Raw genomic sequence first — 72089 nt, forward strand, 5'->3', positions numbered from 1 at the left:
ATTAGCAAACCAAATCCAGCAATATATAAAAAGGATCATATGCCATGATCAAGTTGAATTTATTCCAGGGACACAAGGATGGTTCAGTATTCACAAATCAATCAATATGATACACCACATTAATAAAAGGAAGAATAAAAATCATATTTCAATAGATGCAGAAAAAGCATTTGACAAGATTCAACATCCATGATAAAATCTTTCCAGAACGTGAGTATGGAAGGAACATATCTTAACATAATAAAGGCCATTTATGACAAGCCCACAGCTAACATCATTCTCAATGGTGAAAAGCTGAAAGCCAGGCTTCCCTGGTGGTGCAGTGGGTGAGAATCTGCCTGGCAATGCAGGGGACACGGGTTCGAGTCCTGGTCTGGGAAGATCCCACATGCCACGGAGCAACTGGGCCCGTGAGCCACAATTACTGAGCCTGCGCGTCTGGAGCCTGTGCTCCGCAACAAGAGAGGCCATGATGGTGAGAGGCCCGCGCACCGCGATGAAGAGTGGTCCCCACTTGCCGCAACTAGAGAAAGCCCTAGCACAGAAACGAAGACTCAACACAGTCATAAATAAATAAATAAATAAATAAGAACGTGAATTTCTTTAAAAAAAAAAAAAAAGCTGAAAGCCTTTCCTCTAAATTCAGGAATGAGACAAGGATGCCTACTCTCACCAATTCTATTTAACATAGTATTGGAAGTCCTAGCTACAGCAGTCAGCCAAGAAAAAGAAACAAAAGGCATCCAAATTAGAAAGGAAGAAGTAAAACTGTCACTACTCACAGATGACTTGATACTTTATATAGAAAACCCTAAAGTCTCCACCCCAAAACTATTAGAATAAATGAATTCAGTGAAGTTTCAGGATACATATACAGAAATCTGTTGCTTTTCTGTACACTAGTAATGAACTATCAGAAAGAGAATGTAAAGAAAAAAATCGCATTTAAAATCACATCAAAACAAAATACCTAGGAATAAATTTAACCAAAGAGGTAAAAAACCTATATTCTAAAAACTATTAAAAAAATTGATGAAATTGAAGATGATGCAGAGAAATGAAAAGATGTCTCATGCTTTTTGATTGGAAGAATTAATATTGTTAAAATGGCTATACTACCCAAAGCAATTGCTATCAAAATACCCATGACATTTTTCACAGAAGTAGAACAAATAATCCTAAAATTCATACGAAACCACACACACACAAAAAAAAGGAGGTATAACCCTCCCACACTTCAGACTATACTACAAAGCTACAGTAATCAAAACCGCATGGTACTGGAGCCAAAGCAGACACATAGATCAATGGAACAGAATAGAGAACCCAGAAATAAACCCATGTACCTATGGTCAATTAATCTCTGACAAAGGAGGCAAGAATGGAGAAAAGGCAGTCTCTTCAATAAATGGTGCTGGGAAAATTAGATACGTACATGTAAAACAATGAGATTAGAACATTTCCTTACACCATATGCAAAAGTAAACTCAAAATGGATTAAAGACCTAAATGTAAGACCTGAAACCATAAAACTCCTAGAAGAGAACATAGAACAAACACTCTTTGACATAAATCATAGCAATATTTTTTGCAATCTGTCTCCAAGGCAAAATAAATAAAAGCAAAATGAACAAATGGGACCTAATTAAACTTAAAAGCTTTTGCATAGCAAAGGAAGCCATCAACAAAAGAAAAAGACAACCTGCGGAATGGGAGAAAATATTTGCAAATGATGTGACTGACAAGGGGTTAATATCCAAAATATATAAACAGCTCATGTAATAAAACATCAAAAAAATTAACTACCCAATCAAAAAAAAGAAAAAAATGGGCAGAAGATCTGAGTAGGCATTTTTCCAAAGAAGACATACACATGGCTAATAGGCACATGAAAAGATGCTCAAGATTGTGAATCATCAGAGAAAAGCAAATCAAAACAACAAGGGGATATCACCTCACACCTGTCAGAATGGCTATTATGAAAAAGCCTCCAAATAAATGTTGGCAAGGATGTGGAGAAAAGGGAACCCTCATACACTTTTGGTCGGAATATAAATTGATGCAGCCATTATGGAAAACAGTATGGAAGTTCCTCAAAAAACTGAAAATAGAACTACCATATGATCCAGCAATCCTATCCTGGGATATATCCAGAGAAAAAGGAAATGCTAATTCGAAAAGATATATGCACCTCAACATTCGTAGCGTCACTATTTATAATTGCCAAGATATGGAAGCAACCCAAGTGTCCATCAACAGATGAATGGATAAAGAAGATATATATATACAATGGAATATTACTCAGCCATAAAAAGAATGAAATTCTGACATTTGCAGCAATGTGGATGGACCTAGAGAATATTATACTAGTGAAATAAATCAGAGAAAGACAAATGCTGTATGATATCATTTGTATGTGGAATCTAAAAAATAATAGAAATGAATGTATATAGCAAAACAGAAACAGACTTACAGATATAAAAAACAAACTAGTGGTTACCAATGCGGAGAGGGAAGGGGAGAGGGGCATGTTATGGGTATGAGATTAAGAAATACAAACTACTATGTATAAAATAGATAAGCAACAAAGATATGTTGTATAGCATAGGGGAATATAGCCATTATCTTGTGATAACTCTTAATGGAGTATAATCTGTAAAAATACTGAATCACTATGCTGTACACCTGAAACTAATATAATATTGTAAATCAACTATACTTTAATAAAAATATGTTATGATGCCTCTAAAAGTATGTCATTAAATAAACACAATGTTTTTTTCTTAATAAATATGAATTTTTACTTCATTGCATCTGACATATTAAACAATAAATCAAGCACTAATTATAGAGGACCTACTGTGTGCTAGCTACTAGACTTTATGGTTAAAAGTAGTAAGGGCTTATGATATTGGAGGCAAAACAATTTAGTGATTTAATCCTAAGATGTAGATATGAAGCTCTATTTTAAACTATCAAAGATATGATACCGAATCACATATTGTCTAAGATTTAACTCTACAGGAAGGCATCGTGCTGTAAAGACACCTGAAGAGAGAAAAAAGGAGTGATTTGTTTTCTAAAAAGCTTGACCAGAACCCCTACTTATAAAATATGCCAGGGACCCAAATGTGAGGCTCTTAGAAAATAATTCAGAAAGTGGTAACTCACTGTCATGGAAAGCTGGAATAGCATATTATATCTGAGGAAGACAAGACTTCCAAGAGGGGTTTTGAGCTTTTTTTTTTAATATGTAAAATAATTGGCTTGCTGCAACTAGAGAAAGCCCACGTGCAGCAATGAAGACTCAATGCAGCCAAAACAAAACAAAACAAAACAAAACAAACAAAAAGGTCCCTTGCTAGTACGTAAAATAACAACAGTTATAGTAGTACCACCAATATATATCAGAGGGAATGCTAGATTGCTAGAGCTGGGAAACACCTTTGGCATCATTTAGTCCAAGGATTTTGAAATGTATATTTAAAGTTTATATATCTATTCTTAAAATATGAGAACACCTTCCCACCTTTTCTTTAAAAAAAAAAAAAAAAAAAGTTCCCTGGTAGCCCATGATCTAATATAGAAAAAAAATTTCTGTGATTGAAGGATGTTCAGTGGAACAAGGGGAAGGTGGGGTGAAGATTCCCATCTGCTAGTTTCCTGTTAACCGTCCAGCCTAGCAAGGGGATTGAGGACCACCCATGAGATCTTCCTTGATCCCTAAAAGTGCACTTATTTGTGCACTGGGATGCTCTGTACTCAGGTGGAGATTCACTGGGGGTGGGAGGGTCATTTCTTTTCTCCTTCCCTGGTTCACGTCTTATTGGACAAATCATTTTTCCTTCTTTACCTAGTTTTTTCATCTACTATAATATGGAGATGATTAGGATCTCCTGATTTCATCATTAAATTGCTGAATGAATAAATTCCTGGAGATAGATGGGTTAAAATAAAGTCTATCTTTTTGGACTATAAATTGGTACTCAGCCTTCAGAACGAGAATGACCCAGACTGAAATGGATTTACCATTTACTTGTTATGTGACATGGGCAGGCTACATAATCTCTCAGAGCTGGAGTGCCCTCCTCATTTTAAAAAAAGGGGATGGCAATGATTCTTTACAAGGTTATGAATATTATATGAGGTCACACATATAACACATAATACAGTGCCTGGTCCATAGTAAATAATCAGTATAACGTAGTGGTTAAGAGAATAAACTATCCTTAGGCTCAAAGACTGGCCTTACTACTCATTGGCTAGATGCCCATGGACGAGTTACTTCACCACTCTGAGTTTCAACTTTTCTCACCTAAAAAATGGATATAATTAAGCACTTACCTTATAGAATTGTTATAAGGATTAAATGAGATAATGCATATAACATACTTAGCATATTTTGTTCTTGTCAATTAGCACTGCTTCTAAAATTACATGTGTAATTTTAGAACGTGTAAGAAAACAATCATTATGTTTTCCCAAATATTTATTGTCCAGAATTCTTATCTAATTATTTAAAATGATAAAAAATGGAGAAGCATCATATATGTAAGTGTAAAAGATTGGTTAGATAAAACATGACCCATTCATAAGATGGAATAAGTTGCAAACATTAAAATAACAATGTAGAAAGTTATTTGATGATATGGGAAAATATTCTTTATACATTGTTAAAAATAATAAATCTTATTAGTATTTTATTTACTCATATGTTTAAAAACTTATTTTAAGGAAAAACCCAGCATTCATCTGTCCTTCTCTCCAAAAGCAGTCACTTTCCTTTCTTTTTACTATTACTTCAGCCGTTTATCTCCAGATTTTTTTTTTTTTTAAAGGAACTCTATTTATTTATTTATTTATTTATTTTTGGCTGTGTTGGTTCTTCGTTTCTGTGCGAGGGCTTTCTCTAGTTGCGGCAAGCGGGGGCCACTCTTCATCGCAGTGCGCGGGCCTCTCACTATCGCGGCCTCTCTTGTTGCGGAGCACAGGCTCCAGACGCGCAGGCTCAGTAATCGTGGCTCACGGGCCCAGTTGCTCCGCGGCATGTGGGATCTTCCCAGACCGGGGCTCGAACCTGTGTCCCCTGTATTGGCAGGCAGATTCTCAACCACTGCGCCACCAGGGAAGCCCTCTCCAGATTTTTAAACATCGTATTTGTACTGCTCTTTCTTGATTTTTCAATTTTAGACAATGTTTACTGTCTTCCTACCATAGAAGATGAGAATTTAGCAACCCCTTCCTCCCACAATACAAGCTTCCCCTTCTCATCATTCAACTGTCATCATTCAACTAAATCAACATTTAATATTTACTTTTTTACAATTTTGGTTCCAGCTGAGCCATTGTATACTGTGATTACATTTCCTTTCTTGGACAACTTGTTTTTTTCCCTTGTAGTTCATAGTTGCTTCAGTTTATTTCATTTGTTTTCTTGCTTGTTTGTTTTTAATATACTCTGGTAGGCAGAATTTGAAGATGGCTCCCTGGTGGACATGCCCTGTGTAATCCCCTCTCCTTGGACCTCTAAATATGAGGAGATATCAATCCTGTGATTATGTTAATTATATGGCAAAAAGGACTTTGCAGATGTAATTAAGATTCCTAATCAGTTTACTCTAAGTTAATATAAGGAAGATCATCTTAGGTGGGTCTGGCCTAATCAGGTGAACACTTAAAAGAAGTTACCTAGCGACTTCTGAGCAAAAGGGCATGGGAAGTATTGTAAAATTTTTGATACCTTGTAGGTCTGAAAATGTATTTATTCTAGTCTCACACTGGATAGTTTGAATGGGTATAGAATTCTGAATGAATAATAATTTTCCATCACAATTCTGTGAGCATTAATTAATTTTCTTGTAGCTTTCAGGTTGTTATTGAGAAGGCTGATGGCATTATATTTTATGATTTATTGTATATGACCTGTTTTTTTCTCTAAAAGGTTTTTATGGTTTTTTTCCTCTTTATCACCAGTGTTTAAAGTTTCATAATGATGTATGTGTTTTGGAGCAGATATATTTTTTATTCATTGTGCTGGGCCCTCCATGGACTTTTCATTCTGGAAACCTATGTTCTTCAATTCTGGGAACTTTTCCTGTATTATTTATTGGAGAATTTCTGCCCCTTTGTCTTCTCTGTTCTTTCTTTTTGGAACTCGTCATTTTGTTTTACTTTCTTAGAGATTTCATCAACTCTATCTTCTAAGCTCTTATTGAATTTTAAATTCATGTTTTGATGTCTTTAATTTTCAAGAGCTCTATTTTGTCCTCCAGTTCTTCCTTCCCTTCCTTTCTGCCCCCCTTTTCTCTTCCTTCCTTCCTTCTCTCCTCTCCTCCACAGTTCCTCCCTCCCTTCCTTCCTTCCTCCCTTCCTCCCTTCCTCCCTCCCTTCCTCCTTCCTTCCTTTGTCTTTGTCTTATTTCATGAATGCAAGATTTCCTTTTATGTTTAAGTGGAAAATAGTTATAGTTTTCTTTTGTTATATTTTGCTCCCTACATGGTCTCTGTTTACTCAGAATTCCTTTTTAAATTTATTTATTTTTTGCTTTGGTCTCTGACTTCCACATCTGATGTCTGATAGTCTCTTACTGTCATATTTAAGGATGAGGCACATGCAGGCATACCTGGTTTATTGCACTTCACAGATACTGGGTTTTTTTTTTTTATAAATCGAAGGTTTGTGGCAACCCTGTGTCGAGCAAGTCTATCAGTGCCATTTTTCCAAAAGCGTTTGCTCACTTCATGTTTCTGTTACATTTTGGTAATTCTCACAATATTTCAAGCTTTTTCATTATTATTATATTTGTTGTAATCTGTGTGATGTAACTATTGCAAAAAGATTATAACTTTCTGAAGGCTAGCATTTTCTAAATTCACCCTTTTTAAAAAAAAAAAAATTATTGATTTAGCTGCTCCAGGTCTTAGTTGCGGCATGCAGGATCTTTTAGTTGCGGCATGTGGGATCTGGTTCCCTGATGAGGGATCGAACCCGGGCCCCCTGCATTGGGAGCATGGAGTCTTAGCCACTGGACCACCAGGCAAGTCCGTGAAGGCTAACATTTTCTGATGGTTAGCATTTTTTAGCAATAAAGTATTTTTTTAGCAATAAAGCATTTTTAGCAATAAAGAATTTTTTAATTAAGGTATGTACATTGTTTTTAGACATAATGCTATTGCACACTTAATAGACTACAGTATAGTGTAAACATAACTTTTATATGCACTGGGAAACCAAAAAAATTTATGTGACTCTCTTTATTGCAATATTCGCTTCGTTGTGGTGGTTTAGAACTGAACCCACAATATCTCTGAGGTGTGCCTGTAAATGCCAATGGAATGCCTATGTGCATGGGCAGAGTTTTACAAAGTTTGGCTTTTCCCATTTGATTGGGGTTGGTGATAATTGCGGATGGGTCATTGCATTGAGGAATCACCAAGTCTATTACCTAAGGAGTGTGTCATAATATTCTGTTTTCAGTATGTTCCTCACCACTACCCCCACCAGCGACTGCTGTCTTTGAGTACAAATCCTCTCAAATTCCCTCTCTTCTGAAAGCCATTCTCTTGTTTTCTGCTGCAATGGGTAGGCACAATTGCCTGGCTGAGGGGTAAAGATCTCAAAAGTTAACTATTTCTTAAATAAAATTTCAAGAAATTTTCCTATTTGGTCCTAGCCAGAACTACCTGCCCACTCTTCCTTTCAGAGGTATATGATGCATCAAATCCCTGAGATATTTCAGAGTTTTGTGGCACAGTTGGCTTGCTTCTTATTGGCTTCTTCACCTTGAAACTTAGATTTCAACTTTCTCTGATCTGCCTCATCCGTTACCACTCAGCCATTTGTTTTGTCAGTTTCCAAAATTTTGTTGACATCTCTTATCTGCTGTTGTTTCCTCTCCTGTACTCCTCAACTTTGTGGGTTTACATTTCATTTTACCTTAGTACCATTTTAGAGCTGTTTGGAGAGCAGATATAAAAGAATGTGTTCAATCTGCCATGCCTACTCAGAAGCATTTAAAAATTCCATTTTTAAAGGAAAAAGTATGCATATATTGTAAATAAAAAATATCTACACCAAACTTGTTAGCAGAGGTCATCTCTGGGTGTTGCGATTATGGGTAGTTTTTCTTTACTTGCTTATATTTTTCAAAATTATCTATAGCAAGATACTTAGTAACTAGAAAACAATGATCGAAGTAAAATGATATTACTATATAGCTGTCTCAGTCAAAGCATTTTATATTAGTTTCAAATCTAATGATTAGTTGAACCATATGAAATTGCTATTTTTTCAAATAAAACAGAGGTTGAATAACAGTAATTTCATATGGTTCAATCTAAACTATCTAATATAGTACAGACCTTAGAGGTGACATAGCCTGGAAAGTGGAGCCATTGTCTAGACAGGTCAGATTAAAAGTCAAGAGTATGTAAACCATTTTTTATTGCTAGGTGACTCTTGGGGTTCACCCCAGAGCCATTGCCTGTGCAATCTCCAAGGGCCATTCTTTACTGGGCCCACTGGTTGAAGGTATTCATGTGCTAACCTAGTTTTCAGGAGCACACTGATTTGGATATAACTGATAAGAAAAATAGTATTATTTCCTTCTTTTCTCCCTTATTGGTACACTTCACACATATCTGTATTGGAATTCCCCGGGGCATATGCCTTTTTCTCTCTTCTAGATTGTTACACAGTCTTTGAAGGTAGGGAATCCTCATCTTACTGGTATTTATGGATTGTTTGAGGAAACACTGCTCAGTGTATCACAGAGTGTTTTCCTCTAAAGATTCATAGGAGAAATTTCTCTTGGGCAAATGGCTTGTTTTTAGTTTAGGAGCACAGTGTAATGTATGCCAGATTGTATTTCCCCCACTTTGCACGGGCTGCTAGGAAGCTCAGAGCCACACTTGTGCCATAGTTCTAAGCAGTTCCTTCTTGAAATCTCTGCTTAGATGTCTTGTGGTTTTTCTATTAGTTTCTTATTGCTGCTGTAACAATTACCATAAACTTAGTGGCTTAAAGCAACACAAAGTTATCATCTTACAGTTCTGGAGCTCAGGAATCTTAAATCAGTTGCACTGGACTAAAATCCAGGTGCTGGCAGGTGTTTCTTCTGGAGACTGTAGGGGAGAATCCATTTCCTTATCTTTTACAACTTCCTAGGCTTGTTACCCCTTCCTCCGTTTTCAAAACCAGCAGCACATTATCTTCTCTTCTCTCTGACTTCTGCTTCTGTGCCTATATCTTTTCTGACTCTGATCCTTTTTCCTCCTTCTTATAAAGACCCTTGTGATTACCTTGAGCCTACCCTGATAATCCAGGATAAAATCTCCCCATCTCAAATTTTTAACTTAGTTGTAGCTGCAAAGCCTCCTTTCCCCGCCCCTTTAATAGACTTTAGTTTTTAGAACAGTTTTAGATTCACAGGAAAATTAAGCAGAAAGTACAGAGATTTCCCGTATACTTTCTACCCCCATACATGCACAGCCTCCTCCACTATCAATATCCTGCACCAGAGTGGTACATTTGTCACATTGATGAACCTACATTGGCACGTCATCATCACCCAAAGTCCATTGTTTACATTCTTGGTGTTGTACCCTTTTGGTGTTGTACATTCTATGGGTTTGGACAAATGTATAATGACAGGTATTCATTATTATGATATCATACAGAGTATTTTCACTGCCCTAAAATTCCTCTGTGCTCTGCCTATTCATCTCTCTTTCTCCCAACCCCTGGCAACCACTGTTCTTTTCATCGTCTCCATAGTTTTGCCTTTTCCAGAGGGTCATATAGTTGGAGTTATACAGTATGTAGCCTTTTTGGATTGGCTTTTTTCACTTAGCAATATACATTTAAACTTCCTCCAAGTATTTTCATGGCTTGATAGCTCATTTCTTTTTAGCACTGAATAGTATTCCATTGTTGGGATGTGCCACAGTTTACTAATCCATTCACCTACTGAAGGGCTTCTTGGTTACTTTCAAGTTTTGGCAGTTATAAATAAAGCTGCTGTTAACATGTGTGCAGGTTTTTGTGTGGACATAAGTTTTCAACTTATTTGAGTAAATAGCATGCAGTGTGATTGTTGGATCGTGTAGTAAGAGTATGTTTAGCTTTGTAAGAAACCACCAAACTGTCTTTCGAAGTGGGTGTACCATTTCGCATTCCCACCAGTGGTGACAGAGAATTCCTATTGCACTGCGTCCTCATCAGCATTTGGTGTTGTCAGTGTCTGGGGTTTTGGTCATTCTAATAGTCATGTAGTGTTAACTCATTATTGGTTTAACCTGCATTTTCCTGATGACATATGATGTTGAGCAGCAGAGTTCCTTTTTATCACGTGAGGTAACATATTCGCAGGTTCTGGGGATTAGGGCATGGTCATCTTATTCAGACTGTCACAATCTCCTCAATATTAATTCCCTGAAAATGAAAATTTTTCTTTCCCTAACTAAAGCAGTACCTCTGTAAACCCCTCTCCCTGCTTCCTTCCCCATCTCAGTAAATGGCCCTCCCATCTACTAATCATTCACCGCAGACACTCCCTCCCTCCCCCCACATCCAGTCCCTCATGTGGTTCTGCCATATCCACTTCTAAGATGTATCTAGAGTCCAATCACGTGTCTTTGTGGCCACTGCCACCACCCTAGGCTAAGCCGCCACCATCTCTCACCTGAACCACTATAACAGCCCTCTAATTTTTCTCTTCAACTCTTGCCTTTTACTATATGCTCTATAAATCATCCAGATTAAAAAAAAAAAACCCACAAAGCAAAACATGCTATCTTCCTGCTTTAATACACACTAATACAGTAGTTTCCTTTCTCAACATGGAATAAAATCCAAACTCCTTCCTATAGCTCCTAAGGCCCCTCTTAAAGCACATCTCACTCTGCTCTCTTCACCACCATATTCTTGCCACGCCAGCCCCCTCATTGTTCTCTAAATGGCCCAAGCCATGCTTCTTGCATGTGGTTCCTCTGCCTGAACTCTTCTGCCAACTCTTCCCTGACTAAATCCTTGTCATCTTTTTGGTCTCAGCTGAAATGTCTCCTCCTCAGAGATGACTGTCCATGCAACCCCACATTGCTTTGCACCCATTTTTCTCCACCACCTCACCCCTTTCCATAGTCTTCATAGACTTATCACTATTGGTAATTACTCAGTTGTTGTTTACTTTATGTCATTCATCTTCTCTCTCAGGTTGTTAATTCCATGAAGGCAGGGCCATTTCTGTTTCATTCATCATTGGATGCTTCATCGGTATTTGGCACTTAGGAGGCACTGAATGCATTTTGTATATTATCCTTACCCTGACTTTATCTTACCTTTTTGCTTTTATTTTCCTTTTTTAAAGGAAAATAAATTTTTTAAAACATTTCCTTTGTTGGAGTATAGTTGATTTACAATGTTGTGTTAGTTTCTGCTGTACAGCAAAGTGAGTCAGTTATACTATTTTCCTTTTGTTTGGATCTTCTACAGCTTTCTGCTGTAGCAAGAGAAAAACTCACAAGTCCCAGGATCTACTCAGAGTTGAGGAGGTAGAGCTATCTCTGCCCTTCGCCCCTCCCCATTTGTACTATGTGTCATGGGTAAAAGGAATGTTTTCTACTAGTAGTATCTCCCAAGGGAAAGTGGGGATTCACCCTAGAATGCCAGATAGGCCGTGGACCATCTAAGGGGAAAGCCAGAATGCCTTTCTGGACTTGGGATTAAAATTGCTCTGCGTAATAATGTAAAAAGCTTATTTTCACTCACGGGGGGCAGAGTGCTTCCTTAGATTAATATGATGCTAAATGATTTTTTTTTCTCCCACTGGCTAGGTTTGGAGATAAGAAATACTTAGGCTGTGGATTCTAGGGAGAAGGAACAAGGTTCAGAGCTCGTCTGCTTGTAGAGGCAATGAGGACACTGGAGATGAGCAGGGTGTGAATGTGTAGGATTCCTCAGGAGAGCGATGACCAGTAGGGGATACCCTGGGAGAAAGAGGTCCTTAGCGCTTTTCTCCTGATCTCTGACCCTTGAGCAGGTGGCACACAGAGCACCTTCCTTCATTCTGCGACACAGTTGTCACAATCCTTGGCACAGTGCCCTTCGCCTTCCGTATATGCTGTTCTACTCAGAGCTAGCGAATCGCTTATGGATTTAGGTTCTCGACTGGGTCAGGAAAGCCTGTATTGGCTTCAAGTTTGTCGATCCTCCCCAGGACCTCTTTCCCTATAGGTGCCACATGCCATGATTTATACACAAACATGATTTGCCTGATTGTTGCAGTCTGGGCCCAGAACAATTTTAATTAACAGGAAAATGGTCCTCAATACACCGATTAGACCTCTTCAGGTACAGCAAGATAAAAGCCTGATAATTTGGATGGAGTACTCTTCTTAAATGTCTACTCTATACACAGCAGCCAATGGGAAAGCCAGGCTGTCTCCCACCTGATCCAGTGAGTAATTAAGAGAGGGCTTTTTCTTCCCCATCTCTCCCCTCCCTCCACCCCCCACCCCAACTAAAGCTTAACAGGTTGGTGGTATAATTTGGAGACTTTCAGGGGTGTCATGCTAGGAGCTTAGGCAAGAGACAGGGCGTCTCTTCCCCAGCTCCCCAGGCATGTCCAGCTGGATTTGAAAAGCAGGCAAGAAGAGGTGGAAGCAGGCAAAGTAGGTAACGTTTCTCAGCAAAGTTTGAGAGGGGCCTGTGGCCATGAGTGAGCTGGGCACACAGAAGACCACCGATGGCACCGTCTCTCGCCTGCTCAATGTGGTGGAAAGTGAGCTTCAGGCAGGGAGGGAAAAAGGCGACCCTACGGAGAAGCAACTTCAGATCATTCTGGAGGATGCCCCTCTCTGGCAGAGGTTCAAGGAAGTCACTAATGAAATGATCGTGACCAAGAACGGCAGGTGAGTTTATCTACGGCCCTGCTTGGGCTGGCGGGGCTTGGCAAGGGAAGCGAAGCCCCTTGAATATTGCAGAGGCTGCCGCACTTAACTCAGAGGCAGCGGGGTCTGATTAAACATGCTCCCGAGAAGGACAGTCTCCCACGGCTTTCCCGCAGCCAACTTAATTAATTTCTCTGAGATCATCAAAGAAGTGAAGGGTGAAGACACCTGTCCTGTGTGCATTTTAAATGAAGAAATTCTGGGAAATTATTATAAAGGGGGGCATGTCGCATGGGTTTGGGAAATGCACTCAAATGTCAGAAAATAATGTTAATTTTTGACTGTTTATCCTGGAGCAGATTATTATTCTTTGAGCCCCAACTCTGTTCAGATAAGGTAAAAGGCAACTTTATTTGGAAGCTGGATGGTTTCCTCTGAAGTGTAGTGAACTTGCCAGACATTACTGACTAGTTGAAGATTCAGAGGCAAAAGGCAAATTTAATCTCACTGCCTATCACTGCCTCTGCTTCTTCCTGTGTGTTTGTGGTGAGTGTTCATTTGAGATTGTGTGTGTTTATGACGATGTGAGAGCTGTTGCAGTAATAGTTAATGAAACCATAATATACTGACCTGAGAAAAGAGAAGATGCCTTCCTTTTTTTTTTCATTGCAACAAATTAGGGATTAACTGAAATGGATCTCTGTTGGCATTTCTTGGGTTCTATTAAATCTAGCCTTGCCAAGTGACGTCTAGGTAATATTAGGAGCTTCTATTTAGTAGAGGAGATAAAAATATTTAGAAAGAAGATCTCAGTGCTCCCAGCTTGGCCAAACAGGTCCCAACGTTCAGTTGACACTGATCATTCTGTTCACATGGTCACAAAAGTACAAAACGTTGGAAGGCATTTTCAATATGGTTAGTTTCAGCAGAACTTTGATTGTGACCCTTGAGAGAAATTCTGTTCTCCAATGACAGAAAAGTCCAAGCTAGTTGAACTTCTGGCAGGCTTTTGTCCTTGTGAAAAATGCTTCCATTCCTGATGTCTCACTTTTCCATTTCTGCATAAAATGCACGGTATAGAGAATGAACCATTCCCATCTATCTGGAAAATTATGAACTTGAGTGTTGTTGTGTGACATTAAAGTGCTTGGTAAGTAAAACATGTTCCAGAAATAAGGGCGTTTCAATAAATTGTGATTATTAATAGTAACAGGAATATCAACCTTGCTTGATGCTTCTATTTTCTCTCTCTAAATGGGTCCCATATTTATTTCATATATAGGATTTATTATTTTTAATATTTGTAATAATTACACCTGTTCCTACCCTTGATCTGTACTGACACATTATTTTTGGTAGAAAGAAATAGAAAACATGTTTTTAATTTCAAAGAATCATCCCCAATTCCTAATTGGATTTACTTTCTTCCCTTTCAAAGATGAGTGATGACACAATGGTAAAAATTTTATGATGTCTGATGACAGGTAGAACTTTCTGCTCATTATTCTTTGTAGTTACACTAATACTTAGCCTCATACTATCTGTTTGGCTGTCAAAGCAGTTATATATGGAAGTAAAATAAGTACAACCGTCAAGAAAAAATATAGTTCATCTATTTCAATGAGGTATAAATAAAAGTTTCTAAAACCATTATAAAATTCAATTTAATAATATGTCGTATTGGTATGTACTTTTATAATTTCAGAAGAGCTTTCTCTTGCCTTTTTGCACCTATATAATTTTTTCTCCATATTTAAAACTGAAAAGTCTTCACCTGTTTAAAGTCATTAACTATGTGAAAATTATTCTTTGTAGAGTCTAAGTATGGTCAACGTGGTTATTCTTATTTTCTGTGGAGGTCCTGCTGACATTTCACCTCCTTTGTGAACTGAATCTTTTCTTAGGGTCTCTGAACCCCTTAGCGTCAAGAGTTTGCCAGGAGATAGAAAGTTCCCTTTGTACTTCAGATAAAGAAGGGAAGACAAATCTCTAAGAAACTGATGTGGTTGATAATGGGAGAAAAACATTCCTGGTTGTTAATACCCTGTCCTATGCCCTTTTCATTTGCGTTACTCGCCTGCCCCTGCAGGCAGTTGACTCTCTGACTTTTCTGAAGCTTCAGTGAGGGTAATCAGATAGCTCTTGCACACTTGAGTGTAATTGTTCTGTGTAATAGCAAGTTTTAAAATAGCATAAGATGGGCTGATGAATTAAAAGAGTCATTTTCAAATGGAGACTTATTTATGTGTATAAATAGGAGGCTTGCTTCTGACATTGATCAGAAGTAGTAAACAGAGATTTTCCCTGAAAATCATTGAATTATCCCCAGAAACTGGGATTATGATGGTTCTTCGTTCCCCCCACTCCTGTCCCTCCCTCCCCCACTCCCCGTTTTACTATTTCTTTTCCCTTTCCTCTTTCTTTTGTCTTCCCTTCTTTTTTATTTAAAATGCTCACTTATTCATATTCAATACTCTTTCAGACCTAACAATAACAATTATAATACTCCCCTAGAGCTCATTTGAATCACCACTAGTGCATCCAGCTTGTAAGTACTTCCTTTCATCTCTATCCTTTAAGCTAGGAACTTATATTTTAGGTTGCAGAAAAAAATTTATTTCAGCTTTCAGTGGCAAGTAAGTGAAATCTCTTGCACCTTTTGTTTTCTCTACGGTAACATCTTCACCTTAGGGGAAAAAGCTATATTTCATGTGTATTTCCATGCAGTTAAATAATTTGATTTCATTTGGATTAAATTTGCCTTGAGGAGATTTTAAGAAATTGGAAGGATTTCTGATGTAATTGGTGTATCCATTTGTTATCATAAAATAAGTGTTAGGATCATTAAGTTGAACTTGCCAGTGATTAAGTGATGTTGGTGCAGTGGGCTAATGTTCATAGTTTCCAGGGATGGAGTTGCAAGAGGAGAGAAAACCAAGGTTGCACATCAGGAAATAATTTTCCATGTCCCTGTAGTCCATGGATATTTTTCTCTGAAGTTTACAATTGCAGTTTAGGAGGATCATATGTATTTGTGTGATCTGCCTCTAACCAGGCTACTTTGGTTTCTCGCTGCTCTTCCTATAAGCCTCAACATCCATGTCCCATGTGTACACAAGCATGCACACTCCAAAAGCTCTGATGAGTGTTTCAGGATTATTATAGTTCTGTGGGGAAATGGAGGGAGGAGTTTACAAGTGAAACTTCCTGAATTTTGCCTTTAGCCATCTCTGCTGTTTTTTCCCACCTAGAAAATCTGCTTTATCTCTGCCCTCTTCCTTCCTTCCCACAGACCTCACTCCTCAGAGCCTTCTCCAGCAGTGCTGGCTCTCAAGATCCTCTGTTAGAGAAATAAAAACTGAAAACTAGCCTCACAGCAAAGCAGCACAGAGTTCACTGGCCAAGCCTAAGCATGTTTGGTTCCTCAAGCCTGGTTTTGGGGAGTGCTTATATGCCCTGCCACATTTGCTTCTCTTTCTCTCTCTCTCTCTCTCTGATATGGGGTCTGATTTACATATTTCTCAGCTTCTCAAAGACTCTTGGCCATCTCTGTGGTTAGCCACACCTTGGGAAGAAAAGGGAAAGAAGATCAAATTGATAAGAAGTGCAGTTTATCCCTGAAAGCATAGCCTGGTCATGACTGCTGCCCATAAGTAAATAGATAACACATCCCGGTCCTTGTGAGGCCAGAGAAAGAGGCAGGGGGGAGGCAGGAGGAACTGAACTTGGCTTAGAGGCAGGGTGAATTCCATTGCCAGTTACAAGACTTTTGGCTGGTTGACTGACTTTTATTTACTCCTCATTGGCATAATGGAGATAAAAATACATAGCATCTCTTAGTTCATTTGCGTTGTGATAAAAAGTAAAAATAAAATCCTTGGCAAATGAAGTACTAGAGAATAAAACAACAAATGGTTCTACCACGTTTTGGATGTGTCCTTCTAAGAGCCAAGACACCATGGCTTCTTTACTTCTTTACTTTTCTTTTGTTAACAGCTTTATTGTGATAATTTACATACCATACAATTCACCGATTTAAAGTATAGCATAATGTCTTCAAGGTTCATCCATGTTATAGCATTTTTATTGACAAACTACATTTCATTGTATAAATATACCTCGTTTTATTTATTCACTCATCAATGGACACGTGTGTTGTTTCCATTTTTTGACTGTAATGAATAATGCTGCTGTGACTCTCTGTATACAGGTTTTTATGGGTGTATGTTTTCATTTCTCTTGCATATACACCTAGGAATGGAATTGCTGGGTCATATGGTAACTGTATTTTAACAGAGGAAACTGCAAGACTTTTTTCCAAAGTGGCTGGACCATTTTATATTCCCACCAGCAATGTATGAGGGTTCCAATTTCTCCACATCCTTACCTATGCTTGCTGTTGTTCATCTTTTTTATTATAGCCATCCTAGTGAGTGTGAAGAATGATTTCAAGTGTAGGCTCTGGTTCAGTTTGTTTGGTTTCAACTCCCACCCTTCCTGAATATATGGCCTTAAGCTAGTTTACTTAAACTCATCAAGCTTCAATTTCATTATCTCATTCACCCACCCTCTAGTACTCAAAGGTACTATCTATTAAATGCTTGCTAAGCGCCACACCAGGGGTATGAAACTTGGTTGGTATAAAATCCTCCAAGGTCTTTATATTCTGCCATGAGATTAGAAGTGGTCTCTAAGGTAGGACATTTAGAAAAGAGGGGGTGCTGAAAACAGATCCCCATTACGCATCCACAACTGGACTAAGTTGGAAGAGGATCCAGCAAAGGAGTCGGAAAGGAAGTATTGATGAGGTGGGCGAACCAAAGGGAAAAAAATCCTTTCTGTCCAGAGAGCTCAGGGAGCCCATGTAAGTTGAACTCAGGAGACTGAGAAGCCTGGAGGGCTCGAGTCCATCTCTAGATCCATCCCTTGTCATCTGTTGGGCAGTTTCTTCACTTAACATCTGTACCAATTCCCATTGTACCTCACCTCAAAACCAGGCACCTCTGGACACAGGAGGTGCTCTTCATGACCCTCCAGTTCCTCATCTGTGCCCATTCTGCTTTTGACACTTCCGCTTCTGGCAACCCCTTCTCTTAGCAGTGGACACATTCCAGTTTCCCCCTTTTCATTCTCCTCCCAGCCTCACCAGAAGCACAAATCCTCAGAGTGACTCCCCCTTCTTCCCTTGGATATCTCCTTAGTTATTGTCTTAAAAGCTAAAGATTCCCTAGACCAGTACATTTTAAGCTCTAATGTTCCAATGACTCACCTGGGGATTTTGTAAAAGCACAGATTCTGACTGAGTAGGTCTGGAGCGCTACCTGAGGTCCTGCATTTCTGATAAATTTCCCGCTGATACTGATGCTGCTGATTCATGGACCACTCTGAGTAGCTCATGTCTAGACCCTAGATTGTTAGCTTCTCAACTTGGGGATTCAGATTTTGAAAGATTTATTGACAAATAAGACAGCCTCTGGGGCAATTGCGCGGTGGTGAGGGTCTGTCTGGAAACTAGGTCTTTTGAGGAGATTGGAGCAACTTAGAAAGTTTGGTGAAGGGAAAGGAAACTAAAGAGAATCAGAAGCCAGGTGAGATAGCTTCTCCAAATATTTGTGAGAGTAAGCTTGCTGGTGTTGCCCTAGAGGGTGGGAGAAGGCCCAGGAAATCCAGATCAGTGTGTCTCAAAGTGTATTTCTTGAATGCAAATTCCCACAAGATGATCGGTGAGAAGAAGGTAGCACTGGTACATAAGTGCAGAGTGTGCACAACCTCTCACCTCCTTTCCAAAAGTTCACGGTGCTCACTTGTACATTAAAGCCTCTGACAAGTCCTGCAGGAAAGTGGTCTAAATTGGTATAGTCAAGCGTTCCCTTCACTCACTTTACCACAAAACAATGTTTTCCCAATAACGTTATTACTATTATTCAGAACTTCTGTTCTTTGTGAGATGGAGGAGGGCTGCTTTGTGTCATTAGCATGAGAATCTGACGTAGGCTGGGAGGAAACCTCTGAAGGAAGCTCTGTGAGAACCTGGCATCTGACTATATACCTTAAGCTTCAGGAGGTACTTCATTGTAGTCAAATGACTAGATCAGTGGTTTTCAGACTTTAAAATGGAGCACAACATTTAAAAGTAAAACCCCGATATAAAATACATTGGTAAAAAGAGGCTCAGCTGGACTTGGGGCCGCTGGCCTGGCCCCTCTTTATTTGGCCTCCCCCGGGGTATTTTCTGCACCCCTGGGGCAGAAAATGGAAGGTCTCCTCTGAGTGGAGAGAGGGCTGGACAAGCAGGACGATGTCCCTAACACTCTAACATCCTTCCTGTGGCTCAGTTTCTGCCTTTTCTTTTAGACGGATGTTCCCGGTCCTAAAGATTAGCGTCACGGGGCTGGACCCCAATGCCATGTACTCGCTCCTGCTGGACTTTGTCCCAACGGACAGTCACCGCTGGAAGTACGTCAATGGGGAATGGGTGCCCGCGGGCAAACCAGAGGTCTCCAGCCACAGCTGCGTCTACATCCACCCGGACTCCCCCAACTTCGGGGCCCACTGGATGAAGGCGCCCATCTCCTTCAGCAAAGTGAAGCTGACCAACAAGCTCAATGGAGGTGGGCAGGTACGACTGTCGCCCGGCCACCCTAACCCCACAACACCAATCAAGAAATATCAAGGGTGCATTTAGGCAATTAGGGGGTCCTCACCGACCTCTTCTCTCACGGAAGCCAATTATTCCCCGGAGTCCAAATGTGAACAGGAATAAACAGCTCTTAATTGGTGCTTTCAGTTTTTAATGGACTTCCTGATGTTAAGAGAGAGTGAGAGAGCGCAGTAGTTTACTTAATCATCGGGGGCCTTTCAGAGTTTTGTCTTGTGTGTGGTGCTTTTTACCCAGCTGGGGAGGAGGGAGATATTTGTGGGTACCAGGGTTTTGTTATTCCCTCTCCCCTCTTTTTGGTGTAAGTGGCATGTTGGCAATAGACAACTACCTTAATAAAAAGCTGCTCCTAAATGAAATAATTGCTCCCTCCACTTGGGCATTATGATAATTATCAATAGAATATTGAATCAGCTTTGGGTTTCAGAAAAAAATATCCAAACAAACCTTAAATAAGGAAGGTTTTATTTAAGGTCTCCAATTAGAGTAAACAAGATTTTGAGGCTTTTTACTCTTTTGTTTTCTCTGGTAGGATTGTGAACACTAGTGTACCGTGCAAGGTTGTTATTTGGTTTATAAAATGTAGACTGTTTTGGGGGATTAGAGACACAGCTGGGAGGAAGAGGTCTTGTTCCCCCAGATTTCCCTTTGGTCAGCCTCTTAGCCCTCAGACTTTTCACCCCTTCTCTGATCTCTGTGCTGACCTAGCTGGGACATAGGGGTTCTTGTTTTAAGAGCGGAAGTCATCTACCTAAGTCTTTGCAATATTCAGAAGGTTCCAGTTATTTAAAACAGGAAATTGAAAAGTAAACTCTTATTCCCTCCCAGATTTCACAACATGAGATTTTCAATAAACCTCTGGTTTGAATCACAAAGAGTGGATTTTATGTAGCCAGCAGATGTCAGCTGTCATTACACTTTAGGTAATGCAGCCCTTGTCAGGATTTTGAGATATGAGGATTCTTTATAGGAAGAAGAACAGTATGTTTTAACAGAGCAAAATCCACATCATTGTGCTGAAAATGGGAGAGAAAAAAAAGGGAAGCCAGGATTTTGGCAGAAAACTGAACACCCTTTAGACCAACCCACCCCTCACCCTCCTATAAGCAGCTCCAAAGTTAGGCTCCCTAAGAGCTTCTAAAAAATATCCCCTCAATAATTTCTCAGAGAGGTGGAGGCAGCTCAGGCGACCGGGGATTCGGTGTGTATAGCCTTAACCGAGGTAGGTAGGTGCTGAGCTTGGGACTAACCAAAGGCGCTGGGTCATCTGTCACTTGTGATGCCCCAGGCTTTGCATGTCCTCTCTCTCCTTCCACCTCAACAGATAATGTTGAATTCTCTGCATAAATATGAACCCCAGGTTCACATAGTACGTGTTGGAGGTGCCCATCGAATGGTGATGAACTGCTCCTTCCCTGAAACCCAGTTCATAGCTGTGACTGCCTATCAGAATGAGGAGGTGAGTGAGTGTGTGTGTGTGTGTGTGTGTGTGAGTGTGTGTGTGTGTGAGTGTGTGTGTGAGTGTGTGTGTGTGTGTGTGTGTGTGTGTAGATGTCACCTGGGAGGATGTGGTAGGACTGGGTGGTGGTGCTTTTATTGCCACGACCAAGCTTGGATGAAAGGTAGGTTTTCCAGGACTCAGATACACTCGGCAGAGGTGAAGTTAAACAGTGCGGCAGTCGCTTTCCACACCCTCCTCCTTGTTTGCCAAAGGCTCGCCAGTGCTTCTTCTCCTGGTGCCAGTAAGGCACGGCTGTGCATTGTAATACAATTAGCAGAAACGCGGAAGTCTTTTTCTCCAGGCCGTTGGCCTACAAAGAGCTGCGTGTCTCTCCTATTTTAAAGCAAGTCTGTGGGAATTGATCCAATTGCGCACCTTCTTTGGGTTTGTGTTATGCTATCTGTCCCACTTGTTAGCTTTTCTGGGGCACACGTAGGTCTTTTCCTGCTTAGCTTGAGCCACTTGGGTGGTTAGAGCAGAGTAGTCAGAATCTGGTCTCCGTGAACTCTGAGCAGGAATTTTTGGTCCGTCCACATACTTTTGGAGTTTCCAGGCCTGCTGGTCACCAGGACACCTGATGGGTTGGATTCTTTTTGATTAAGCTTAAAAAATTTTTTTACTGGAGTATAGTTGATTTACAATGTTGTTAATTTCTGCTGTACAGCAAAGTGATTCAGTTATACATATACATTCTTTTTTATATTCTTTTCCCTTATGGTTTATCTCAGCCTATTGAACATAGTTTCCTGTGCTATACAGTAGGACCTTGTTGTTTATCCATTCCAAATGTAATAGTTTGCATCTAACCCCAAACTCCCAGTCCATCCCCCCCCACCCCTAAAAAATTTTTTTAATGGTAAGACATGTTTATTAAAAAAAGCCCCACATGATAAACGAATAGTACAGAAGTATGTACAATGAAATAAAAAAATAAAAGGTAAAAATGTACTCTTTCCTTCCTGCTTTATCAATCCATCTCCCTCGGGGCACTACAAATAACAGCTTAGAGTGTGGTTTTTTTCCCCCACACATATTCTGTGCATTTATAAATATATATGAGTGTATAGATTTCCTCACACAAATTGGTTCATGTTCCTATTACTCTGCAATTACTTTTCTCCCCGTATTTAACAGTGTATTATGAATATCTTTCTATGTAATTAGATTTAGGCTTATCTCCTTTTCTGAAATGCCTGCAAAGGATATACCATATTTCAGGCAATCAGTTCCCCACCAATGGACATTTAGGTCTTTCCAGTTGTTTTATTTTCTATGATGAATAATACTGCAGAGAATATTAAGCACCCAGAAATGGAATTGTTCTGTTGAGGAGAGTGTGTGTTTAGAACTGTGATAGACAAAGCCCCATCACCTCCCTCCAAAGGGCATATCCATTTACAATCCCCACACCATTCTCAACATTTGTGATTACCTACCTTTTCAGCTTTGATAATTCGATAGGGCAGAAAAAAATGGTATCTTATTGTTGCTTTAATTTGCATTTCTTTATTTGGAAGCTTTAAAAGATTTTTGGGATCCCACCCAGCCAACTGAGTCAGAATCTCTAGTGATGGTGCCCAGAATCTGTAGTTTTAAGAGTCTCCTTAAAGGATTCTGATGATCATCCAGGTTTGGAAACTGCTGCCTTAGTGCCTACAGGTGAAATTAGTTGCAGATTTAACTCACACCACAGATGTGCAGGGAAATGTAATTTCTCTTCTATAGGTAATCTGGCCTCTTGGCTGAGCCCCTCTAGCAGGTCAGTGGGAGAGAAATTAACTAAATATCTGATAATTTAAATAGGCCCTCAAGTACTGCTCAGTTTTTATAGGCTGAACCACTTTGTTCGTCAGATGGTCCTCCCTCCTCTGCTACTCTCTGTAGGATGGAGTCTGGGTCTATGAGGGGAGGGTGGGCTTTTGAGATTTTGGAAAGTAGGGAGGAGTTGGGGACCACATCCTGGCCTCCTCTGGTCTCCAGGCAATGCCCCTTATCCACTTACATGCTGCCTGCTCTCTTAGTGCGTGGCTGGTGGAACCTGTCGTCTGGTTGCCCTCTGGGTAAGTGCTCAGAAGCTTTTCCTGGACATGGGCTGGACAGTTCCCTCTGAACTACAAGCAGGGCTAAGGCCACACCTCCAGCAAGCTACCAGCCTGATGCTGTAATTCTGGTCTTGAACATGCCTCAGGGGAATCAAGCTCAGGAAAATCTAACCTCAGAGCCTCCGTCTCCTGATGATGTATCCCTGCCAATTCGATGTAGATGCACCCTGAGAGGAGAGTGGCCACCAGGGTGGATAAGGGAGCCAAAATCTTCCTTTATTCAGCAAATATTTGTTGAGTATTACTACATGCTGGTAACACTGCACTGTCCTCAAGGCACTTAAATCCCAGTGGGGAGAGATGAAAACCAAATATATATATATATATTTAGTCAGATGGCTCTGAAGAAAAATGAAGCAGGCTAAGGCCAGGGGGGATAAAGAGTGACAGTGGTTGGAAGTGATAGTTTGTTTTTTGTGTTAACATGGTCCAAAGGGTAAGTGATTATTTAAGAGTTAGGGAGTTGTGCTAGTCTGTACTCAAGACTCTAGAGGCAGGTTCTCACCTGTATAACTCTCCTCTGTGTCTCAGTGACTGGAAAACTAACTGACAGATGGTAGGTGTTCAATTGTTGTTGAAAAGAATGAATGAGTAATGGAATGAATGCTGGGTTTGGCACATCAGGCTTGTGCATTTCTAATGCTTTGTCCTTTCTTTGCTCACTTTATACTGTATTTGCCATTTTTACCACGTGTGACAATAAAACGTTTCTTGTTGGACAGTGCAATAGTGATTTTGTGCAGAAGTAAGCACAGAAACATGGAGAGGGAGAAAAAAAGAGAAAGGAGAATTATTCTGATTTTACAGAAATTCACAGGTGAAGATAAAGGGTTCTGTCTGCCCATGCATGTTCTATTTTCACTAACACTTCTTGTCTTTGTAAACACAAGATAACAGCTCTCAAAATCAAGTACAACCCTTTTGCCAAAGCCTTCTTGGATGCTAAGGAAAGGTGAGTAGAGAAATTTCAGTGAAATCTTATGATTTCTGCAAATGTGAAATTTATAATCATCTTGAAAGGAACTAACTAGTAGCACTTGCATTACCTTTGATAGAAGCATGTTTTTAATATTCAATTCAATGTCCAACAAAATCAGCAAAATAGAACAAACTCATAATTACCTGTCCTTTATAATATGGGTCCAGGAGATCCCAGAACTGGCCATGTTTCATTAGCCCTGTTTTACTACAGATTCTTAAAAGTAGTACAATCCCATTAAAAAAAAATAAGTGATTTAAATTTTTAATAATTTACTCTGTCCTTCCTACAATTATCTGAATAATATAATTTCAATAAGTTTTTTTTTTTAAAAACTAGATTTCACCTAGGAAAGGTGAGTAATTCATATGAGTTATTCATAAAGGTGAGAGGCTCATGTCTTTCAGGTCTGAGAGAAGAGAAGTCAGAGACTTTTGGAGGTGTGAATGATTTCCTTTGAAGTGTTCAGATTTTATTGTCTGTTTCAAATCTTTACACTAACTCCTATAACTGTCTAATTTTTCCTTTTCATCTTAAAGGCTCTAGATTAATAGACAGATATTTACAGTGATGTGTCACAAGGGTCTGTCCTGTCAATACTTGATTTAATTTTGATGTAGAAGAAATAACTTTCTCAGATAAGAAAAGTAGTATAATAAAAAAAAATTTAAGACTTTGAGTGAGAGATCCTAGCTTTGAGTCCTGGCTTTGCCATTTCCTGGCTTGCATAAGTCAGTTTACTTTTCTGGGACCCATTTTTTAAATCTGCGAAACGGGCCTAGTAATACTCTCTCACAGGATCATTGGTGGATCTAGCATATCACAGATGTGATTGTGCCCTGAAGTCCTATGCAAATCTTAGCTATTGTTATTGTTGCTTGAATTTTGTCAGCAGGAGCACTGACCACAAATCAGTAAGATCAAGCTAAATAGGGATACGTGTAAATAAGGTAAACTGGAGTGACTATAAAGTTGCAATTCAAGTAGCAATTTTACAAGTAGATAAAGTAGGAGAAGGATATTGTGGGAAAGATAATAGCTTTGAGGGAATGAAAGGTGTTTGATTTTCTTATTCCAAGAAATGTATTGCTCTCCAAAGAGAATCTTGGGTGTACTTGATACAAGACTTGTATAATAAGCTGGACAGCCATGGTGCACTCTCATTGCTCTTTCAGGAACCACCTCAAAGATGTTCCGGAAGCTATGTCTGAGAGTCAGCATGTGGCCTATTCTCACTGTGAGTTGGGTGAACACTGGGTGGGAGGGGCCTGGGGCTACACAAGGAGCCTCTCCACCGCACTCAGACTTTTTACCTGTCATGACTGCTTCAGCCTTGTCCCAAATCTTCTATCAAGACCCAACAGGTTATTTCTTCCACTCAAGACAAGTATATTCCCTTGCAAGAATTCCCAGAGAGAACCAGTGCTCCTGGGGGGCTTACTCAAATCCTAGGCAGGAGAGAAGAATGGAAATAGTAAATTTCTTAGACTCTCATTTTTGTGTCAGTGAGGCTAAAGAGCTCATAAAAGTGCATTCTGGTGTACCTCCTATCCTTTACACCCCGCTCTCGCCTCTGTTTTGGATTTCCCTTGTTCTTAGTACTTGCTAGTTTTTGAGTTGGTCACTGTTGCAATGCCTCAGGAAGGCCATCGCTTTGCATATGAGGAAGCTTCTGCATTTGTTGACTGGAAAGCTGCAGTATTAGTGGAGTAATATACATGGGATTCTGCAGGTAGGTTGGATGTTCCTGACAGGGTGCCGCCCTCTCCATGTCTCAGATCAGAGAGAAGGTCCCATGATGGAGCAGGTCCTCTAAACCTGCCACAGTAACACAAAGTCAGTGGCATCAGTGTCTGAGATACTCTTTAATTTAGATGATAGTGGCTTGCTAGGATTCCTTCTGCAGTTTTCCAACTATGGTATTCCTTACTCCTTCCCCTAAACCTCAGTGCATTTTTCATTGCAGAAGTGGCAGTATAGCCACATAAAGAGAAGCAGCTTTCAGAAAAGCATTTAAAAAAACTTTTCTCAGTAGTCTTCTTTTTGTTTGTTTTGTCTAGTTACCATCTGTCACCATAGAGAATTATTACAATATTATTGACTATATTCCCTTTGCTGTACATTTCATCCTCATGACTCATTTGTGACTGGAAGTTTGTACCTCTTAATCTCCCTCACCTATTTATTTCCTCCCCACCCCCCTCTTCTCTGGTAACCACCTGTTTGTTCTCTGTATCTATGAGTCTGTTCTGCTTTGTTATGTTTGCTCATTTATTTTGTTTTTTAGATTCCACGTGTAAGTGAAATCATATGGTATTTAACTTTTTTTATCTGACTTATTTCACTTAGCATAATACCCTCTAGGTCCATCCATGTTGTTGCAAGATCTCATTCTTTTTTATGGCTGAGTAATATTCCATTATATCTATATCTATCTATCTATATTTAGATCTAGATAGATCTAGATATATCTATATCTATATCTGTATCTCTTCTTTATCCATTCATCTCTTGATGGTCACTTAAGTTGCTTCCATATCTTAGCTATTGTAAATAATGCTGCAATGAACATAAGGGTGCATATATCTTTACCAATTAGTGTTTTTGTTTTCCTTGGAAAAATACTGAAAAGTGGAATTGCTGGATTGTACAGTAGTTCTATTTTTAATTTTTTTGATTTAACTTTTTAAAATTTTATTTATTTGGCTGTGTCAGGTCTTAGTTGTGGCACGCAGGAACTTCGCTGCAGCATGCAGGATCTTTCATTGTGCACACGGGCTTCTCTCTAGCTGTGGTGTGAGGGCTCTAGGGTGCGCAGGCTCAGTAGTTACGGTGCATGGCCTTAGTTGCCCTGTGGCATGTGGGATCTTAGTTCCCCAACCAGGGATTGAACCCAAGTCCCCTGCATTGGAAGGTGGATTCTTAACCACTGGACCACCAGGGAAGTCCCTATTTTTAATTTTTTGAGGAAACTCTATACTGTTTTCCATAGTGGCTATACCAGTTTACATTCCTGCCAACCACTCACAAGGGTTCCATTTTTTCCACATCCTCACAAACACATTATTTTTTTGATAATAGCCATTCTGACAGGTGTGAGGTAATATCTCATTGTGGTTTTGATTTGCATTAATCTGATAATTAATGATGTTGAGCATCTTTTCATGTGTCTGTTGCCCATCTGTAGGTCTTCTTTGGAAAAATGTCTCTTCAGTTCCTCTTCCCATTTTTCAGTTGGGTTGTTTGCTTTTTTGATGATAAGTTGTATGAGTTCTTTGTATATTTTGGATGTCAACCACATATATCATTTGCAAATATCTTCTCTCATTCAGTAGGTGGCCTTTTTGTTTTTTCTCTGTGTAAAAGCTTTTTAGTTTGATGTAGTCTCATTTGTTTATTTTTGCTTTTGTTTCCCTTTCCTGAGAAGGCAGATCCAAAAAAAAATATTGCTAAGACTGATGTCAAAGAGTGTACTGCCTATGTTTTTTCCTAGGAGTTTTATGCTTTCAGGCCTTCCATTTAAGTCTTTAATCCATTTTGAGTTTATTTTCGTATATGATATGAGAAAGGAGTCCAGTTTGATTCTTTTTCATGTAGCTGTGTAGTTTTCCCAGCACCACTTTTTGAAAAGGCTATCTTTTCCCCATTGTATATTCTTGCCTCTTTTGTCATAGATTAATTGATCATGTAAGTGTAGGTTTATTTCTGGGCTCTCTATTCTGTTTCATTGATGTATGTATCTGTTTTTGTGCCAGTACCATGCTGTTTTGATTATTGTAGGTTTGCAGTTTAGTTTGAAATCAGGGAGCATGATACCTCCAGCTTTGTTCTTCTTTCTCAAGATTGCTTTCGCTATTCAAGGTCTTTTGTGTTTCCATACAAATTTTAGAATTATTTGTTTTAGTTCTGTGAAAATTATCTTTGGTAGTTTGACAGGGATTGCATTGAATCTGTAGATTGCCTTGGGTTGCATGGTCATTTTAACAATATTAATTACTTCAATCCATGAACATGGTGTGTCTTTCCATTTGTTTGTGTTATCTTCACTATCTTTCATCAGTGTCTTATAATTTTCCAAGTACAGGTCTTTTACCTCCTTGGTTAGATTTAGTCCTAGATATTTTATTCTTTTTGATATAATTATAAATGGGATTGTTTTCTTTATTTCTCTTTCTGATAGTTCATTGTTAGTGTATAGAAATAACAGATTTCAGTATATTATTTTTGTATCTGGCAACTGTACTGAATTCATTTATTAGTTCTAGTAATTTTTTGGTGGTGTCTTTAGAATTTTCATTATATAGTATCATCTGCAAACAGTGACAGTTTTACTTCTTCCTTTCAAATTTGGATTCCTTTTATTTATTTTTCTGGTCTGATTGCTGTGCCTATGGACTTCCAATAATATGGTGAATAAAAGTGGCAAGGGTGGGCATACTTGTCTTGTTCCTGATCTTAGAGAAAATGCTTTCAGCTTTTCATCATTGAGTATGATGTTAGCTGTGGGCTTGTCAATATATGGTCTTAATATGTTGAGGTATGTTCCCACTATGCCCACTTCGTTAAAAGTTTTTATCATAAATGGATGTTATATTTTGTCAAAAGCTTTTTTTTTTTTGCCTCTATGCAGATGATCATATGATTTTTATTTTTCAGTTTATTAATGTGTATCACATTGATTGATTTACAGATATCAAACCATCCTTGCATCTCTGGGATAAATCCTACTTGATCATGGTATATAATCCTTTTTATATATTGTTGAATTTAGTTTGCTAATTTTTTGGAGCATTTTTACATCTATGTTCATCAGAGATATTGGCCTGTAATTTTCTTTTTTGTTGTTTTTTCCTTTTTGCTTTGTTTTGTAATTTTCTTGTTTGTGGTGCTTTTGTCTGGTTTTGGTATTAGGGTGATGCTGGACTCATAGAATGAGCTCAGAAGCATTCCTTCCTCTTCAGCTTTTGGGATAGTTGAGAAGGATAGGTGTTAACTTTTTAAAATATTTGGTAGAATTAAACTGTAAAGTGGTCTGGTCCTGGACTTTTGTTTGTTGGGAGTTTTTTGATTACTGATTCAATTTCATTACTGGTAATCAATTTGTTCATATTTTCTATTTCTTCCTGATTCAGTCTTGGGAGATTGTACATTTCTAGGAATTTATCCATAGAAAAAGCACTTTTTAAGTGACCTGGAGTAAAAAACATTTTTGTATAGGATAGGATCACATGTGGAACTATACCTTTTCAAAGTTCATATGTTGCTTCTCAGTAAGCTTCTTAAGGTATATACCTTATATGTGGCAAACTACATGGACAAAAGTCTGGTTCTGTGGGACCACTTGCCTAGCTTTGCTCACTGGACACCTGAATCTTGATTCTGTTATTCAGGTAGGGATCCCTTGGGCCACGTGTCTATACAAAAATGAGAAAATGAAGATAACAAAAGGATTTGTTGAGAATGACTGACATACATTTTGTAATATGAATTCTGTACAATTTGCTTACTTATACTTAAAAAGTATTAAGCAAATGGTTTTAAATAAAAGTTCCATTTCCATATTACTGAAGCCCTGGTGACAATCCCTAGTCAATATTCTTAGGGAACATCTCTGGTGTGTCTGAATCCTTATCTGTGGGCCCCTCAGTTGAGAGCTAGTTTGGTGAAAGGATGTACTTCTTGTTCCAGGGCCTGTATTACTAAGTCTCAATCTTTTTCCATGAATTCACTTGAAGTAGAGCCTTCTATTCAGAATGTTCACTAAATTTTTTTTATTGTGGCAAAAAACCATGACATAAAATGCACCCTCACAACAATTTCCACATGTACAGTGTAATATTGTTAACCACAGGCACATTTTAGTGCAACAGATTCCCAGAACCACCTGCCTGCCCCCCACCCCCATTCCTGCATGACTGAAACTACATATATTCACCAAACTACATCTCTTCACATCTCCCTCCCCACAAAGCCCCTGGCTACCACTGTTCTACTTTCTATCTCTATTTGCATATCCTTTAGATACCTAGTGTAAGAGGAATCATGCAATATTTGATTTTTTGTGACTGGCTTCTTTTGCTTAGCCTAATGTCCCTCAAGGCTCATCCATGTTTTATCATATGACAGGATTTCCTTCTTTTTTAAGGCTGAAATAATATTTACTTGCATGTATATACCAAATTTGCTTATCCAATAATCTGTTGTTGGTCATTTAGATTACTTCTACCTCTTGGCTACTGTGAATAATGCTGCAGTGAACATAGGTTTGCAAATGTCTTTAATTCTCTTGTATATATACCCAGAAGTGGGATTGGTGGATCATGTAGTACTTCTGTTTTTAATTTTTTAAGGAAACTCCATAGTGTTTTCCATGACAGCTGCACCATTCTGCATTCCCACCAGCAGTTCACAAGGGTTCTAATTTCTCCACATTCTCACCAACACTTGTTGTTTCCTATTTTGTTTTTTTGGTTTTTGGATAATGGCCATCTTAATAGTATGATGTGATGTCTAGTTTTGATTTGCATTTCGCTGATGAATAGTGATGTTGAACATCTTTTCATATACTTATTGGTCATTTGTATATCTTTGGAGAAATGTCTATTCAAGCCCTTTTCTCATTTTTAATTGGGGTTTTGTTGTTGTTTTCATTGTTGAGTTGTAGGAGTTCTTTATATATGCTAGACATTAATCCCTTATCAGATATATAGTTTGCCAATATTTTCTTCCATTCTGTAGATTTCCTTTTCACTCTGTTGATTGCTTCTTTTGCTGTGCAGAAGTTTTAAAGTTTGACATAGTTTGTCTATTTTTGCTTTTGTTGTCTGTGTTTTGGTGTCATATCCAAGATATCATTGCCAAATCCAATTTCATGCAGTTTTCTCCTGTGTTTTCTTCTAGGAGTTTTATAGGTCTTAAATTTTTTTACTTATTTGTTTTAAGTTAAGTTAAATTTTTTTATATGGTGTAATATAAGAGTTAAACTTCTTTCTTTTGCATGTGGATATCTGGTTTTCCCAACACCATTTGCTGAAGAGACTATCCTTTCCCCATCATGTAATCTTGGCACCCTTGTTGAAAATTATTTGACCATATAAGCGGGGTTTATTTCTAGGCTCTCTATTCTTCCATTGGTCTATATGTCTTTATGCCAGTACCATACTATTTAGAGTACTGTAGTTTGTAATGTGTTTTGAAATCAGGAAGTGTGAGGCCTCCAGCTTTGTTCTTATTTCTCAGGATTGTTTTGGCTATTTGGGGTTCTTTGAGAGTCTATGTGAATTTTAGTATTGCTTTACACTTCTGACAAAAATGCCATTGGGATTTTGATAGAGATTGCTTTGGGTTGTATGAACATTTTAATAATATTAAGTCTTCCAATCCATGAACATAGGATGTCTTTCTATTTATTTGTATCTTCTTTAATTTCTTTCATAAGTGTTTAGTAGTTTTCAGTGTACAAGTCTTTTGCCTCCTTGCTAGAGTTTATTCCAAAGTACTTTCCTCTTTTCGATGCTATTCTAAATAGAATTGTTTTCCTAGTTTACTTTTCAGATCGTTCATGGTTAGTGTGTAGAAAAGCAACTGATTTTTGTGTGTTGATTTTGTATCCTGCAACTTTGCTGAATTTGTTTATTAGTTCCAAATTTTTTTGTGTGTGAAATATTTAGGGTTTTCTACATATAAGATTGCGTCATCTGTGAACAGAGATAATTTTATTCTTCCTTTCCAATTCGGATGCCTTTTCTTTCTTTCTTTTCCTTTTTTCCAATTTGCTTCAGCTAGGACTTCCAGTACTATATTGAATGGAAGTGGTGAGAGTGGATATTCTTGTCCTGTTCATGATCTTAGAGAAAAAGCTTTCAGTTTTTTACCATTGAGTATGATGTTAGCTGTGGGCTTGTCCTATATGGCCTTTATTATTTTGAGGCAACTTCCTTGCATTCTTTGTTTGTTGAGTGTTTTTATTACGATAGGGTGTTAACTTTTGTCATATGCTTTTTCTGCATCAATTGAGATGGTCATTCACAAACACATTTCTGTGAAATATTTTGCAGTTTTCCAAAATGTGTCACAAGATTCTTGTCAAGTTTTCTAGCCAGCTCCCTCTCTTTTTGCTTTCAGAATCCTCTTTGTGGGGTGGTGATGGGAGGGATCATGTCTCCTCATGCTTGGAGTGAGAACTAAAGATACCTTCCCACTGGGCAGAAAGAGAGAGGCCTTCACTCTTTCTGGGTAACCAAATTAAGCATTCGGTAGCTGTAGATCAGTGAGTAGGATATACATCTAACACCTCCTTCTTAGATTGACTTTTAATTTAATCCAATTAAGTCAGAAGCAACTTAACTTTTGCACTTCTATTAACTTATACATTCAAATAATATTTTATATAGCTGTGATTCCACAGTATTTCTTAAGAGGTTTTCCAAACTTTGATAGGACCCGTCATCCACTTCCAAAGAAGCCAACTTTGCTGCTAACATAGAAGGAGAGTGGCAGTGGGGGTGGTGGTATATAACTCCACATGGACAGACATTGTGTCATTCACACAGAAACATAACTATGCAAAGTAGCTGGTAACCTGATTTTGGTGTGGAAGTTCACAGAGTCATTCTCTGTGTCTTCCTCTTGTCTCTTCTAGTGGGAGGCTGGATCTTTTCCAATCCAGATGGAGTATGCACAGCAGGAAACACCAATTACCAGTATGCTACTCCTTTGCCTCTGTCTGCTCCCCACACTCACCATGGCTGTGAGCACTATCCTGGCCTCCGAGGACACCACCGGCAGGCTCCCTACCCTTCTGCGTACATGCACAGAAACCATTCTCCCTCAGGTGTGTGACTCTGCTAATTAAACCCTTGGGGGTGTGGGTGTGGGCGGTGGTGGTGAGAAATGGATAAACAGCTAGAAAGGGGGAAATATCTGAAGATAGAATCCCTTTCATCTAATATATGTAATATTGTATATTAATATTTTAATTTTTTATTTTATATACTAATAGTTGATTATATAGTTACAACATTATTAGTGTTTTGTAATTATTTAAAGTAAGTACAAAAACTGGGAGACACCCAGTTTCTAATGGTTGTGAAAGTCCTCCTCCCAGGGTGCTGGTGTACTGAGCAGTTTCAGGCTGCATCTCTAAAAGCCAAGTTAAGTCGTAGGACTCTGAGACCCTCAGCTCATTGCCCTCACATGGCTCTTTTCTACATTTGTAGTGTATGGCTCAGTCCAGGGAATACTGGGCCCAGTACTGGAGAGCTATTAGGAAGGTCTCTGGGAAGGTGAATGACTCTACATCCTTGCTTTGGTCGGATTCACTTGGAGGCATGCAAACTCAACCCTGATAACTTTTGCAGTCTGATTATTTTTTAAGCTGATGCTGTTGTTTGTGTACTTTCTTCCTCATTGACTGCTGCCTTGTCTGCCTTGGCCTTGTGTAAGCCCAGATCTTGCCTGGTTATTAGATCTGTATGAAGGAAGGGAGACATGAAACCAAGGGTTGATTTCTCATTCAGTTATTCATGCAGCAAATATTTATTGAGGGTTGACTATGAACCAGGTTTTGTCCATGAACAAAATAGATTAATACCTACCTCTCATAGAGATTCTATTCTCATATGGGGAGACTGACACTAAATGAAACAAATAGGTAAAGTTCATGGCATGGGAGATGGAAGAGAGTGTTAAGGTTCCAGCCTCAGGGACACCCTGAGCTCTGTACCTGCAGAGGACTTGCGGGACACCAGCTACCTGTCCCTGAGCCCCATCGCCTGCTACTCCCAGCAGCCTTGACAGCTGCTGCCACGAAGGGAGAAGATGTAGCTTAATGTATCAGAAACGGAGCAGGGTTCTCATCTACTTTCTGGTTCTTTCCCATGGTCAGCACACAAAACACATCTTCTGAGCAAATGCTATGCACCAGGCACTCTTCTAGGCAGTGGGGCTAGGAAAGTGATTAAGGTCTAGTTTCTTCCCTGAAGGAGCCCAGTGCTACATGAATACATAAATAATTAATCCTAATACAATGTAGTGAGAGCTCTAATGTGGTCCTCGGACCTGCAGCATCTCCTGGGAACTTGTTAGAAATGTAGGCTCTCAGGTTCTCCTTCTGAAAGAGTCTTCAGTTTAACAAGATCCCCAGGTGATTCCTATGCACACTAAAGTTTGAAAAACATCCTATAGAACACACAAGCCAAGGTGCTATGGGAATGAAGGAAAAAGAGCAGCTAGATCTACCCAGAGGGCTTAACGTTTAAGTTGAGATTTGAAGAATAAATAGAAAAGGACAGGTGTGGGAGTGGGCAGGGGTGAAAGAGGGATGACATAGGACACAGGCAGAGGTGAAGGGCATTCCAGGTGAGAGAGTGGTATGAGCAAAGACACAGGAGGAGAGAACCTAGGTTGTCTGGGGAATAGTTTGGGAAAAGAGTGTAGAGGGAGGGGGGCGAGGTGGTGGATGAAAGAGCTGAGGCTGAGGAAGTTGCAAGGGCCACATCATGAAAAGGAGTGACGTGGCCAGGGATATACATGGAATCCTCTTCCTCTCTTTCCTTTTTCCCCTCCTTCCTCCCCTCCTTCTTTTCCTTCTTCCTCTCTATTGTATAGGCACTATTTATGCAAATGGTGATTCAAAGACAGAAGGCACTATTCTTGAGATGTTTAAATCTCCTTGGGGTTGCTGAGAAAATAGGTCTTGGTCCTCAGAAATCTCATCTGGGGCACTGGTGCTCCTTAGGCTTGTCTTGAGATGATGGCATGGCCCATGTTAAAGGGGAGGTGAGTGTGGTGACATGAGTTAGATCTGTGTCATAAAGGACAAATCCTCCCACCTATCTGAGCCTCATCTATAAAAGGGAGATGAGAAGTCATTGCTGTGAAGATTAAAAGATGAACGGTATGTGACATATGGCTGACACTGAATTAACCTAAGTTCCTCACTCCTTTCTGTGGCCTTCAGAAAGGACTAACAACTGTTGGCACATGTGGCACAGGCCATGGTTATATCTTGACCTAGGATAATGTCATTGGTCACCATCTTTATGTTTTCCATGCTCCATCAATTGAACTGTTGTTATTTCCCCAAAGTGAATTTGATAGAAAGCTCCAGCAATAATCTGCAAGTTTTCTCTGGAGCTGACAGCTGGACTTCCTTATCCTCCACACCCCACGCCAGCATCCTGTCTGTACCTCACACCAGCGGACCAATCAACCCAGGGCCTAGGTAAGACCAACACCAGCAACTTGCTCATTGGTCTTGAGGGTTTATTTTAGCACTGGGGACTCGAGTTCATTCTGTTTCCTGGGGTGGCTTGGCCTAAGCTATTGTCCTGACTTCTAAGCCACTAGGAAGTGAAAGTAACGACAGGATCAACCTTTCATCCCTGGAGGAAGGGTGGTGGGAAAGCACATGCTCAGTCATGTACTCTTTTCTTTGTAGCTTTCATATTTTATTTTTAGAAGGGAAAAGATATTATGGCCTGGAATCATTTATCTCAAACCAGGAAGAAATACTGTGAACTGTGGTGGTAGCAGATAGATACTGAATATAGGGGAACTGAAGGGGAAAAGTGTAAATACACACTGAGACTTCAAGACCCTTGATTGTCCATATCCTTACAAGCTGTTTGTTCTAACATGGGGACAGATTTTGGGTGTCCGGGCCTCAACCCAGGCAATAGGGCTGAGTGTAGCTTGTAGGACCCATGGCATAACTCTCACACCAGAGACCTGCATTCAGTTCTGACTGGAAATCCGCATGGTGGAGGGGAAAGGGAAGGGGCCTGGAGTCTGACAAATGTGGACTTGAGCCCCAGTTTTACTTCTTATTGACTTTGTGACTTTGGGCAATTTTCTTAGCCTCACTGAGCTTCAGCTTTCTTATCTGTAACATGGCAATAATGTGAGTTACTCTGTAGAGTTATGGTGAGCACCAAAATTAGAAAAAGCATTACAGTGCGTTGTAAGCAGTAACATTCTATCAATATATACATGTCAGCTGTTATGTTCAATATAAGTATGCAGAATTTTGAGAAGGTCCAAAAAGGGATTCAAAATTAAAAGATGTCCCATCCTTTTTTTTGGCGGCAGAGGGGGGAGATGGTAGATGACTTATGACTTGCAGGTCTAGAAAAAGTTTGGGGAAGGTAGAACTTTGATCCACAGCAGTGCTTCTCACACTTTAATGTGCATTAGAATCACCTGGGACGTTGTTCAACTGTACAGTCTGATTAATAGGTCTGGGTTGAGGCCTGAGATTCTGCATTTTTAACCAGCTCCCAGGTGTTGCTGTAAACTGTGATCTTGATTTTGATGTTAATGTCGCTGGGGCCCCCGAGGGTCTAGTGTTGTACTGTTCAATGCAGCAGCCCCCAGCCGCCTCTGGCTCTGGACCCTTGAAATGCAGCTGTTCCGAACTGAGATGTGCTGTTAAGTGTAACACACAGAATTTTGAAGACTCAGTACAAAACAAAGAATAAAAATCTCAACAATTTTTTAATACCGAATGCATGTGGAAATGATAATATTTTGAATATTCTCAGTTACATAAAATATTATTAACAATAAGTTCATTGTTTTCTTTTCATTCTTTTTCTTTTTAAAATGTGGCTACTCAAAAATTTAGCCTATTGGACAGTGCTTGACTGGAGGACCTCAGGGAAATGCACTGACTGGGGCTGTGTAGAAAGTGAGGGAAAGAGTGTCCTTGAAGATATTGAACAACCATGTGCCAAGTTTTGTACTAGATCCTTTATGTAAGTCATTCATAGGATTCAAAGACATCCATAAGGCTGCTATTAAAATTCCTATTTTCCTGTTGGAGAAACTAAAGCTCAGAGGCATTAAAAACTGCCTGAAGGTCATACAGTAAGTAATGTAGCTCAGAGCCCATGGTTTTCCCACTGGCCCAGGAGGCATCAGAAAGGGGCTCTGATGCCTGAAATTGTAGAAGAGTCTCTTCTGGAAACTGGGGAATTGGGGTCAGAATCCCAGCAAGCTGAGCTGGCTAAAAACAAAAACGAAAACACCAAAACCACAAAGCCTGGGTTTCTGCAGGTTTCATATGGTCCAGTGAGGCCTGTGGTATCTGAACTACGGCAGAGAGTGCAGGGTGGCATTGCTACCTCTGGCTTCATCAGTGGCATGTTTAACCCATTGCTGACGCTATAAAAGTTTTGCCAAAGAAAAACAAATGTGTTCAGTACTGACATTAGGTAATGAGCCTATTATCAAGCAATACGGTATCAGGCAAAATGGGGACTCTGAAAAGTCAGAACATGGTGAGGGCTAAAGCACTGGAGGTTATTCTGCCTGTGTCAACTGTAGTCGTTTTCATCTAGGTTCTATGTTAAGGTGCAAAATTGGCTGCACATTACAGTCAACAGAAAAGCTTTAAAAACTTCTGATACCGCATGCCAGACTAATTAGATCAGAATCTTGGGGGATAGAACCCGGGCATCAGTATTTTTTCTTTTTTAATTTGCTAAGTGATTCCAGTGTGCAGTCAAGTTTGTGAACCAGTGACATAGGATGAGAGAAGTCCAAGAAAGTGGTACAGCTCCCCAGCCTTTCTACCAGGGACCAGAGCTGACAGGTAGAAATCTGGAATGGAAGAATTAATTATAAGAACCATCATTTACTGAGTCCTATGTGTTAGACATCACATACTCGTTTTCTTATTTAATCCTCATAACAACATCTGTAAGGTATGACTAATTATCACTCCAAATCTTGAAGATGAGGAAACTGAGGCTCATACATTAAATAATTTGATCAAAGTCACAGAGCTAATAAGTGGTAGTGCAAGGATTCAAACCTAGGTCTTCTGACAACAATGTGTCCTGGCTATTAGGCCACATCACCTCTCTTGGTCAGTGAGGGATCTTACTCATAGATCATACTGCCCAAATATCATCCTTTCACTCGCCTGTCCATTTACACAGGTGGCAAGTGAGGCCTAGAGAAATAAAATGCCATGTTCAGCTAGAGGTAGGGCCAGCATCAAAATGCAGGTCTCAGGACACCTAATCATATGCTTATTCTATTACATCTTGCTGCTTCTCTGCAGAAACTGGGCCAGTGTGTGTCAGAGCTAGAAATAACGCCATGGTCAGATACTCTCTTCCTAGACCTGTGCCCCTCTCAGCGCTGCGTGCGTGCTTGTCAGGTGGCAATCCTTCCTGGGTGTGTCGTCAAGCATTTTCTCTCTCTCTCTCTCTCTCTCTCTGTTTCTCTGCAGTCCCTACCCGTGCCTGTGGACCATCAGCAACGGTGGCGGGGGCCCTTCCGGGTCGGGCTCAGAGGTGCATGCCAGCTCCCCGGGAGCGTTTCTCCTGGGTAATCCAGCTGTGACTTCGCCCCTCTCCACCCAGGCACCTGCTTCGGCTGGTGTGGAGGTTCTGGGGGAGCCCTCGCTGACCAGCATCGCTGTGTCTACCTGGACAGCAGTGACCTCGCGTCCCTTCTCAGGCTGTGGTAGCCCGGGTGGGGGTGGGCGCCATTCTCCCTCCTCACTGGATAGTTAAGCGGGATCCGAGGAGAGGTGTCAGCAGAGAACCTGCTAGGTGTAGAGCTCTTAGAAGTCTCACCTACTAATCCCAGTGAGTCAGACTGCAGAGTCTCCCCACCCAGTGAACGGGGTTATACCAGAAGCCTACAGGGAGATGGTTTAGTTTGGATGATGCTGATTTTGTCACCTGCATCTCTCCACCATTTTTTTTTTTTGTGCTCCCATTTTCTCTGCAACTTATCCGCGTTATGCTTAGGCAACAAAAGTTCGTTGAGTATTTTCCTTGTGCCCTGCCCCTTACTGTCAAGTGATTCAAGAAGGCTGTCCTTCTTGTTCTGTGGAGGTAGTTGGTGCAAGGCTGTTAAGTGAGCTCAAAATTTACTTAGCCTAAGGCCACTGCTTTGTAGCTTTGTGCAGCCCTGAAAGGATGTGTGGCCACAGAGCTTCTGCTCTGAGACCAAGAAAGGGTGTAAGTCCATGGAGTGAAGTTAACAGAAATAGAGCTAATCACATATTATAGCATTGAGAATTGAGGAAATGAGATCATGTCACTCCCTGGCTTAGAAACCTTCGATGGCTCACCGTTGCCTACAGATTGGAGTCGATCTCCTCTGCCATCTGCCCTCAGCCCACTTTTCCAGCGTTAGCTACCTGTTTTCCCTTTAGCATCCTATATTTCAATCGAGGCATACATTCTGCCCCTGTCTTTTGAACATTCAGTGTACTTTACCAGCTCTAAACCTACTCCTGTACCTGAAATATCCTTCTCTGTTCAGTCCTGCCTGTACGAATCCTGCCCATCTCCCAGGGACTGGCCAGAGCACCACCCACTGCATCAAGCATCTGATCTGCTGGGCTCCCTGACCTCCCGCTGGTTTTGCCTCTCTTCTAGAGCTCACCTCATTCTGCCTTGTATTTTTAGTACCTGTGCGTGTGTCTCTCTCCCACTAGACTGTGAGCCCCTCGAGGGTGAGGCCCAGCCTTCTTGTCTCTGTTCCCCAAAGCAGTATCTGGTTCTGTGCCTTGCCTATAGTAGGTGCCCAATAAACACTGGTTGAGTTGAGTGGGTGTGAAGTGCATGTGCTAAATGGACAGTTGTGGAGCTCACTGGGGGGCAGAGCTCAGAGACACGTGTCCCGGGACAGGGCAGCAGGTCAGAGTGGGAGCCCGGGGACATGCTCGGTGTTACACATGAGATGCAGCCCATTCTCAGTGACTGATGATATAAGGAGTCGGTGTGGACTAGAGCGGTTATTCCCAAACACCGGTCCTTGGATCCCCTGTGCCGGGATCACCTGGAACACCTGTTAGAAACAGATTCCTGGGCATACTCCATACCTCCTGGATCAGAATCTTTGGGGCTGGAGTCCAGGAATCTGTGTTTCGTACAAGTGCCCCAGACAGTGACCTCAGAGCCAAATTTGGAAACAGCTTGCCTGGAATAGAGAAAGAGAATGATAAATACTCCAGGAACCTCATCAGATAAGAGTTTCAACCTCTGCCCCAGCCTAGGCCATTGCTGTAGCCAATGAGCAGAATCACGGTTTCATTGGTTTTCCTTTTCCTTTTCTGTCCACCACTGGACGTGCTGATCGCCACAGGAGTGAGGTTTCCAGACCTGGGTGATGGGCGGTTCTCCCATCATCAACATCACGCTGCACGGACTGGTGGCCTTCTTGGGTCATCCCTGAGGGAGCCTGAGGGTCCACTCGGAGCCTGGCAGTGGCTCAGCTGCTCCCACCTCTATTCCATCAGTGGAGCCCATGCAAACCCACGCAGACCAAGCCCTAGCCTGGGACGTCCTGTTGAGTCCATGGCTCTTTCTGCAGAGAAGGGTCTTTTAACATGTTGTGGTTAGCCTGATATTTTGGTGCCATTCCATTTTTGGACGTGGATCTCTAGAAACGATGCCAGTATCCTGGGAAGCCTCTTGACCACACTTAGGGTTGCCTGGCCAGAGCTCCGGGTCCCTAACTGGTGTGTGAGTGACCAAGGCACAATGTACCTACACGACTGCTCTTTGAAAAGCTCCCGGAGGCAGGACTGTTTTTGGTTCCCTGGTCCCTCTGCGATATCATTAGAGGCCATTAAGATATTAACATACTAGCATCTCTGCAAGATGGTATTTTGGTAAGTTAGAAGTTTAGGCCTCTTCACCAGTCACTGCAGTGATTGGTCACACACCTAAGTGCTTAGCAAGTACAATTAGGTCTATGAAAACCTACGTTTAGTCTCACCTTCCTGCGCCTCCCCCCAGCCTGGAGGAGCCAGAAGATGGGCCCAGAGGCACAGAGCAGAAAGAAGGCAGTAACCTCCTTCCTTTCTTCATTTATATTGCTCAGGTGAATTGGGGCCTCTGTGAAGCAATAATGTAAGTGTTAGCTGAGTGTGGGGCGATTACACCTTATCAGTCTTAACTGGATGCTCAGCTTGGAACCTGCGATGATTTTTAAACACAACGTGATAGCTGCTTCCACGTGGAGGATCTCTATTTAGCCATGCAGCTAGAGTCATATACTTTTTGGTATTTTCTCCAGATAGTCCAGGGCTAATTTCTGATTAATTGCTTAAGTCAGTTTAATAAATGACAGAGTCTCTGACATATTGGACAAACTTTGAAGCCTTTTACATCCTTTCCTTGCTCATGCATCTTCTTTATCTGACTCAGAAATGGTGCCACTTCAGAGTTTTAGGCTTCTTCACCTCTTCTATCACATGACATTTAAAAGAAATTTAAATCCCACGTGGATAGAAAGAGTTAATACAATTCCTTTAGCCAGGTGGTGGAGATTTTAACTCTCCTGAAGGCCTGGTCTATTTGAAAGTGTCTCCCCTTGTGGAACCTAATGGCGTTTCCGTGGCTCTCCCCTGTCCTGCTGAGCCACTCTTATCACCAAACACCTCTGCCCACCGGATTTAGGCCAGGAGTTTGCAGGCACTGCTCATTCCCTTTGGCACCTCCTAGACCTGGGATGAAGGGGTGTGGAGGTGTGATATGAGGAGAGTGAGAACACTAGGTTATTAAGAAAAAAACTCAATGAATATCTGAAGTCTGGTAGATGTTTGCCACGTTTCCCCAAGACTGGAATAACTTTGGGTGAATAATAGCATGTCACATTTGTGAAGACTATTAGTCCTGTTTTATGGAACTATAGGTTAATCAAAGTTGGGGAAAGGCAACTGGGACATTCCAGTGGCACTTGTTTCAACTCCCTCCCTTTTATTTTCTCCACTCATTGAGCCACTCATTGGCTCCTGGCCAGGTTGGTAAACAGAATATGGGCATCCGGGAGCAGAGGTCAGGGAAGGTGTATGCAGTGCTGGAAAAGGCATAAGGGAAGAGCCTCTGGGGTCTGAAGATTCCAAACCCTTCCCATGACCGTCGCTGTAGAGACAGCCACGATGTCTGCCACGCACCCCAACCTTCTGGGTACAAATTCCCACAGCCCCTCCCACGCACTTGGGGGAACTACCTCCCCTCCTCCTACTCTCTGCATCTGCAGTGGGGGCTGCCATGCCCATACTCCATCCTGCCGAGCTGGCTGGTTTGGAGGGACTCGCTGCCAGAGTCCCATCTGCTATGGGATGAACAAGCCACCCAACACGGGCAAACACGCACCGGCTCATTAATTCCAAGCTTCACTATGTTACAGGCTATGTTAGGCCTGTAAAGATGCTTTAAAAACGGAAAAAGGGAATTCCCTGGTGGCGCAGTGGTTAAGAATCCGCCTGCCAATGCAGGGGACACGGGTTCGAGCCCTGGTCCGAGAGGATCCCACATGCCATGGAGCAGCTGAACCCGCGCGCCACAACTACTGAGCCTGCGCTCTAGAGCCCGTGCTCCGCAGCAAAAGCCACCGCAATGAGAAGCCCACGCACTGCAACAAAGACCCAACGCAGCCAAAAATAAATAAAAATAAAATAAATTTTTAAAAAAATGGGAAAAAATGGAGCTTATATTTATCGTAAACAAAATGGAATTGGAAATACCTGTTAAGGCCAGTGGTTAAAAGTTGTGGCAAGTAGCAAGCTTCGTTAGTACATGTGACTAGTCTCGCCTAGAAAAGGGACTGAGACGCTCCTTTTAAGTGAAGTTTCTCCCCTTGGGGCATCCAACACATGGTTTCTGCAGATCTGTACTGGCTGGATTCTGCGCTAAGCACTCGTTACACAGCTACTTGGGCAAATGCAGCTCTTTCTTGTTGACTAGTGGAGATCACCTCCGTGGTGTGGCTGGGTCCTAGTGTGTGTGTTCTAATCACCTCCGTCTGCAGGTCAGCGTGTCTGCCTGGCACCACCACCGACATCTTGGTTCTCAGGCTGCGGTTAGGATCTTGGATCATGATTACAAAAGTACAGAAGGGGCTGCGAGGAAAACCACTGTTATCAAAGTGACCCCAGATCCTCCTCAGTTGGCAATGGAGGGAGAATGTTCTGTGAGAGGGGCAGTTAGATTTTGCACCTTCTAGGTTCCTGGGGAATCTCTCAAAAATCACTACAGTCTCCACTGCAATGGGCTCTATCACTGCCTCAGCTGTGGACCCATGATCACCCCACTTGGATGCACCAGCCAAGTTGTACTGTCTTTTTTCTAGAGGCTTATAGAGGGAAACTCGATAACAGAAAGGATTATATTATATACATCTACATAACTTTGTTTTCAAGTTAGTTTAATCATCTTCAATTTACTAGCATTGATTTTAACATTTTTATTTGTATTGAGATGGACATATATGATAGGAAGCCCACAAATCTTAATGTTTAAAGCTTAAAGCTTGATGAATGTTTACATAGGTACATACTTGTAAAACTCCTAATAAGATCAAAATATAGAATATTTCCAGCACCCTAGAGGGCTCCGTGTGCCCCTTCCCAGGCAATACTCGCCCCCAAGATAAATACTACTCTGACCACTATCACCGCATGTTAGTTTAACCTGTTCTTGACCTTCATATAAATGGAATCAAATAGTAGGAACTCTGTCTCTGGCACCCTGTCTACCTCCCATCTAGCCCTCCATTCAGATCATCTTTTCAGCTTTTAGTAGAAATACCCTCAGTATATTAATTCGATTCTTTGATGTTCAAACCAAGAGACTGATGCCCAGAAAAACGTAGGAGTTTCTTTTCTGAGGTTTCCCATCTTCTCTCTGGATGACTGGCAGAGGCAATGTCTACCTTCTTGTAGTAGATTCTCACTTTTTCCCCACCTCCACAAGACAATTACACCAGAATGCAGCATAGTAAATTCAGCCTCTGAACACTTCTAGCAGTTAAAGGACTGTTTTGTTACAAGGACCTTAGAAAACGTTTATTGTTGTCCATTCAGTTTAGGGATGAGAAAACACTGGTTTAACATTACCCATGAATGGAGTAGGTCACAGTGTACGTGACAGGATTTGAAAGGCACTGACTTAGGATCCCCTAAGACTTTATCTCCTGGTGCCTGACCTACCCCAACTTATTTTTCCAGTTTGTGTTTCTTTTGGGTTGAGACAAGAAAAATCATTTTACTGTATAAATATTATCTGTGAAGAATAGCTGTTTGACTTGTTTGTTGCCTACATTACCACAGGCAATATAAATTATCAAATTATTTAGCTATTAATTGAGTTCCTGAGAGAAGGACATCAGAGGTAAGTTTTATTGAGGTGAAGAGATTATTACTATTTAAAAAAAAATTTCTCTCATTGAAGTATTGTTGATTTACAATGTTGTGTTAATTTCTGATGTACAGCAAAGTGATTCAGTTATACATATACATACATTCTTTTTCATATTCTTTTCCATTTTGGTTTATCACAGGATATTGAATACAGTTCCCTATGCTAATACAGTCAGACCTTGTTTATCCATTCTATATATAATAGTTTGCATCTGCTAATCCCAAACTCCCAGTCTTTTCCTCCCCGACTCCCCCTCCCCCTTGGCAACCACAAGTCTGTTCTCTATGTCTGTGAGTCTGTTTCTGTTTCGCAGAGAAGTTCATTTGTGTCATATTTCAGATTCCACATATAAGTGATATCATATGGTATTTGTCTGTCTCTTTCTGACTTACTGAGGTGAAGAGATTAATTGATGACTGTATAAAAATTCGCTGATGTTTGTCAGCCAAGAGACAAAAAGAAAGCATAGAGTATATGTGGCAGGGCAGAGTGAGGAGAAAATCGGCAGATATGGAAGGCATTTTATAGCCATCATTTTTTTGCAAAGACCCACTGCTTCCCACTCCTCTGCAGTGGTGGCGATGGCAGAGAGGAGCAGGGACAGATGGGGTACGTGAGCAGGTAGCCAACTCCTAATTTCTAAATTACTGTGTCAAGACCCACCAAATACCAGGAATTGGATTGGGAGCAATAGGCAGCCTTTGACACTGCCGCTCAGCAGGGCTTTTGGCATTGACAGGTAGGTGTTTGGGCCTGTGCAGAAGATTTTGACGTTTAATGCTATAAAAAGTAGGGCTTCTCTGTAGTGAAGATCTTGCAGACCAATACAGTGCCACTTCTGATGGATGACAGTCTAAAATCTACAGAGGAAAGAGCATTGAGAGCAATGGGCACAGAGGAAGAAACCTGAAATTTACATGTCAGTTCTGCCACTGGCATTGAGCAAGTTACCTCACCTTGGCATTGAGCAAGTTACTACACCTTACTGGACTTCAGTTTCCACATCTATAAAACAATGTTCTGTAGTAGCAGATTTTACAAAGAGTATGAGGCATCTGCAACACTCTGGGTTCTACTGGAGACACAAAACCAGTAAATCATATATGTATATGTGTATGTGTGGATTGATTGGCTGCAAGGAATTGGCGTATGCACTTGTTGGGGGTGGTTAGGCAAACTTGAACTCTGTAGGCAAGCTCAAGCAGGTGTGGACACCACGGTCCACAGGTGGAATTTCTCCTTCCTCAAGGAAACTTCACTTTTGTTCTTAGGAACTTTCAACTGATTGGCTGAGGTTCATCCACATTACTGAGGATAATCACTTTTATTTAAAGTCAGTTGACTGTAGACGATGTTAGTCACATCTACAAAATACCTTCAACCTAGCCAAGTTACACATTAAACTAACCAATGCAGCACCCAAGCTTGTTTTTCCTTGTCCTTGCTGCAGCCTCTGAGAGCCTGGGGAACATCCCTGGGGCGCTATTTATGTGGGACAAACAAAATATTGTAGAGATGCCAGCCCTCTGTGGAAAAAACCTGCCCTCCGGTCCTCGGAGAGTCAATCTAGGAATCCTTAACAAGGGAACTGCCTGTGATCCCAAAAGAGAAGGCACAAAAGCCCCTCCCTCTTCCGTTGTTCTCACAGGCACAAGGGTGTAGGAAGAGCAGTGGTGGGGACCCCAGGCAACCGAGAGAAAACTGGAATCTGGGAGACCTGGAGGTCAGCACAACTTGTCAGGCCCATGTTAGGACTTGGAGAGAATCAGCCTGGGACTGGAGTGAGACGTTGGTCACATTCTTGTTCTCAACGTGGAAGAATCTGAAATTCACTTTTTCTGTTCATGACCGCTCTGCCTTGCAGTGCCTCGTGGGAGTAACTGGGTGTGTGTTTACACGCGTGTGGATGTACCTGTGTATCTATTTAGCGGGGAGTTTCCTGTTGCTAATGGAGAAGTTAATAACCTTTGGCGCAGACTCACTCTGTTCTAGAAGAGCACTTTTGGGGGAGCAGGGTTGTGGGGAGGAGCATACAGGGAGTTTCAGGTGAACCACGGCTGGTTCCAGAGGGGGAGCCGCAGTTTCCCTCCCACATACCCATTGGATGACGTGGAGCTTGGAGGCTGTTGAGCAGAGATTGGACAAAGGTAGTTAGGAATGTATCGATGTCTTAGAAGGAAAGGGATTCAGATCTTAACTCTCTCTCTTTGTGGTTCAAATTTAGTGAAATATATTGGGTAGCCTGGGATAGCCCAGACCAAGGTTGGGCAGCAGGAAAAGTATAATATGACCTCTAAGACAAAATTCACCAAATGGGAGGGATGGTTTGAAGGGACGATTGGTTTCTACACAAGAACCATCAAAGGTAACAGATGCTTCTGGACCCCATGTGGACTCCTGCAGCCACCTGGACACTCGTATGTACTGAGAAAAATGGCTGGTGTGTGAGTTGAAAGAGTTGATCCTCAAGAGCTTGCACATTTGGGGCCTGGGCTGAAACTGCTGAGTGGGATACTTGGGGAAGGAGCGTCCAGGGCCGTACCGCAGACAGTCATGCGAGAAGTGAGGACACCCCTACGAATTCTATTAACTTGAGCTGGCAGATGTTGACAGTCACTCTAGTTAGAGATTTAAATTAAAGAAATGATTTATTTTGCTGTTCCAGGGTGGGTGATTGTCTTGGTTATACTTGAGGACAAAGACTGTTTTCCACTGATATATCTCTAATACCCTGCACATGTGCCTGGCACATGGTTGGCACTCCATAGATATTAACCCAGAATTTATAGAAACAATCCTTAGCAGTGCTTGGAAAATTTGGATGGGGAAGCAACATGTTTGGTTTGTATATATTTTTGTTAAGTTTTTGTCTCTGTAAGATCATATCTCTTTGGCAGAACTTTTTTGTTTGTTTTTGGTCTGTATATTGTTAACCTCTGCACACCTGGAGTTTTATCATGCTTCCTTGGAGGTTACTCTGTCCATCCCTCTTTCCCTCCTACCTTGCTTCTCTCCTTTGATTCTTTCACTTTCTCTCCTTCCTTCCTCCCTCTCTTTCATTCTTTCCCTCTTTTTTTAAAGTGTTGCTTACAGATGCTGATGAAAGCATCCCATGATGGATGAGGGGAACAGCTCATAAAGCCATGACCTTCATCTTACCTGGGGGAAGAGGTGGATGGTAAAAACAAACAAAGAAATAAACCAAAAAGAAACTGGGTGGGCTTGTTGCAGCACAACCTACCCACAGCTGTCGATGATAGTTTACACTCCGTTCTATTTAAGAATGACTCGCTGAAATGTCTTGAGTTGGACTGCTGTGTGTTAATCATAACTGCTAACATTTACTGAGCACTTAATATGTGCCAGGCACTGTGCTAAGCACTTTACATGCATTATCTAATTTAACTCTTACAATAAGCTTACAAGGTAGGTTCTATTACTTTTTAAGTAGCTTTATGATGTACAAATTACATATCATACAAGTTACCTGTTTAAAGCATACAATTCATTGGTTTTCCAAGTATATTTATAGAGTTGTGTAACCATCATCATAATCTAATTTTAGAATATTTTAATTATTCCACAAAGAAATCTTGTGCCCCTGTTTACAATAACCAGGACATGGAAACAACTTAAATGCCCATCAACAGAGGAATGGATAAAGAAGATGTGATACATATATACAATGGAATATTACTCAGCCATAAAAAGGAACCAAATTGGGTCATTTGTAGAGATGTGGATGGACCTAGAGTCTGTCATACAGAGTGAAGTAAGTCAGAAAGAGAAAAACAAATATCATATACTAACACATATGTATGGAATCTGAAAAAATTGGTATAGACGATCTTATTTACAAAGCAGAAATAGAGACACAGACGTAGAGAACAAACTATGGATACCAAGGGGGGAGGGGATGAATTGGGAGATTGGGATTGACATATATACACTATTGATACTATGTATAAGATAGATAACCAATGAGAACCTACTGTATAGCACAGGGAACTCTACTCAGTGCTCTGTGGTGACCTAAATGAGAAGGAAATCCAAAAAAGAGGGGACATGTGTATACGTATAGCTGATTCATTTTGCTGTATAGTATAAACTAACACAATATCGTCAAGCAACTATACTGCAATAAAATAAAAAGAAAACTTGTGCCCATTAGTAGTTCCTTTCCATTTTCTTCCTGCTCCCTTCCATCCCTAGCCCTAGGCAGCCACTAATCTACTTTCTTTCTGTATAGATTTCTAGACATTTAATTTAAATGGAATCAGGTAAGATATGGTCCCTGGTGACTGGCTTCTTTCACTTAGCATATTGTTTCTGAGGTCCATCAATGTTGTAGCATGAATCAGTACTTCACACCTTTTTGTTCCAAGTAATATTCCACTATATACCCCCATTTGTCTACCCTTTCAGTTGTTGATGGACGTTTGGGTTGTTTCTACTTTTTGGCTATTATGAATAATGATGCTGTGAACATTCGTGTACCAGTTTTCATGTTGGATAGATGTTATCATTATCCCCCCTTTATAGATGAGGAAACAGGCTTGGAGAGCTTGGATGGGTTTCCCAATATCACACAACTACTAAAGGGTGGAATTCAGACCATGCGATGGTAGGTCTCCCTACCATGCTCCCATCCACAATGCGATATCCCCACTGTACTGAGAGTGGACCTAGTAGGAGCAGTTATTTACTCTGCTTGTGCTTTCTCTTGGTTTCTTATCAAATGTATACCAGGTCTCTAGGACTACTGTGGCAATTAAGGAAGGGATCTGTGCTCACGCTTGTGGAGAGGCTGGCTGTAGGGAGCAGAGAAGCAGGAGGTAAGAACACGGTGATATGAGCAGGGCCTCAGGGGCAAGTGAGGACCAGGGGTGCTGCTAGCCAATTGCTGTCCTCCAGGAAGGACTGAGTGACAGGGAAGCATCCCTAAGGGATTGTCAGAAGCTTTTTGGGACAGAGTCTGGCAAAAGACTGAAGTTCCTGGAGTAAGTAGACTATAGGTGTGAATCTATTATAGTTTGGATTATTAATGGAAATGTGACCTCAAAGTCTAATGAAGTCTCAAAAATATTGATTGTCATTAAAAAGAGGGGGTTGATTTTAGGATAGATTTTCTAAAGTAGGCGTATTGACATCAAAAAAAAAAAAGTGCTGTAGTCAAAGCACTGATAGAAGTAGTTCAGAAGTGTTGGACTAAGTTTGCATTTTTAAAATTCACAAATGTGATGAAATGGATGAAGAGGATTTTATAATCCTTTATAATGACTAGACTTCAAATTGGGAGCACATATGTGTAAGTTATGCCACTGTTTGGTAAGTCTGCTGCCAGGAGGGCCATGAGCAGGATGAGGCCATAAATTTCTCTCCCAGCAGGGAGGATGAGATACAGGGCACCAAGGATACCTTCTTGTCCCAGAGGGAAGTCAGTGAGTCCTTGGGAAACAGAAGTGGCAAACATGGAAGGTGACGACCCTGGCTTGCTTGGGACTGAGGACCTCCCTGGAATGCGGGATCTTCATTTTGAAACCAGACAGCATGGGTTTGCTCAGGATGGGTTGGCCAACCTGCAACGTGGAACATGTGATTGTGGGCTGGTCAGTGGGAGTAAAGAATCCTGCCGTTTTGAGCATATAAGGAGTGAATATTTTTCTCAAAAGGAATAGGGCAGAGATGAGCAGAGAAGTAGAGAAGCCAACAGATGAGCCCTCCTTTGTGGCCTTAAATTCCTACTGCTGCACTTTTCTCAGCATCCTGTAGGTGGGTCTATTACTTAGCACACTATTTACAGAAGGAAATAAAGCTGTTGCTTAGAGCAGCTGGAAGTGCTGGAGACAGTAAAAGTGGCTGCTTGTTTCATTACAGACAACTCTGTTCACCTGACCTAGCTCGAGCGAGTGTCTCCCTGCCAAGTGCTTGATATGGTCTGAGACCTAGAAACGCTGTGTACCATCTTAAGATTTTCTTCTCTCCAAGTTGCTGCAAAACTCCAGACTTCTAGCATGGCCCAGAGTTGGTGAGATTTCACTTAACGAATCAGGAAGCAGAACTGGTGAGTCCTGCAGGCTCACAGCACTCACAACCACAGGCATAGGATTTATTTACCAGTTCAAACCACAGGCAGTCCAAAAGAGGCCCTGGGCTTGTGATAATGAAACTGCCCAGGATCAATCATTAGATTGTTGTTTAAGAGGCAGGAACCCTATTAGTGAGTTTACGTAGGGAGGGAAATGGAAGTAGAGAAAGCACAACCTTCTTCCAACGCCCTGGTCTCCTGCTGTGTAAGGCTAGCGCCCTATGAGTCCTGAAGTGTTACACCACAGGTAAGATAAGGGCACTTTCTTGAATGCCCTTAATTCATTTAATGAATATACAGAAACCTGGGGTACCAGCAACTCCATAAGCAAGGGCTTTGGTGTAGGCAGAAATGTATGTATATGCTCATAGGGTAATTTTGATGGGGATGGTGTAAAAGTAAGGGATCCGTAGCTTTCATTAGATTTCCAATAGGATCCATCACTCTCCAAAGTTAAGACCTACTGCTTGTTGAGTGATATGCTCAGCCCATGGCTTCAGCTTTCAATGCATGTGCCAATGACTCATAAATTCTTGAGGCTAGACCTCTTCTTTTGGTTCCAGACCTATATGTACTATGGCCTACAGGACATCTCCACTTCTGTGTCCTTTGAGTGCCTCAATGTCAACACATGTAAACCTGAAGTTAATAACTTCTCTTTCAATATATTCCCTGTTTAGATGAATGACATCACCATTGACTCAGGTACTAGAGCCCTGTGAGTTATCAGAGAATTGCTCTTTCGTCTGCCACATCTGATTAGTCAATAAACTTGGTCTATGCCACCTCAGGAATACTTTTTGGTTCAACTGTACCACCTCCTTTTCTCGATCCCACTGCCATTACCCTCATTTAACCAGAAATGGAAACAGTAATAGACCCTCTGCCCTCTTGCCCTCACTGAGGAAAATACCTCAGTTAGCTGTTTGCTTTTCCAAGGAAGACTGAGTCAGAACTTCTTTTGAAATATAGGTAAACCTTTTGTGTATCCAAAGACCAACTGTAGTCTCCTCTCTGAGTTTTGGTGTCAAAGACAGGAAGCCAGGAATGGAGGCTCCCTTGGCCAAAGGAGAGAAGATTCTGAGAACAGCCCCATAAAGTGGCGTGTGTGAATATAGATGGGAGCAGCTAGAAAGCACCTGGCTGCAATTAATTTCATGTTTAAAAAGGAATATTTTAAATATGTTAAACATTCAGAAAATTACAGATAATAAGATAGCAGAAATATATATCCCCACCAACAATATTAAATAGATGTTCACATTTGCCATATCTACTTCAAATCATTCTTTTAATTTTTTTCTTATGTTAAATTAGAAAAGTTTTTCCCTTTTATTAAAAAAAACAATATTACAGATACTAAAGCTTCACACTCCAATATATTTCCCCACCTTTTTTTCCCTGAAATAACTTTTCAGAGACATTGCTCATGTTTCTGCACATCTTTTGAGCAGAAGCATTGACAGATTTTGTCCCAGACTATCTTTTCAAGGTTGTTTGTGGAGTGAACAATCTTAGAAGATGGAGATGCTTTCTCCCTACGAGCAGAGGGCAGCTTTGTTTATTATTTGGTACAGTAAAGAGAGTGTCTCCCTCCAGGGTTCAAGTTTTCTTACAGTTCATCATAAAAGCTTGGGGGTTCCTCAGCTATGAGAGAAACCCATTGTGTGTACAATCTCCACCTGGGCCACTCAGCATCACCCTTGTGAGACTTGCGAGGCAGGGGGAACTGATGCAAACATCAAGCGCGTGCTGCCTGCTCTGCCGTGAGTGATGACGTGCTTTGTCTCTGACCCAGGAATCTCGTGTCTTTTGCCAGCATCCATAAAACTGGCAAGCTAACTTGTTAGCTTAGAAGGAGGGCAAATTCTTAGATCCTTCACAGTACTTGACAATCTTGAAGGTGACGTATATCACTCCCATGTATGCTCTTGTAAATTTCCTAACGTATATGAATCCGTAACTAATACACAAAATTATTTTATATATCTTAAATTATAGGTAAATGATATCAACCTCTACAAGTCATTTTGACACTTTTTAAAGCAATTCAACAAATGATTTAAAAATATATCCACATTTATAAACCTAGTTACGGTTAGTTCATTTTAATTGTTCTGTCATCATTTATTAGTTTTCCATTTTATGAACAAATCTTAGTTTGTCATGCCCCTACTTAGGACAGTTAATTTTCACTTGTTTTCTGTTATCAACAGTGATGCAATGAACATCCTTGTACATGTCTCTTGTGAGAGTGTCTGTAGGATAGACACCCAAAAGTAGACTCCTGGTCTTAGGATAGGTACAGCTCAACTTTGGTGGGTATTGTTAAATTGTTCTCTAAACTGGTTATATCAGTTTACGATCTCAGTAGTAATATATAAGTTTCCAACTTTGCTAACACCCTGTTTTACTGAGCAATTAATATTTTTTGATTTGAATGGTCCAAAATTTTATCTGGTTGTTTTAATTTCCATCTTTGCTGAGGTTGAATATCTTTTCATAGTATTATGGCCATTTGAGCTTCTCTTCTATGAAAAGCCTCTTTACTTCTTGTGTCCATAATTCTTATGAGTAGTTTGTTTCTGTGTACAGGTTTTGAATGATATTTCTTTGTTAGCAGAGGTGGATCTAGTGAAAGCTAATGAAAGTTAGCTTTAGGGCCCCTTGCTTGTATAAGCCTCTTCCAATGAATGCTGTGGGAAGGGACACAGCAATATGTTCATATGATCATATATTTTTGTAAAATTTGCAAATCTAAGATATTTTTATACCATCTGGTTAAGTCCAATTTTTCTTTCCGTCTCCTTCTGTAACACTTCTCTTTGTATTGGGTGGTGTTGGGCATTTTTGGAATCTGACTAAAAGGAAATTGAATTTGGATTTAGTGAAATATATATATGGGGTTCTCAGTCATTTCCATGCTATTGTTGGTCTCCCATCAATCCTGCAAAAAATGGCATCCAGGGAGACTCCTACTGGTCATGACATGAAAACGCAGTGCCAGAGATTGCACTGTGACACAAACACGCCCTATGGCACCTGGCACTAGAGGAGTTTGGGTAATGGAAGAGAAACATGATTGAAATGTACAGACCAGGAAGCTGCTGTGTGGAAATTTTATCCCGTCATCAGAGGTATAGACCTTTAAGTGGCGAACTCAGTGATCATTGACACCGAGTCGAAATGGAAATTGTCTCCTGTCAGGCATATATTCCATAGTGGTACAAACAACAATGATTTATAATGCTTATGGCTTCTGTCGGACAGAAATTCAAAAAGGGCAGAGTAGGGATGGCTGGTCTCTGCTCCATGGTACTTGGAACCTCAGCTGAGAGGAACCAAGTGCTGAAGGTTTCTTATCTGAAGGCTTCACAAGGCTTCTCATCTGAAGGCTTCTTAAGTTCATGTCTGGTGGTTGATGCTGGCTGTTGGCTGGGACCTCAACCAGAACTGTTGGCTGGAACGCCTACATGTGGCCCCTTCAAGTGACTGCTTGAGCTCTTGGCATGGCGGCCGAGTTCTAAGAGCCAACATCCCGAAGAGAACCAGAAAAAATCCATCTTGCAGTAAAAAGAGTAGTGGTTGCCAGGGACTCGGTGGGGAGGGAGATGCATAGGAGGAGAGCAGAGGATTTTTAGGGCAGTGAAAATACTCTGTATGATACTGTAATGTAGGATACATGTCATACGTTTGTTCAAACCCATAGAACATACAACATGAAGAGTGAGCCCTAATGTAAACTATGGACTCTGGGTGATAATGATATGTATGTAGGTTCAACAGTTGTAACAAACGTACCATTCTGGTGGGGGATGTTGATAAGGCGGGAGGCTTGCATGTGTAAAAGCAGGAGGTATATGGGAAATCTCTGTACCATCCCCTCAATTATGCTGTGAACCTAAAACTGGTTTAATAAATAAAGTCTATTAAAAAAAAGCTGTCTTGCCTTTTATGACGTAGCCTTGGAAGTCATATAATATCACTTCTGTCATAGTCTCAACCCACCCAGATTCAAGGGCGAGGGAAGGTGGACTCTACATTTTGATAGTAGGTGTGCCCCAGTCACACTGGAAGAAGAACACGTGGCCTGGGAAATGTTCTTGCCACCATCTTGGAGAAAAACCCTCTGCCATGCCAGCCCAGGCCCAATTTTAATGTTAATTTTTAAACTTGGGGTTTTCTTGTTTCCAATGTTTGAACCAATCCAGTGTCTCAGTTCAAATGTTTAAACAATCAAGGGAGAATTTTTCTCTCACCCAGAGCCCAGACAAAGATGGATGATCTTCCATGTAATTTTTCCTATGCCGGTTGGTGAACATTCCCAGTGTCACTCTTTTGTTGACAGTGTAGCCTTTTGAAGGTCATAGTTTCTATCATAGTCCCAGTTTTAGTTTTTTAGGCATCTTTCTACCTCACTGGATGAAGCTCCCCAAGAACAGCAGTTGGGTCTCCTTCATTTTTGTATTTCTAGAAACCAACGCAAATACCTGTTATACACTAGAGGCTCAGTGAGTGTTTCTGAACTGAACTCTCTTTCCTCTATTTTGACCTCATGTTTCTGTCCTTCATTAAGTATCCATTCATTCCTGCTGACTTCATTATTTTATCTTAGTATTTTTTAAAAAGTTATTTATAGTTTAAAGACTCTCTGTGATTATTGGAGACATAGGCCCGTAGATATCTGATAAATTAATAATGTTATGAGTTTAGCATTTATGATTCTGTATATTTGCAATGCAGCAAGCATAAATATTTCAGTGCAATGCACTTAAAAGGTAGCAGAGTCGAAAAGCATTTCCCTGGTTCTATGGCCCCTTGGGGTGATTCTTCCCTCTTGCTTTTATCCAAATACAAAAGAAAACACAAATTTGGTCCTCCCTCCCTCCAATTTATCCTGTATGGACATTGAAAGTCCTTTAAAAAGCCTGTGGCCTCCAGTAATGTGCTAGGTTTAGGGATCTAGAGCTGTTCCCTTCAATCCTGGCTAAGTGCTATCAGTTGTAATTTTAGAGAAGCTGCTGGTCACAGTATCTTTTATGATGCAACTTGTGGATCTAAAAAGTGAAGAGTGGAGAATCAATGAAGTTAGGAGGAGAAGGCAACATTGAAGGTGTACTTAAAGTAAAATTTTATGGTCACCAAAGATATACTCACCATTATTTATGGTAGAGTCTTCTTTTCAATAATTCCCAGTATATTTCTTTCTCTGTAGCTCTTCAACTCCTCATGAGCTGTTTCCCACTGGTTCTGATGTGGATGACTGAATTTTTCATGCTAATGGGGAGAATGGGACAGTTTTAAAAATTAATTCCCAAACCTCACTTTAGTCATTAGTTTAACCTTTTGCCCTCTCTCCGCCCATCCAACTCTCTGTGTGGGTTGTTTCTTAAGCAGCAAACATTGGCTTATTGGAATTTCATCCCATCTTCTTCATTTGATAATGCTAGTAATAAAAAGACTAATACATGGTATTTGTATTGTGCTTGGGCGTTTACAGCACATTTTCACATTATCTCAAAAACTAAGATGATGGAGACCCACGGAGAATTGTCCTGAACGCTGCTCTCAACCAGACACTGGACACCGTGTCCTTGGATTGTGGCTCTGGGTTCTCCTCTCTGCCTTCCACGCCATTCTGCAATTGCTGTCAGCACCATCTTCCTAAAGTCCTAACTGGATATGTTACCCCTCTGCTCAAAAACCTTCAATGACTCACTGTTGGCCACGTACATATAAAGGTCAAATTCCTTAGCCCGTCATTTAAAACATTCCAAAATTGAATCAACATACTATTTCAGTCTAATCTCCCACTATTCTCTTACATAAAATGTATGTTCTAACCAGTCCACTATTATTCTTTTCACATCTTAGTTTCAGCTCTTACTGTTCTTTTCATGGGGAACTATCTCCTTTCATCTTTTCCTATTAAAACTCTAATTTAAAATGTTCAATGCACAATCCATCTTCTCCATCGAGCTTTCTCTGATGACCAAACAGCTCTTTCTCTCTTTAGCCTCCTATACTACATTGTTTGTAGGACCTCTATTTCTGATTTTAAAAAACTGGTTAATTTTAAATGTAGCTAATTTTCTTTATTACATTATATAGGTATGTGTCTTTGTTAAGGATCTTAGATACTGCAACAAGTAAAACCCTGAATCTTAGTATTTTATTCAATAAGACTTTGTTTTTTCACTCCTGTGACATTCTAAGGTGGCTTCCTGGTAGGAAGACGCCATGTTGTGGCTCCACCATTTAAAAAATTTTTTTTTTAAAGTTTTGTGTTTTTAAAAAAATTTTATTTATTTATTTATTTATTTATGGCTGTGTTGGGTCTTTGTTTCTGTGCGAGGGCTTTCTCCAGCTGCGGCGAGTGGGGCCCACTCTTCATTGCGGTGCACAGGCCTCTCACTGTTGCGGCCTCTCCCGTTGTGGAGCACAGGCTCCAGACGCGCAGGCTCAGTAGTTGTGGCTCACAGGCCTAGTTGCTCCGTGGCATGTGGGATCTTCCCAGACCAGGGCTCGAACCCGTGTCCCCTGCATTGGCAGGCAGATTCTCAACCACTGCACCACCAGGGAAGCCCCCTCCACCATTTTTAACACAGACTCTCGAATGAGTTTCCTTTGGTGGTAGTGGTGGTGGCTATCTTCTTTCTTTCCCATCAGCCAGAAGGGGAAAGAACATGGACAGATGTGTACAGATGGTTCTTATCAGTGAAAGCTGGAAATAGTGCATACCACTTCCTCTCATATTCCATTAGAAATCTGTCACAGGCCACAGCAGAGGATGGGAAATGTCTAGATCTGTGACTATGAAGAAAAGGAAATGAGTTTGCGAGCAAACTCATTGGGTGGCTGGTTTCTTCACAGAATGCTACAATTTCCTTCCTTCCTTAGTGTTCCATCATCGCTCTTAAAGAAGGAAACTCAGGCAATATTTTTTTCCCCTAAGAGTTCTGGGGGAAGAAGATTCTGCCACCTCTCCACTCTTCACTTGCTTTTCCCCACGAGGGGAGAAATAGCTCATCTTATTAGAGAGATCAGTGACGATCAGACACCCCTGGGCCAGGTTACCTAGAGTACAGGTTGCAGGACAGACTCAAGTTGTGTGATACCTGAATCTGAACAATTTTGGGAATACAAAATTGTGAGTACAAAATTGATAGTGCCCTCAGGGCTTTGGAAGGGCTTTTGCAAGTGAGGGCTCTAAAACTTAAACTTCACTAGCTTCCTGATAAACCCCAGGGCAGGTCACCACGTTGGCAAAGCAGCCTGAATCCCCCGTCCAGAGCGCTCCATTCTGCCATCCACCAGGATGTGAGGTAGGCCACTCCCCTCACTGTCATTCTCTAGACCAGGGCTGCCCAGATCTGCCCCAAGGTCTGCGTTGAGACAAGTGACTTGTTTTGGCTTCAGGTCTGAGACGCATTCTCCAGCCCAATGTGGTGGCTTTGCAACGTGTGAATTTAGGTAGACTGTACCATATTTCCCAGAATTTCTTTTCCTATGTATTTCTAGTAAGGATAGGCCATGAGAGAGATTCTTCTGGGCAGAGGTAAAGAGCAGCCACTTTGCAACTCACAAATGTTTTTGCTTATCCACTGGATGACCTGGGTGAGGGAGGCAATGGTAGGACCCGCATCTGCTCTATCCTCCCTGATGCTCCTTCAACTTCTCTGGTTCCTGGGCCGGGTGCTTGGCTTAGTTCCACGATGAAGGGCCCCGGCTTCAGCAGGACACCCATGCCATCAGTGTCAAGGCAATAAGAACTGAAACTGACCCTGGTTTCCGTCCCTCTTCATGGGCTCTGGCTCGTAATTGTGATTTCCAGCTTGTCCCTGCTCTCCACTTCCCTTCCGAACTGCCTGCCCTGAGGACCTCAAGCTCCAGTATGAGATGTGAAGATGACAGACTTGTAGAGACTGCTTAACCTGTTCCCACAATTGCATCAAGTCAAATTTTTATAACAAATCCCTCTCTCTCTCTCTTTCACTCTTATCTACCTATCTTTGTCCTAGTGTACCTCCTTCTATTTTGAAACCCGCTTGCTCCACCCAACTTTACTAATCCTTCAACCTTTATCTGCTTACCTGTTCTTCGTATTTATACTCCTCTGGATTATTACCCAGAGGCATGGGTGGGGAGGGACTGGCACCCCCAAATTCTAACACTTTGTAAGTTCATTTTGGGAAAGAATCAAGTGTTAGTAGACGCTCAGTAAATAAACCAGATGGGAAAGAATAAACAAAGCAGAGAGCCAGAAACACACGTGTTGCTGGGTCTCAAGGAGAAAGCCCATGATGGAAGTAAGGAAGCCAGCCCTGCTCTAGTTTGATATGACACGTTGTTTCTCATCGGGGCAACACTGGCATTTTGGGTAGCACAGTGCTTCCTTGCGTGGGACTGTTTGCTCCTTGCAGGGCGTACAGCGTCCCTGCTCAGGAGTGGTCCCAGGCACTGAAGCAACCAAAAGCACCCTCGGATTTTACAATGGCCACGGGTGCATGGTGTTGTGCCAGTTGAGAACCATTTCACCTCACTGAGTGTCTCATGAAATCCTTCCCAGTCCCCCTGGAGAGGTCAGTCCCCTGTTACATTATCTCACAGCCACTTACCAGAATTTACATTAAACATGTGTGAGTATAAGATTAATATCTGTCTCCCCTCTAGATTTAAGCTCTATGAGGGTGGATGCACTTTTCAGGTTCTGGTTCCAGATCAGCCATCATCAGGAGAGTTCCCTGAATCTTTGCCACAAATCCTCTTTTAGCTTAATACAGCTTGCTTTGGTTTCTTTTGCAGTCAGCTGTCTGTATCTGTGGGGTCCGCATCCTCAGATTCAACCAACTGTGGATTGGAAATATTTGGGAAAAAAATTCCAGAAGTTTCCAAAAAACAAAACTTGAATTTGCCATGTTCTGGCAACTATTTACACAGCATTTACATTGTATTAGGTATTGCAAGTAATCTAGAGATGATTTAAAAGTATACGGGAGAATGTGCATAGGTTATATGCAAATACGATACCCTTTTATATAAGCGACTTGAGTATCCATGGATTTTGGTATCTGCAAGGGGCAGGGGGGTGGTCCTGGAACAAATTCCCCAGGATACTGAGGAATGACTGTATTTGTCACCAAAGATTCCTAACTAATCCAGTGGGTCAAACCACCTTATATAGTACTTACACATACTAGGTATTCTTCTAAGCACTTTACATATATTAACTCATTTATTCTCACAAAAAACCCATGAAGTAAGGACTGTTATGATACCTATTTTACAGATGAGGAAATGGAGAAACAGAAGTTAAATTATTTAAGTGGTAGAACTGGGCATGATATCCAGGGAATCTGGCTCATGAGTCTATGATCTGCCCCATTGTGTTATATTTTCCTCTCCATAGCTAATGGGGAAATTCAGATCATTAACTCTCAGAGTTGATGTAAGAGGTAACATCTGTTGAACACTTGCTAATGTACCAAGAATTAGATGCTGTACATTTGTTATCTCCTTTAGTTCTTACAACCATTCTATGACATGGGCACCATTATTATCTCATAGGAAAGGAAACAAGCTCAGAGAGGTTAAGAAGTTTTCTTAAGTTCACACAGCTGGTTAAGTAGTTGAGCCAGGAAGAGACTTGTGTGTGTGTGTGTGTGTGTGTGTGTGTGTGTGTGTGTGTGTGAGAGTGACCAAGTCCTGTCCAGGACAGGAATTATTTCTATGACATCTCTCACAGTGGTTAGACTCTGAATTATTGTGTTGGTCAAAAAGTTCATTCGGGTTTTTCTGTAAGAGGAAAAACCCAAGTGAACTTTTTGGCCAACTCAATATATGGTGGTTTTGCTGAGCCAGGTCCATTTGCCCAGTGCACAGCAAACCAGATACTGAGACAGCGAGGTTTGCAGCCAAGAAAGAGTTTATTTACAAGGCAGCCAAGTGAGGTGATAGGAGAACAAGTCTCGGATCTGCCTCCCCGAAGGTGAGGGGCTTCGGATATTTACGGATAAAGAAGCAGGGTGGTCTTAGGCCTGGAGAAAGGTGATTGGAGGTAGGGAAAAGGTGAGGTAAGTGGTGTTCTGTGCAGGCATATCTGAGTTGTATGCTTCTTCATAGGATGCACATTAAAAAATGGTGGCATTTAGCACAAGAGTTTTTGGCCCTCTGACGTCGAGGTCATTCATTAGACACTTGTGCAGGTCCAGTTTTAGGGTCAGTGGTCCTATCCAGTTTTACCTGGCTCAGCTCGAACTAGACACAGGTGACTCCAAGCTTCTGGAAAACAACTGGGGCAAACCTCTTACTGTTTAGGCTAAGTGTTGTTTGGAGGACATGCAAGTTTTTTGTAGCAACAATTAAAACGACCTTGGTCAGTGAAGGCAGGTTACAGGTGTAATGGATTTAACTGATGATTACCCGTGGTTTCAGTGGGACCCCCATTTTCTCACAATTCAGTTTACTTGATTGTTTTAAACAATTCTGTTGGAAAGCTTTTAATTCTGGTCCCCCTTCCCCAGAGCTCTTTAGTTTTCTCCTGGGTCTTCCATTCTTCCATTCCTCAGCAGTTTCAGATTTTCCCCATGTGACGTGATTTCCGGAACTTTCATTATCCTGGTCCCCTTTCCATTTTGCGTTGTGGTGGCCAGAATGGAATGCAGCACTGCAGGCATGATCCTACCATTGCAGTAATCAGTAGAACTACTATCTTCCCTGCTCCAAACACGACCTCTGACAAACATTCTCTCCTTGACCAAACTGTAGCTAGGCTCCTCTGAGCCCTTTTGCAACTAGGCCTTAACTTTGGCCTATAAAGATTTAAACGAAACACTAATATGATTTCTAACAGCTCAGGGGCATATCCCTAGGATGACTTCAGCTCCACTGAAAGTACCTGCCGAAGAAAACAAGGCTGCCAAAGAATCGACTGTTTGTTCCAGCCAACACCTGAAGATAGAGTCTCTGTTTCCCAGCCTCTGTGGGATGTTGGAGTTTAACTTCGGTAAGCACCAGTTAGCAAACCCAGATGGGTTTCACGTGGATCAACTCTCTTCCTGTTTTTTTTTCACTTTCCTGACACTACTGAGCCCCTGCGCATCCCCTCCCTCCCTATTCCCTCATTCTCCCTTTAAAACACCTGGTCACCTCTGTGCAAGTCAAAGTTGAGTCAGATTCACACTGGACTCTTTTCCCTATTGCAATAGTATATTACTGATTAAAATCTGTCGTTTAACTAGCGTCCGGTTTTGTTTATCTTTGACACCTCTCTCAGTGCTGCCTGAGGCTGTTTTGCCATTTTGGGCAGCTGTATCAGGTTACTAAAACACCTGGGTTTCCCCACATCGACTGCTATTAAGTCAAATTTGTACATCCTGTATCTGTGTGGTCAACTTAAAAAAAAAAAAACCTATTTGCAGGACTTTAGTCTTATCTCTTATAAGAGAAGTCTGTTGACTTCTAGCCCGTTGAATTATTTTTGGATGGAATTTTGCCATATAATGCATCATCAATCCTCCACACTCTATGCTGTATCAGATTTGATCAGCATGTCTCAAAGTTTTCTGTGTTAACAGAAATACTGAATAGAGCACAGACGTGTGAGAGTTGCAACTATGTACCAGCAACCATTTTCTTGGATAAGAGAGGCAATTTCTTCATTAATTCTCAGTTAACTAGAAAAATGAATTCAACCTTCTAGTACCTGACCCTTCTGATTAGTTGAAGTTCGCAGTATTTTTGTTAAAGGTGTGAAGAAGTCTTGTGTGAGTTTTCCCAAATTGGGGTATACATAAGTACACACCAGGTGCTGCAACTGGGGCTTTGAACTTGCAGATGAACCACAACCAACCATCAGACATATTAAATTAGCTTGAAGCTATTTTTCCTGTTTCTAGCTGACTCGCAGGGTCCTCTCCAGCCCTTCCTGGTGAGAAGCCACTCATATCACCGTGATAGCTTGCATCTCCTGGAGATTTCAGTGCACGGACTCAAGATCACTTTCTCTCCCTCAACAGTCTTGGTTTTAGTGCTCAGCGTTCTCTCTGTAGGGGACTGAGGAACCCAGAGAAAATCACTCTGCGTATGTTTCTCTGCTTCCTTCTCTTCCCTCTTTCCACTTATTCACCAGGGAAGGACACCGGTGGGGTGGGGGTGGGGGTGTGGGGGGGGGAAGGCTACTGGATTCAGGTGGGAGGGAGAACTCACCAGAGGGAAACTGAAAAGTTCTGTTGTTAGTGGAGGAAAGTGCTGGTCACGCCAACTTTGCCCTGGTGATGGGGTAGGAGGTCAGGTGCCAGCCTCATTTTCTGTCTGTCGGTGTGTGTGGTCAGCCTTCTTAAATCAGGGCCTAGCAGCTGAACCGTTCAGAAACAACCATGTGACCCAACACTCTGCACAACCCTCACCCCTACCGCCATGCCGCATTAGGCCCAGAGCCGGCAGGCAAATCTTCCATCTGTGGACAACTGACTGTGAACGTCTGAAGATCCCCCCACGTCCATTAGCGGTCCCTGCTTCTTTACCGCGTCAATCTCGCACGCCGACACTAGGTGGCAGCAAAGCGCCGGTTCACCAACGGCCCCCCACTGCGTCCTGGCTGTCTTCTGACGCAGAACTTAAAAAAAGAAGTGATACTGCAGATTTTCCTTTCAGAGAAAGAGCTACCCATGCAAAACTATCAGTTTTAAAGGGAGCCATGGCGAAAACCGAAATGTCATCAGGATGAAAGCTGCCTTCTGAATAGGATAGGCAAACAGAGAAACAAACGAAAACCCCCAAACTAAGTCATCACGTATGAAACACCTCTGAGAATACATTGCAATTTTGTTCTTGATGCTTAGGGCCTGACAATTCGATACTGCAAGTGTGCAAGGAGACAGAGCTTGTGGTTTTCGGAGGCCCTTTTTCTGGGTCGCTTGACAGTTAAAAAGTGAAGGTTTCCTGAAAGGTTGCTGGCTCTAGAGGAGGTAGTTCTGCATGCTTTAGGGATCTCCAGCTTCTGATGCATGCCTGCAGTATTAGTGAGTGTCTTGTAGATAATATATGCACCCCAGGCAAATATCAGGATGGGGCTTTCTAATCGACAAGGATTAGCTCAGCAGGAACAATCCGTCTGCTTTTAAGGCAGAGCCTTCAGAGAGTGGATGATTCAGCCCATCACGTGACACAACCTTGCTGCAAGCTGCATCCCAGAGGAAGGAAAGGGACAAATGGGGAGAGAGGAGACAGTGAAGACTAGAGCACTCTGCTAGGGTCCAGAACACCTGAGTCCTGTCCCCCAAAGACCAAATGGTCCTTAGAATTTAGTGAACCCACCCCATCATCCCTGCTCCCCACTCCCACCCCCACACGCTGCTACTTCAACAGGACTTTTTTAAAGAGTGCCGTCAAAGTCCTTTAAGAAGCCAGCCTGTTTCAGCTGAGGCTGTTACACCTGCAGAGGCCATGTTCTTGCTGAAGGTGAGGTTTTCAGCTTGCTTTAAAGCTATTCATGGGGCTCTAGAGATGGCATGCAGATGCCAAAAGGCCAGAGAGAGGAAGCCAGAATCAGAGCAAGGGCGAGAGCTCTCAGATACCTTTTCTTTTTCTGTTTTGCCATCATCTAAGTTGCCCTGAATTTCAGTGCAGTTGAGACCTGTAAGTTTACAGAGGGTAAGAAACTCGATCTTGCCCAAGGCCTGCTTAAGGTGCATACTGCTTCTGGAGCGCAGCAGTTCAGGGGATCCAAGAGCAGGGCACAGGGCGAGGATCTGCTGAAGCCAGGCCACAGGAAGTCATCTACTCTATTCCATCCCTAACCTATTCAAGTGCCCATAGTCCCCCTGAAGGCAGAGCTGCAGGACACTGCACTGCCTTGCCAGGGCAGGGGCTGGCAGGCTAAGGGGTTATCCATCAGTAAGAGACACTTGGGACCCCTGGTTGACACAGGAGCCCAGGGCTCCAACTGGCAGCTAGTCCTAGTGGGAACTGACACACGACCATTGGCAGCTGCCACCTCAGACTGATGTGTGTGGGGCTCCCTCCTCCCCTGGATGCTATGAAAGTGATTGGGGTGGGCCCTAGCTCTACCGACCTCGACAGCCCCAGCTGCCCAAGGCCTGCCTAAGGGGTGTGTGTTTTGCAGGTGTGCACAGTGCAGTTCGAGGGAGCCAGAGATCTGGAACAGAGCAAGGGTCGGGTGGGAGTGGCTGGGTCACAGGAGTGGCCAGGTCATAGGGGTAGGCTCTTGGGGGAACAAGGCGTCCACCTGAGTCCAAGCGCTAACCTACCCAAATGGGCGTATGCCCACTGAAGGCAGAGCAGGAGAAATCTGGATTCCCCTACCAGGGTGGGACCAGGGGCAATGGCCAGGGTATCCCTCTGTAAGAGACACCTAGAAGTCCTGGTTGCTGGAGGAGCCTGGAACCCATCAGGCAACAAGTCCAAATGGGGACTGCTACAGAAGAAACAACAGGCTCAAAATGGAGTCAATTGTGCTAAGCTCACATCACTAGACCAAGGTTTAAGACCTAACCTAATTGCAATTTCAACTTTCCCCAGTAATGTAGTCTTAACCTGTCCGTCTGGACTTTTCTGGTCAGCATTAATGAGGTTAACTGGCACATAGGCCCTTTCCATCCTGAAAGGAGGATGAGGTAATCTGCACTCTCCTCTTCCCTTCCCCCTCCCACTTATAATAGCCTTTCATTTTGTACAGCTCTTTGGAGCTCCTCCCTACGTGCTAGGTGGGATGATGCTGATTCAATAAAGCCACTTAGATCTTTTAAATTTACTCTGTTGAATTTTTGTTATTTAACAGGAGTGACAGTCACCCTTTTGCTGCTGCCTCCTTAGAGTGACTTGCGGGGGTAGGGCTCCCTTCCTCCTGGAGGCTATGCAAGAGGTTGGAGTCAGCTGTAGCTCCAAGACCCGGAGGGCCCCAGCTGCCCAATGCCTGATGAAGGGGTGGTGCTGTGCAGGCCTGAGCAAGCACAGCTCAGGGGATCCAGTGATCTGGAACAGGGCCGGGGTCTGGAGAGGACTTGTTGCAGGAGGGGCTATTGGGGGTACAAGGCATCTGCCTAATCCCAAACCCTAACCCTCTCGTGTACACGTTCCCCCTGAAGGCAGAGCTGCAGGAAACTGCACTGTCTTGCCAGGGCAGGTCTGGGCAGGCTGGCGTGAGTATCCCTCAGTAAGAGTCATTTGGAAGCCTTAGGTGCTGGAGAACCCTTGGATCTGACTGTTGCCCATTTTCAGCCATCGCTTCCATGTGATTTTGGGGGGTTGGGTTTCCTCCACAATGTAGGCTATGCAGGTTCTTGGTGCTGGGCCCTAGATCCACACACCTAAGGAACTCAGTAGGCCAAAGTCCACTGAAGGTGTTTGTACTGCGCATGTGCATGCAGCGTGGCTCACGGGAGCCAGGGGTCTGGAACAGGGCAAGGTTCCAGAGAGTCTTGGTCATGGTATCCGGTTCTTAGAGCAACCAGGTTTCTGCCTTATTCCAAGCCCTAACTTACTCTTTGGAGAATATTCCCCGTTAAGGCAGAGCTGGAGGGAAATTGGCTGCCTGGCCAGCTAGCCAGATTATCCTCCCATAATAGAAACCTGGGAGCCCTGTTGGGTTGTTGGGGAGACCTGGGTCCCTTCACGCAGCAAATCTGAATGGGGACCACCTGTGGTCCATGTCCAGCTCCCACCTCAGAGTGATTTGCAGGGTGTTTTCTTCCTCCATCTTGGAGGCTACGGAAGAATTGGGGCCGGGCGATAGCTCCGCAGGCAGACCTGAAGAGCCCTGGCTGCTGGAGGCTCGATGAAAGGGTGCAAAGTGCACATGCACATTTAGCAAAGTTCAAGGTAACCACGGATCTGGCACAGGGCAGAGGTTCGGAGATGTGAGGTCAAAGGTGTGGATTCTTGGGGGAAAGACATCTGCCTAATACCAAGCCGTAACCTACCCAATGGTGCATATTTCCCTTGAAAGTAGAGCTAAAGAAACCTGACTGCCTTGCTCAGGTGGGGCCTGTTGGGATGGCCCGGGTATCTGCCCATAAGACACTCCTGGGAGCCCTGATTGCTGAGTAGCCTCGGGTCACATCATGCGTCAACTACAAATGGGGTCAGACTATCGCCAATTTGCAGCTACCGCCTCAGAGCAATTCGCTGGTGCCGAGCTCCTTCTCCTCTGGAGGATAGGCAGGTTTTGGGGCATGGGCCTAGAGCACTGACCTGGAAGAATCAGACTGCCCAGGGCCTTCCGAAGGGACGCGTAGTGCGCATGTGCTTGCAGCCAGGGATCCGGAAGACGGTAAGGACCGGGAAAAGCCATGGCTTAGGGGTGGACTCTTGGATGAATAAGGCACCTACCAAGTTACAATTCCACGGTCACTGAAGTCCAAGTCTTGGTCGGGTGGCTTAAGCTGTTCCAAGTTTACCGTAATTAGGTCCTGGATACCCACTCATGACGATGATGGATGGAGACGTTGTGAGCTATGGTAAGATAGGTAAAATCCAAATTGAAAATTGAGCTGTCTGTTGGTTAATTTGCCGTAAGGTTTTTCCTCATTGTCTCGTCTGTTTCCTGATTTTTAAACATAGTTTTATTAATTTTTTTCCCTGAATATCAAACTTAGCATGCTTAGTGTAAAAAAAAAAAGAGAATCTTATTTATGAAAAGCCATACAAATGCTCTCCAAATTCAAAAGAGGCAGTGAAAGTGCCTGGGAAGACTGAAAAAAGAGGAGATTGAGCACAAACCAATGCAGCATGTTTTCTATTTTGGGGACTCTGGGCAAACTGCTGGGCGCTGCTAAGGACTAAACTCTTCTTCTACCCCCAGTTCTTCGTTTGCTGGATCTTGTAAAACAGTGCGGGGGGAGTGCAAAAGGCACCACCATATTGGGAGCGGAGCAGACCTAGTTTGAAACTCTGTTGCTATGGTGAGCATCTTGGTATAACTTTTAAAGCTTGCTGAACCTTTGCCTCCTCATTTATAGAGTAGGGGATAATAATACTTAATTTGCAGGGCTGTTGGGAGAGTAAAGGGAGATGATGCTTGTCAAATGCCTGGCACTTTGTAGGTAGTGGCTCTAAAGCAGAAGCAAATGGACCCAATCGCCTGTCTAATGTCGAGGCAGGCGCTAGGATATTTTACAGTTGCCTGGCCCTGAGATCCATCGGCAGAATCACTGCTCTCCTTCAATCAGAACTCCTCAGTGCTTGGGCAGGAGAGTTGTGTCTCCTCCTCTACATGAGGCTCGCATATATGCAATCACTTCATTACCTGTCCTCCCAGCAACGCTGAGGCTGAGCTGGGAAGAGTTCCCTTCTCCCTTCCATACTCTTTTCCTGGGCTCCGAGATTTGTACCTAGTTTTCCCTCTGGCCATGGCATCCTCCATGTTTAGTTAAGCCTGGTTATTGCCTGTTTAAACATGTGACTTTTGCATGTGTTTTTGGGGAGAAGAAGGCATCTGAGAGCCACAGTAGATTCTCCCAGCTCCCTAAGCCCAAGAGATACCTGATCTCAGTGCCCCCTGTCCTGCACATTGCTCTGTCTTGGTGATGTGTCAAACAGGGGCCACTCTTTTTTGTGACTTTCTGGAAGGGAAGAAGAACCCTGTTAAACACTTGCAAAACTAGCCCAGGAAGGTAAGGTGCAACGTTAGAAAAAGAAGGACCTACTGTATAGCACAGGGAACTCTACTCAGTACTCTATAATGGCCTATATGGGAAAAGAATCTAAAAAAGAGTGGATACGTGTATATGTATAACTGATTCACTTTGCTGTACACCTGAAACTAACACAACATTGTAAATCAATTATTCCCCAATAAAAATTTAAAAAATTAAAAAAAACTTTAAAACAAAACAAAAAAACAGGATGATTTATTTTCAGAAACAATATGAGAATCCAGGGGCAAAGTAGTTATTCAACCTCCATCTTTATTGAGAGATTAAGTCAAGTAACTGTAAGTTTCCAGAAGAAGGAATCTAACTTGGGCAGTTCTAAGTGATGCTTATGATGTCTCCCACTAGGGCAGCCCCACACCTGCACGGGTGGGTTAACCCTCCAAGAGTCATACAAAATGACTTTAAAAATGATTGTTGAAATTTAACCCCCAAGATCTTTGCCATCTCTTGTCTTTACAGGTGGTGTCATTTTCTTTCTATAAGAAATGCTTCTAAAGTGGCAAAGAAAATACAACAGAATTAGAGAAAATTTAGTAAAATTATAAAAATTGCTTTCAATCCTCTCACTTTGCTCAAATATTTTTACTTTTCCATCTTATCCTCCTTATGCACACACATATCTAGTTAATTGCAATCAGTGTGAATATTATTTTGAAATGTAGTATATATTAACTTAATTTTATGCTGTGCAATCTTCCCCATATTTTTATAACTTTCTATTATAATTTTAATTTCTGTGTAATATTCCATCTTGTTCATGTATCAGAATTTATTAAATCATTATCAGACTGTTGGACGTATTTAGCTTTTCAACAAATATTTTTTAGTGCATAATAGATACCTGGGATTGTGCAAGGCCGACATGTTTACATTGTAATGAACAGGTTTGTGCCTATGTGTTTTTTTCTTCTCTTTGTTTTTTTTTAGGGTATTTTCTTTGGGGTGGGATGACTGGGCTGAAAGTTGTGAATTTTTTCTGACCAATGCTTTGCATTAACAATCCAAAATGATTGAACAAGTATATCTGTGACAAGCAGTACATGAGTACACTAATTTTGCCCTATGCCCACTAGCATTAAGTATTATCATTTTTTACTGTTTTTCTAAAGGCATAATTTCCCACAAAACCCTAAAATGGTCAGGAGAAAGCAGAACTTACTGCCCTGAAGTCGTCTGTTTTCAGGTCATGCTTACATGATGTCAGTGAGGTCTTAATCAGGTAACTATGCTGTCTTTTATTTCTTTCACTCCAGTATCTTCAGTTGAGGGGAAATGTTCAGCCATTGACTCAGATTCATATCATCCTTTTGCTTTAACACCTCCAACAAGTTCCTTGAAGACAGACCATATGAAGAGAGGGGTGAGCTGGTGGTGGGTTTGGGGGTGGTGACATGAACTTGCCCAGTGACTCAAAATAGACCAGCACCAACTCAGGGAGAGGCCAGGTCCGGCACCTGGTGTTTGGGCTTCCGCCACTGGTCCTCCCACTCAGGGTGCTGCCTGCAGGAAGAGCTGCAGAAAAGGAAAGAATATTATATTCAATATCTAGAAAAAGGCATGATAGGCAGGGCCAGCTTCTAAACATTGCTGAGCTTAATAGAAAAGGCTTTTGAAATCTTGTTTGGATCCAGAAATCCTCACTCTGTAGAGCAGTTGATTCAAGATTAAAAGATCTCTTGTGATTCTCTTATTGCATTTATTCATGCATATTTATTCCCCAGTGTGTTTCAGAAAGGGTCTGATGCATGTTTCCTTTTCTCCAGAGGGAGAATGGAAAATTAAAATGGAGTCAGGCTACTCTCAACCCAGGCAAGGCAGTGGGGAGCTCTGCTGAAGAGATACAGAGATACAGCTTCAGAGCTATTGCAGATAACAATGCAAAATCACAGAGAGCTGCGGGCAGATAAGCAAGCTCTTGACAAAGGTCAGATTAAAAAACCCATTTCTTGAAGAGATTCTGAACACAGGCATACCTCATTTTATTATGCTTGACTTTATTGTGCTTTACAAATATTGCAGTTTTTGCAAATTGAAGGTTGCCGTCTCTGCGTTGCCAGATGATGGTTAGCATTTTTTTTTTTAGCAATAAACTATTTTAAAATTAAGGTATGTACATTTTTTTAGTTCTTTTTAAAATTTTACTTTTTAATTGAAGTATAGTTAATTTACAATGTTGTGTTAGTTTCAAGTGTACAGCAAAGTGATTCATATATTCTTTTTCAGATTCTTTTCCATTATAGGTTATTATAAGATATTGAGTATAGTTCCCTGTGCTATACAGTAGATAAGGTATGTACATTGTTTTTTTTTTAAGACATAGTGCTATTGCACACTTAATAGACTTCATTATAGTGTAAATAAAATTTTTTATATGCACTGGGAAACCAAAAAATATTGTGTGACTAGCTGTACTGCAATATTTGCTTTATTGCAGTGGTCTGGAACCAAACCTTCAGTATCTGTGAGGTATGTCTACATTTTGAAATGAATGCAGTGATCACTTTGTACAGGAAGAAGATATAAGAAATGAGCATCATTCTAGTTTTCAAAACAGGGCAATTAATTTGCAAGCTCAGGGAAAGCTGTGGATACAGTGTATTTGCCATTTCTGCTGGCATTTAGGAAAGTGTGTTCTGTGCTATCTAGGTGGAGAAGAGTGTATACTATTTGACTGGATGCTATTGTTGTCAGATGTACCCAGACCTGCTGGAACAAACAGTACCCTCTTTCAGCCTGTGAGACAGTCTCTGGTTGAGGCAGAAGGCTCTGTCCTTGACCTTGGCTTTGTCCTGTTCAAGAACATGACTCGATTGAGGAAAGAAACGTTTTATAATCCAGCAGATGTGACAAAGCTCAGAGGAACCTAGTAACAGTGATGGCAGGGCAGAGATTTGAAAATAATTTTAGTGGCCTGGAATTAGGCTGAAACTGAGACTAACATGATGAAGTTAAAAACTTCGAAGATTTAAAAAAAGCAGTTGTTCAAATATAGAACGAGAACTGTTCCTGGGAAAAGATCTGGGAGTAATGAGATGCAGCAGCTAAAGAGATAATGGGGATTCAGAGACAAGCAGGCTCTAGAGAAGAGTGAAGACATTTGCCTGTGGACGCCGGTCCAGTGCATTCGGGCCTGGGGTCCCCTGTGGACTTGACATCGGAGGGAGAGACTCAGAGTCAGCAGTGTGGTCAGAGCAAGCCCCCAGGAGGGTTAGGAGGCTTGAGAGCAAAAAAACCCATGATGAAACAGAACACAAAAACACAAAAATAAGAGTGTTTTAAGAAAGAGTGAAGAAGTGTAAAGGGGGACATGAGAGTCACTTTTAAATATTGAAAGAGATTTTAGAGAGAAGTGGGATTGACTAGTTTTAGGTAACATTGCGCACCAGAACTGGTTCTCTAAACCTGCTCTAACCCCTTCTTCACCTTCTCGATTCCCAGCAGCTCCATTCTAACAAGCCTTACCTGGGCACCTGGCAAAACCATCATCCCGTCATCTTTTTCTCCATACTCCACTCCCTACTGTGTTTTTCTTCACAGCACATGTTAGCAGATGAACGCCTATATTTACTTGTTTCTGGGCAGTTTTTGAGCGGCAGTATGCCTTGGTGTATGACGCTGGGCGTAGAGTCTGCCTGCCTCGTTCAGATCCCTGTCCTGTTTCTTTCTGAGCATCTAACTTTAGGCACGTTTGTTGATCTTTCTGAACTCCATCTCCTCACCTATAAAATGGGGGATAATGATTGTACCTGCTTCAAAGGGTAGTTGTAAGCATTAAAGGAACGTTTTCCTGCAAAGAGCTTACAAGCATACCTGCCTACATACTCAATAACTGTTTTCTGTTCTTGTTTTTTTTGTTATTACCACACTAGAATGCAAACCTCCATAAAAGCAGGAACTCTGTTTTGTTTCAATCCTGTGACAAAGTAGGTGCTCTCTAAAAATCTGATGAGCCAATAGGTTTAATGGGTGGAAGTTTCAAGCAGCCAGATGGTATTTTTTTGTAAGTGGGAACTTATCCCAAATCA

At 41.6% G+C, this 72089-nt stretch overlaps 1 protein-coding gene across 1 annotated transcript; it reads left to right on the top strand.

The window, feature by feature from the left end:
* Positions 1–12711: 12711 nt before the first annotated feature.
* TBX19 (T-box transcription factor 19) lies at positions 12712–38788 on the top strand. The gene is made up of 8 exons (XM_059935751.1): positions 12712–12908; positions 19242–19506; positions 20870–21004; positions 24039–24100; positions 25303–25364; positions 32769–32960; positions 35216–35351; positions 38367–38788. Exons 1-8 carry the CDS (start codon positions 12712–12714, stop codon positions 38650–38652), a joined length of 1335 nt encoding a protein of 444 aa, XP_059791734.1. The 3' UTR covers positions 38653–38788.
* The last annotated feature ends 33301 nt before the right edge of the window (positions 38789–72089 follow it).

The sequence above is a fragment of the Balaenoptera ricei genome, chromosome 1 (genome assembly GCF_028023285.1).
Source record: "Balaenoptera ricei isolate mBalRic1 chromosome 1, mBalRic1.hap2, whole genome shotgun sequence".
NCBI lineage: Eukaryota > Metazoa > Chordata > Mammalia > Artiodactyla > Balaenopteridae > Balaenoptera > Balaenoptera ricei.

Coding starts and splice junctions, on each gene's coding strand:
- TBX19 (XM_059935751.1), top strand. CDS start 12,712: ATGAGTGAGCTGGGCACACAGAAGACCACCGATGGCACCGTCTCTCGC. Junction 24,101..25,302: donor TTCTTGGATGCTAAGGAAAG/GTGAGTAGAGAA, acceptor TTGCTCTTTCAG/GAACCACCTCAAAGATGTTC. Junction 35,352..38,366: donor CCAATCAACCCAGGGCCTAG/GTAAGACCAACA, acceptor GTTTCTCTGCAG/TCCCTACCCGTGCCTGTGGA.